The 67,077-nt window shown below is 38.9% G+C and overlaps 1 protein-coding gene across 1 annotated transcript; it reads left to right on the top strand.

Annotated features, from left to right (window-relative positions):
- Window positions 1-9,061: 9,061 nt before the first annotated feature.
- On the top strand, window positions 9,062-16,475 carry LOC148018497 (very-long-chain aldehyde decarbonylase GL1-4-like). Its single transcript, XM_087661635.1, has 11 exons — window positions 9,062-9,400; window positions 9,551-9,780; window positions 11,031-11,275; window positions 11,892-12,111; window positions 12,829-12,950; window positions 13,658-13,935; window positions 14,263-14,370; window positions 14,475-14,681; window positions 15,366-15,476; window positions 15,750-15,926; window positions 16,151-16,475. The coding sequence occupies exons 1-11, from the start codon at window positions 9,284-9,286 to the stop codon at window positions 16,313-16,315; spliced, it is 1,980 nt and encodes a 659-aa protein (XP_087517761.1). The 5' UTR covers window positions 9,062-9,283; the 3' UTR covers window positions 16,316-16,475.
- The last annotated feature ends 50,602 nt before the right edge of the window (window positions 16,476-67,077 follow it).

The following is a 67,077-nucleotide window of genomic DNA, read 5'->3' as shown; positions in this document are numbered from 1 at the left end:
CTTTTTGTCATATGGCACCTAGGGATTGATATACTCCTCCTTGATTGACTCCTCCACATAGTGGACTAGCAGATCACTCAAAGGGCGAGTGACAGTAGGGGTTGGGAGTCGAGACCTAGCATCATAATTGGAATAGAAAGATGATTCATGAGTATTGCATCACCCTTTTTGTCTTATGGCACGTAGGGATTGATATACTCCTCCTTGATTGGCTCCTCCACATCGTGGACTAGTAGATTGCTCAAAGGCTGAGTGACAAGAGGGGTTGGGAGTTGAGGTATGCTTGAAGTATTGATTTCTTCTCTCATGTAGTTGGTTCTTGTTCAACATGAGTTGGTAGGGCTAACTACTATTGTGGAGACCTATGATAGTATGTCATTATGTTCTATTTTGTACGTATGAATTGTTGCTAAACACATTCATAGAGGGAAAGTGTCTAGGAGCTTGGTAGTGGGGTGCTTTATTTACAATATATCCACAATTTATGCAAAGTTGAGGAAGTCTTGAACATTTATATGGGAGATGGTCATCCCATGGTTCACATATTGAACATTTTGTGGATGTTTTCATGTTTGTTTCAAAGCATTACTGGTTTTGGCTAATATTTGGTTTTATTTGAATGCAATGAGGAGGTCTTATGCTACAATGAGCTCTAAGATTCTTCTTTTAGATGCAGTATCATTTCATGACCTATCCTTCTTGTCTAAGTTTCTCTCTCCATACAAGTCATGAATAAACATGGCATTGTCTAAGTTTGCATTCAGGTTAGATAACATTGAGTTATTGTAGCCATGGCTTCATAGATGTGCTCATCTCAAATTCCATTCAACAATGCTTTTGTGATAGCCTCAACATTAGGTTTCTTTGAAAGAGGGATTTGTTTATACAAGGTGCAAACCTTGGAGATATGATCACAAGGTGGTCCCCATATTTGATTGTTGCAAAATGCATGATACGATCATGATACACAATTTCTTGAGGTAAAGAAGTTAGTTTTCTCATTAGTGTCTAGCCCTATGAACCACATTTTGATTGTATGCCCCTCACACACCTACTCAAATTCCCCTATGAAGATATAGGGGTTTTCCTATGCTTTTCCATTTTCTTGGCAACCAAGGGAATCTTTCCTTGGTCCTTGGAACCACAACTGCAACACCTAGCTATATCAATAGTGAATTGTCTATGTGTGTTCCATTGAGGAGGCCATAAGAACTTTCTAATAGTCTTAGTTGTACTAAGTTGGTGATTGAATCACTTGAGGATCCTACAATATCTACATTGGGTAGTAGCCTCCTTATATCATCAGCCTCTCTTTGTATGTCCTCTCACATTGAGTAGCTATGGTCAAGTCCATCACTTTATCTAATATGTCTTAACTTTTTTTGACCAAGGTTCAATAGTGACACTCTATTCCCATTAATGATAGTTTGCTAGAGACTTTTCTAGTAATGGCTTAGAAGCTATCTAATAGTGTCTTGTTAATGTCTTTTCTGGTCGTGGCTCAAAAGCTATGTAGTGTGACGCTTAGGTCCTTTGGAAGATCCCTCAATAGTAATGCTTTCTCCATTATTGTATACTCTAACATAATGGTACAATGATGAAGCCTATGTAAGTATGGTTCTCAACTTGAGTGGAAGTTGATATATCCGCTAGTCAATTCTTGTTTCTTGTAAGCTCTCAAGGTTGGTCCTTCATGGTTTTGGTTTTCGGTCTTTGCATACTAGGTTTCTTTTATTGACAAGGTTCTTCTTAGCTTTGTCTACCTTGGTTACACAATGGGTTTCTCGATTTTAGTTAGTATTTGTAAGCTATAGACCTCAATAATGCCTCATGCTTAAGCATGCTTTCTCTCTTTCAAAAGAATGTGTGTTTAGATAGCATTTTTTCTTTTCAAACAATTTGTGATTATTTAGCAAAATTAGGCAAGCAACTTCAATTATTTAGTGTGCCTCTCAAGACAATGATCATGCAATAACCAAACTATTGTCACATGATTCCTAATGTGTATGGAGTGATAGTAATAGAGTGCAACTCTTAAACTACTATGTGTGTAATGCAACTACAAGTTGATGACCCTTTAATGTTACTGGAAATATCCTAAAGGATGGTGTCTACTAGGGCATATGGAAAATGGAGTGTGATATAGAAAATGGTGCATGTATGCTTTGAGAGTCGATGTACTTTCCATGTACTTGCACAATTGTCTAATTACAAGTGGGTAATAATTTGTCTTGCTATTGTTGCAACTTCAAGTAATCACTTTCAATGCCTTAAGTTTGTGGCCTTCTGCTTGTGGATTTTAGATAGATGAATTATTGGCCAGGACCTTGAGAACTAATAGGTACTTAAAGAAAAATGTGCTTATCCAATCAACTTTGTCAGGATTATGTATGCTTGCCAAATATTTCAATCTTTTAGAGTGCTCAAGTTATACTCAATTGGATAAGGTAATCAAACAAAACCAAATATCTATCACTCTTACAAAACTTTTAAGCACAAGCTTGGTGGATGTTAAAGTATCCATCGAAGGGGTCACTTGACGAATATGCTTAAAGATATTTCCTTGATCTTGCTATGGCTTGGAGGGTTCAAAAGTAATGTATGTTGAGAGCAAAAAGAATGGGAGATGGAGTATGGAAGCTCCTACGATGGTGGTAAAGAATGAAACAAATTGTTTGGGGAGAGCAAGGTGAGGGAGATGGAGAAAAGAGGGTCTTTAGGCCTACAATGTCAATGATGAAGGATGTAGAAAGAAGGTAAGGAGAGGAGAAAAATAAGGAGGATGGACAAAAGTGGGTAAGGAGACTTGCAATGGTGGTGGATCAAGGTTACCAAAGAGATAGAGTTTGAATGGATGGGAAGGAAGTAGTAGCAATGGTGGAGAAGAAGCAATAGCAAATTGGAAGCTATTGGTGGAGAGGGATCAATAAACATAGTAGAGGGAGAGATTGAAATATGATAGAGAAGAAAGAGTAGCTACAATGATGGAGAAGAAGAAGCACCATGATTGAAGATATGACAAAGAGGAAGTAACTAAAACAAGGGGAAAACTATGGTGGAGAAGAAAAAGAAAAAGTGATAGACTTAAACCTATAATAGGTCCAAGAGAGCAAAAAATTGAGGGAAAACTAGAAGTGGAACTTAGAATGGGTTGGCAAAGTGTTTGGGATACAAAAAGGTGCCTTTTGACTAGAAAACCTAAAAGCTCAAACACGGGACCCACAAAAAACAAGCCTATCATGAGAGAGAAAGTTAGGCTGGAAAAACTTTTATAAACTAGATTAAAAATCCAAGATTCAGATATTAAGAGAATAGTTTGAATCACATGGATCCCCTTAAAGAGTGCACTAGATTAGCATCCTAATCTTGTGAAGGTAAAAAATTAGCGAGACTAATTATCCAATTTATTTTGAGTTTGCTTCTTCCATAATGGAGGATTTTTTAATTTTTTATATTGAAACATATTGACATTAACAAACACAAACACATAGGATGCAAGTGCTAGCAAATATGATGAATAAATGGAAAGTATTGCGAATAGGGCAATGATATAATAGAAATAGTGATACCATCTTTATTTATTTATTAATATAATGAGAACAATTTAGCACAACTCTTAATGTTGACACTTAACCCATGTCAAGGATATATCATCAATATGAAATTGCATTTTCATTGCATTCGCATACATAGGCCAAAAACAACGAAGAGGAAGAGGAACCTTAGAAGTTAGAAAGTGGTAAAGCAATGTAAGGTGGAAATGTTGCTAAGGCTTGCCTTCACTTCAATAATACTAAATTATCACCATAGAATTTCCATTCCAAGAGATATTTTTCTTGTGAAACTCTTTGAGATTAACAAAGATGCACACATAGGAAGTAAGTGTATTTTTAGTAAGATGATGAAAATAGTGAGCCATTTTGTTGTATAAAATCATGAGTGCAATATAGCACAAAACCTCATGAGCATAATCAAACATGGCATTCTCATACTCAAGGTACAAAGCGTGAAGAAGAGGACAAACTTCCTTAGAGAGAGAGAGAGAGAGAGAGAGAGAGAGAGAGAGAGAGAGAGAGAGAGAGAGAGAGAGAGAGAGAGAGAGAGAGAGAGAGAGAGAGAGAGAGAGAGAGAGAGAGAGAGAGAGAGAGAGAGAGAGAGAGAGAGAGGAATATTCTTATACTCCTTTCAAAAAGCAATCCAATGGCCTATATATGTTAAGAGCTTAAAAAGAGAATCTTTTGGTAGGAGACAAGCCAAAAGACATAATTAATAGTATTTGAAGTAAAATTGGTACAATGATAAGGGGCAAGCTAGAAAGGATAGTTGATAAGATTCCAAGCTTATGCTTTGCTAGTGGATTAATGGGGGTATGTATGTGAGGTGTCATGTCAAGTTTAATGTGACCCTAATGCCTAATAATGTAGGCATATGGTAACCTTGAAAGGGAGTGCAAGTCCACTTTTCTATTTGAGGACCATCAAAAGTATCATGTTGCTGTAGATATCCTTATCTCTAGCTCTTGGAGGACATTCGAAAAGTTTTGAAAGTAAGAAATTTATTCTCATTTTGGGTGCTTGAAATCTTTCCAACTACCAATGGTTTAGAGTACTCTTATATTTATTGCATCTAAGAACCATGAAGGAGCATTTATGTTTATGTAAATTTATTAAGCTTTAGCTCTTATGGGACATTCGAAAGGTTTCGAAAGTAAGAACTTTATTCCTTTATTGGGTGTTGCTAAATCTTCCTACTCTTGATTGTCTAGAGAGGACAAGAGATTTTATTACATCGAACTACCATGACGAAGCACCATCCTTGCATGGGTCATGCCATTGAATAATGAATCCCATGACAAGTCACCTAGGCCAATTTTGAACATATTCTTCCATTTGTATATTACATAACTTACAAGCCTTGCACATTGGCATCCTTTGACAACATCAATGTATTATACCAACTCACACTGCTAGAGTCATAGCTCTTGATCCATTGCTCAATTTGATCGGGCATTTGTGTCCTTCCATGACATAAACATCTTACATGAACTCACATCCCTATGATTGTAGGATTTTATCAAAATTTTAGTCATATTGCATGGTAACTTCTTTGCCATTTTGTAGGCAGATTGGAAGGGACAAAGTTTTATATTTGTGTGTTGAGAAAGAATACTATGTTGACAAGATTCTTCATATTTTGATGAGACTTATGAGATGGTATCAAATGAGGGAGTATCAAATTCATCTTTTGTTTGGTTATTGATTTGGAATGGGGCATTGTCATGACCATATTTCCTTAACTTGTTGACCTATACTCACAACTTGATTGCCATGACGGAGAAGAAAACACTTCAAAGTGAACTTATGCCATGTGAAAGTTGCATTCATTAGGAAAAAAATGAACTCACAAATGAACCCTTAAAAATAATATAGTTTAAGATGTGGGCCTTTTAGATTGTGCAATAGGAAGGCTAGATGTTGTGCAATAGGAAGGCTAGATGTTGACATTCTATAGAAAATGAAAATGGAGATGCTTGCATTTTGAATGTACAAAAAAGAATATATGTTCGTAGCTACGTGTCTTCATGGAAGTTATTATATCCTTGGTTTTACTCCATCTTAGATGAATCATGCAAGGAAAGAGTTAAATGCTCCATTTGTACTGCATTGAGCATGCCCAATCCTTTAGGAGGAAAAGGGAGTACAACTATTCAAAAACGGGCTTTGGCTATACATAATGCATGAGAGTCACATAAACTAGCGGTTCAGCGTAAGAAATTCATGGTTGGTGAACAAGTGAAGCATATGGAAAAACATATGGAGCTTATGGTTGATAATGAGAAATGCATAATTATTAGTGTTATTCATATCATGTATAGGATTTCTTTAAAAGACGTGTCTCTAGAAGCATTTGAAGATGAATGCAAGTTTCACATGTATATGAAAACTCCGAGTATGCCTCTCACTTGTGGATGAAAATATTTTCTCTCAACTATGTATATGGTTTATTGGGAAAAACCAAAGGAGGAGATCATAGGATGTAGTCCATTCTTTTCTATCCTTGTGGATGAAAGTACTGATAGTAGGTTTGAAAAGCACCTCATTCTCTACATTACATACTTAAAAAATGGTGGTGCAGGCTCTTGTGCAACCTTCTTTGTAAAGTTGATTGGTGTTGATGATGGCAAGGCTTAAATCATGTATGAAGGCATCTTAAAAGTGTTGCAACATCTAGATTTTCCACTTTGTAAAATGATTGCTATGGGTTCTGATGGTGCTGCAACTATGATTAGAAAAAGATCTGGATTACTTGCAAAGCTTTGTAAGGATGTGCCACATTTGTTGGGGATACATTGTATTGCCCATAGAGAGGCTCTCGTGATAAAAGATACTTGTGATTGATTTGGTGAATTTAGTCATGTCGATAGCTTTGCAAACAAGGTTCGGGAATGGATTGGAAACTCATGCCTTAGAAGAGCTGAAGTGAATAAACTCATGCTTGCCTTCTTATCTAGAAATTATGAGATAATGAGAATTCATGGAGTAAGATGGTTGTCTCGTGGAAATTTCATGTAAATGTAGATTTTTATTTTGTGTTTTTAAATAAAATAATATTGCTTTTATTATCAAATCCTTACTTGACTTTGCTATTTTATTGTATTAGGTTGGTAAAAGTGTTACCTACATTGTTGGAATATTGGAAATGCAAGTATCCAACAATGTATAAAAAAGCAACAAATTTTCAGTTGCTATTTATTATACATTTCATGGCTGATCTACTCAAGGAGACTAACATATTAAGTTAGAAGTTTCAAGAAAATGATTGTGACATAACAGTGATGATTGGACGAGAAATAGATGTGCTTATTAATCTCTTGAAGGATTGGTACATAACTGGTATATTTGGAAATGGTTCTAAGCACTTAAGTAGCTTCATGAAGGCCATAAACAATGGAGTTTATTCATGCAAGGATAAAGAGGGTGTTGTACATCAACATATCTTGCAGTTTACTTCTTTAGTGGGTCAAGAAGAAGTGATTACTATCGAGGAATGCAACTGGTTAGCAAAGGCATTCGTTCATAGATTGATCTCTAACTTTGGTGAGAGGTTTCAAGATCATCACTTGTTTACTGCAGCAAAGTTATTTCCCCCTAAAAACTATTCTAGGGATCCACAAGTTCGAGGTCAAGTAGTTCGACAATATCTCTCTCAGCTTTGTGAAAAATTTGGCAAAGGGGAGAGAGACCTTTGATTCACTCTAAACAATGTGAAGGTGAGTTGCAAAGTTTTTTAAATATTTCTTTGAGTCTTATCCTTCAACAAGACTTGAAGCTTGGGGTCAATGTGGTGCTAAAGTAGAATGGATGCAGATGTTTCCACCTTTATATAAGTTGTGGCAGTTTGTGGTGGTACTCCCTGCAAGTTCAGTGGCTTGTGAAAGAGGTTTTTCAAAACAAAATCGGGTTAAAAGTGATGAGAGATCATGTTTCTCTCTTTGTACTTTAGATATGCTCACGTTCATGTCTCTTTCTACTCCAAAGAATATGGAAGAAGTAGATTGGGATTTAATTTTTGAGGTTTGGAAAAATATGAAGATAAGATGCACCCAAGCTTTGGAGCATTCATAAGAAGCATACCAACATCACTAACTTTTTGTAATTAGACTTTAGCAATTTGGTGGTAGCTGCCTTACTATATCAAATCAAATGTATCTATCCTCTCTTTTTGGTCCTACTTGTGACAAACTTCAAGAAGATTTTGGTCTCAATACTTACTCTCTTTTTGTAAGCTGATGTGGCATTCTCATTTGTGCCATAATGCTAAGGATAATACTTTCTCTCTTTTTTACATGCTTCAACTTTTGATTGCAATATAGTGTGTGATGTTTCTATTGGCATTTAGTTTTCATTGTATAAGACATTAAAAATTGTTTTTGCTTCAAGGTAATCTTTGATAGTTAATTCACTTTTTACGATGTTTAACTGTATATATAATCCAATTGTAAACCTAGTTTACTCCATCCTTATTATGTTAGATTGGTTGTTTTTTTCCATACTCAAATATATGGATGTTTGCTCTAACTTTTCTTAAAACATGTTACAAAAATTTTCAATTAAAATATGTAATTTACTTTTGCATGCTAGCTTCATATGGCTTATATACTTTGTACTTTCAAACTACTTTTTAAAAAAGATGTTTGTTTTCAATATTATGGTTGTCTACATGTTTTTATATTTTGTGAAATTCTTTTAGTTGGCATGAATTCATAATTATGTAAATAGTAGAAAGAATTCTAAGTGAAGTAATATGCGTTAAAAAACAATCCTTCATTTAAGAAATGTGCCTTACAAATATACCTATATTACGAAGGTTAATCTTCATTTTTATATTCCATCTTTTAAGAAGGACAAGCTTGTTTTAACCCTTCAAAAGGAAAAGATGTAGTGCCCTTCAAATTTAAGGGCTGAGCATGAGGACCCTCTCACGGAGTTGTCATGAAATAATGAATCCCGTGAAGAGATATTTGGGGGACTTGGCCCCTGAGGTACTAATAAAACAAGCTAGTCATTCTCTCCCTTTTATTAACGTGTGGCTTGGGAAGATATTTACTCCTTTGTACCAGCTACAGTTGAAGATTTGCTGTGGAAAGGCAATGCGCGGCGGTATGAGCACTGCCTCAACGTAAGAAGAACAAGAGCTGCAAAATCGTTACAAACAGGTGTCATTCAAGAATATCAAGGCCTGATACCAACTCACAACCTTGGAAGGAAGTTAGGGTGGTAGCTTGGGTGTCCAAAGGGAATCCCAAGGATCAAGGGCACAACGTCGCGCGAACAGGGACTTACGTACCAATTGTTGGTGCAGTAGTGTCCTTACAACGATATAAATGCGAGCTTGCAGCACAGAAATGAGAGCAGGGAATGATCAATGATGGGTGGACAGGTGAGACCGTGAGAGCCTGCCTGAGGGGACATCGTCATGTGACTGCGCGGAGGGTACTTGGGGGGACTCGGGAGGGGTTAATGGCGGCAACAAGAGATGGCAGGCGAGAGCGCCGTAGGTACTAGGCAACTGGTTACTGGGGGTTTAAAGACGAGGCATGTGCAAGGCACTGCCTTGGGCAAAGCCGATTATAAAGGCGCTATCACCTACGTACTATAGGCTCCAGGCTGAATCTCTCTCTCTCTCTCTCTCTCTCTCTCTCTCTCTAATATATATATATACAGCACACATGCTGCCACACATGACCGGAGGGAGAAAGACGGACAGTTGAGCTTCTGCAGCAATGGAGGTGATGACGGACCATGACGACGTCCACCCAGCTGCGCACCGCAAGAAGAAGACGTCTCCTACACCAGGAGTGCTTTACAAGTTCCCATGGGAGGGCTTAGGCAACTGGAAGGTATAATGATTAAGGTTAAGTTCCATCATTCGTTCTTGATCCACCTCTAATTAGCCTGCTTAATCGGAATATTAAGGTCGATACTAAGGTCTCAATGGAAGTAATTATCTGAGTGTGTGCTGAGGTCCAGATTATGATTTTATGGTGCAGTATGCAGTGATGTTCCTTCCTCTGGCAGTCAAGGCTCTGCATGTGTACTGGTACACGACGGGGCAGCCATGGTACATGAACATGTTCCTGCACGTCCTGGTCCTGGCGGGCGTGCGGTACCTGGGCTTCCAGATCTGGTCCACCATCAACTTGCTGCCCTCCATCTCTCGCAAGCACCGGATCGTCGACAGGAGCCTAACCTTCGAGCAAATCGACCACGAAGCGTCATGGTCTCTCTCTCTCTCTCTCTCTCTCTCTCTCTCTCATTCGTAAAACACACACACACACACACAGAGTCCGGAAAGACGTATTACAAAACAGGAAACCATTCAAAGCTCACAAGCTGATCCGTGATTGGTAAGTGGGTTAGCTGATTAGCTACGTGAGCCAATGGCGGAAGTTCCTACTCTCGTAGGAGCAGGAATAGTGAGCCTTTTGTTTATGGGCGCAGGGATCATGCAGGCGGATCAAAAATCCTTCACCCAGACATCATTTCCTGCCATGTGATAGCATGCGACACATCGCCAACACTAGCACCAAACTGTCCGCACGGATGTGAATCCAGCCTTATTAGCTGGTCTTGCTCATTTGTGGTAAACTAACCCAACAAGGCAATGTCACTGCACGAGCTTGCTTTCTGTAATTGTGTACACGAAGAAGAGCAATAATCAATTGCGTGTCAACAGTCATTCGAATTTCGCATCATTAAATTAGCCTCTCTTACCGCTGGTTAAAGTTCCGAAGTGGAAAATGAAAATGAGAAGAAGAATATTTCCCCCAAAATGTGACAAAAACCTTTCATTGAAAGAATTTAAAAGGTATACATACATACATACATACATACATACATACATACATACATATATATATATATATATATATATATTTGAAGGTCTTTATACCAAACTCCTTCCAAATCTTGAAGGTTGCCTTGCTTCTTAATTTTAATTTTAGAGGTAAATCTCAGAATTTAAAGGTGGGATTGCACCAAACATAGGTTTTGTTTCAAGCATTGATGTCAATGAGGGAGAGACAAGGAGAAAGAGGGAAGAAAAAAAAAAGCAATGAGATTTTTCTTTTCATTTTTCCATTAGAAAATGAACTAATAGAGAATTAGAAAAATAACATTTGTGCCATGGCAAAAGGCTTGAATCATGTGAAGAATGATTTTAGGCTTCATTCTAAAGTGATATCTATGTTGATTAGCAAGACCAGCTAAGTTACACACTATGACATCCATTTCTAACATCATAAGTTAGGCATAATATGCTTTATAAAGGTGTTGCAAATGGTTGTAAGACAAAAGCTATGTGCCACAAAGGGTCTAAATGCTAGATGCCACAAGTTGAATGGAAAAATGAGAACTTCATTATGAATACTGTGATGATTGATGTGCTAATGCTAATGCTGTAAAGGTTTTGTATGAATGGCAGTGTACAAAGCTTGAACTCAACTCTTTTCCCTTTGTATGTGGCAACAGGGAGAATATGATACTCGTGAACACATGGTCACTATGGCTTCTTTGTGAGATTCATGAGCATAGTGTCTTTGGAGTGAAGAAGCTTTACCTATGGAACACCAAAGGCATTTTACTTGCATTGTTATTTCATATTGGACCAGTGGAGTGGGTTTACTATTGGGCTCATAGAGCTCTCCATCACCACTACCTGTTTACGAGATATCACTCTCACCATCACTCTTCTTTTGTTACACAACCTGTTACATGTAAGTCCTCTTTTTTTCCACATATGCTTGATATTTGGTGACTCTAATTAGTTGGCCAATGTCAATACGCTAATATTTCTAGCTTTTGAAAACATGTCTAATAATATCATATATCCACCATGTTTTAGATGCCACAAGAGTTGAACATTTTGGGGATTTTAGAAAAGAAACATTCAACGCACAAGGGCCGCTTACATCTTAAAAAGATATACATGTGAGGTCTATCTGAGCTTCAAAAGGGGTTTTCTAAATACTCCACTCGTAGGTACTACATAGGGTTCATATGTCTTGGCCTCCTTCCCCCAAGGTGTCATTGCATTCTTACCTAATACAATGTGTAAAGGATTGCATGCAGTGCACTAAACTTACCATTCTTCAATTTAAAAGAGGTTGGGATGGATTAATTCTAGCTATAGACAAGCCTCTTTTAGAGGAATTTGTAAAGGCCTTGTATTCTTTAAATACTCTGATTTGTAGGCAATTGGTTAAATATTTGTAAGATAGATTCTAGTTTTGTGTCCATATAAATTTCCTTTATTGGATTTGTGTATATGTTCTAAATTATCAACAAGTTGTGGTGTTCCTAATCATTAACACCTTGTGTGCTTATTGACAGCTAGTAACCATCCTTTTCTAGAGCACTTCTTTTATGCCTACCTTTTTGGGTTGATCACAGTCCCTGCCTACTTTATGAATCTTGGCTCAATTGGATCGTTTTACTTCAATGCTATCTTCGTAGACTTCATGAATGCATGGGGACATTGCAACTTTGAGTTCATTCCAGAGCGTGCTTACGCAATGTTTCCTCCACTCAAGTACATGGTGTATAGCCCAACGTAAGTAGTAAATGTAGCAAAAGGTATTACAAGCATTTTATTTTGTTTTCAATCCATGCTTCTTGTGAAGTAAACCTTTGTTGATTTCTATCTTGGTCGTCAATGTCAAATAGTAAACGTTTGAGCTTTATGAGAGATGCAATTATATTATACATGTTTGCAAGGAATTCAAGTGCTTTCTTTTGCACAATAATTAGTAACCTTGTAGACCATCACAACATCTTGAAGCATGTGTACCCTCATTCCATATTCTAAGGATGAAAAATGAACATGAGCATGAGCATGAGAGAGAGAGAGAGAGAGAGAGAGAGAGAGAGAGAGAGAGAGAGAGAGAGAGAGAGAGAGAGAGAGAGAGAGAGAGAGAGAGAGAGAGAGAGAGAGAGAGAGAGAGAGAGAGAGAGAGAGAGAGAGAGAGAGAGAGAGAGAGAGAGAGAGAGAGAGCATCAATAAACATAAATATGCCACAAGGGATCTATGCTTCAAAAATGTTTATCTCATGATAGAATTATTTTACTTTTAATGAACCAACTAATGCCAATCTAGTTTCCATTTCATGATAATATTCTTTGAGTTTAAAGATAATTCAATGCTAGTCTTTAGACTTCTATACTACTTAATCTAGATTATGTTGATTCATTTAGACAACAACAAAATGGTATGTTGCATTTTCAATACCTTTTGCATCAAAAGTTTGACCATTGAACTTGATGGTTGCAGGTTTCATTCTCTCCATCACACAAAAGTGCACACCAATTTCTCTCTTTTCGTCCCATTTTATGACTATCTTTATGGGACCGTAGATAAAACATTGCAATCTCTCCATCAAACAGCTCGTAGAGGTAAGGCAATATCTCTTGAGTTCGATTGTAGGTGTTTCATGTGCATGGGCATGCATGTATGCATAGGTCTATGCATGTGCACAATACTCTTATATTTTGTGCAAGTGTGTTAAAAGAAAATTAAGGGAGAATTGTTAGTAGGCAAAGAGCTATGATGACTATAGTGAAGTGTAAAAAGAGCACATTTTGGAAAATTTGAGGAATATAAAGTGCATGCTTCAAAATTTTAGTACCTTAATGAGTTGCCCAAGTTACACTTGAGTATTGAAGGAGTGAGAAAATCTATTATCTTTTAGGTATGTGATAATTTTTGTAAACAAATCTTTCCTAGATTAAGCATGATAACTATCAAGCAACATTTTGGGGAACAATAAGAAACCTATGCATTATCTCATTTGTTATTTCTTTAGTCACAAGTTAATAGAAACCAAAAGGAAAAGTTTTCGTTTTCCTTTCATTGATCAATATTGATATTAAGTTTCTTTATTATCCTTAGTCTATATGGTTTATTTAGTCCCATACATTTGTTGGTCTAAGCTTATAGATAACTCCAAATTCTAACTACCACTACCAAGCTAGATTAGTTGAAGTCATAGAAATATTAATACCTTAAGGCCATGTCTAAATAATAGCCTCTTATTTTAAATGAATTTTCATATGACCTTATGTCATTTTATTTGGTGTAATCTATTACTTTGTGATTTTAGGACGGGAAGAGAAAGTGGATTGCGTGTATCTTACACATGCAACAGAGATTTTGTCGATCTTCCATTTTCCCTTTGGCTTTCAAACTTTTGCTTCCCATCCTTACAATACCAACAAATGGTATTTATGGCTCTTATGGCCTTTCACTTTGCCACTTGTACTACTTCTGTGGCTCTTTGCCACGCCGTTTGTTGGTTTGGTTCACCATGTTCTCCCTTCTACAACTTACAACAAGGCTTTGGAGCTCCAAACTTGGATCATTCCTCGCTTCAGTTTCCAAGTAAGCCTCTTGACCTATTTGTTAGATTCTTATGTTGAAAGCTCTCATGAGTGATATACATAAAACTTGAAGTACAAGTTGTGAAATCAACCAAATTGAGGCTACTTAGCATCTAACTACCAATAAGAGTGAAAACTCCTTGTACTCAATAGGTATCTTGACATCCAAGAGTGAATGGCATGAAAAAGTGGATTTTGCATGTCTATAGTTTGTTGTGAATCCCCAGGGGCATTAGAAATCTAAGAGAGAATGGCATGAAAAATTAGCATTTATGTCTATATTATTCCCTATAATCTAACATGATGTCTTTCTTGTTTACTTTTGTAGTATCACATGGAGACACAAAAAAGAAGGATTAATGGTTGGATTGAAGATTGCATCATTCAAGCTCACAAAGCAGGTGCAAAGGTTATAGGCCTAGGATTATTAAATAAGGTAAGGACAAATATTTGTTGATTTGGCCAATAAATATACAGAAATACATGAGAGAGAGAGAGAGAGAGGTGAGTGATGGTTTTAATTTAGCTAACGTTTTGTAGGAGGCAAATTTTGATGTGATCAAGTTGGAAAAAAAGGGTTTTTGTACTCCAATAGTGACTGGGGAAACCCTAGCTACAGCCATTGTGGTCAAGAGAGTAGCCATTGCAAAAGATGACAAAGATCATGTATTCTTAACTCATGCTAATTCTAGAATGGGTCGTGCCATTGCAACATACCTTGTTGAACGAGTTGGAAGAAAAGTTTTGGTAATACACTCTCTTCAACATAGACATGTGTATGCACACAAAGAGTGCATGTATATGCACACGTGTATATTTATATGTAAATCTTACATAGGTATATGTGTGTGTGTGTGTGTGTGTGTGTGTGTGTGTGTGTGTGTGTGTGTGTGTGTGTGTGTGTGTGTGTGTGTGTGTGTGTGTGTGTGTGTGTGTGTGTGTGTGTGTGTGTGTGTGTGTGTGTGTGTGTGTGTGTGTGTGTGTGTGTGTGTGTGTGTGTGTGTGTGTGTGTGTGTGTGTGTGTGTGTGTGTGTGTGTGTGTGTGTGTGTGTGTGTGTGTGTGTGTGTGTGTGTGTGTGTGTGTGTGTGTGTGTGTGTGTGTGTGTGTGTGTGTGTGTGTGTGTGTGTGTGTGTGTGTGTGTGTGTGTGTGTGTGTGTGTGTGTGTGTGTGTGTGTGTGTGTGTGTGTGTGTGTGTGTGTGTGTGTGTGTGTGTGTGTGTGTGTGTGTGTGTGTGTGTGTGTGTGTGTGTGTGTGTGTGTGTGTGTGTGTGTATTTATTTATTTATTTATACCCTTACTTGTCTACTTGCATGCAATATCTTGAGTTTATATAAATGTAAAAGGTTACATGGACATCTTTACGTTGGATAGAATACTATTTATGTTATCATTCTTATATTGGTGAGTGTTCTTTTGTGATGTCCATGGTAGGCCTTGTTTCCATCGCAGAAGGAATACGAGTCCTTGAGGGCAAGGATTGATGTGGAGTTCCAACAAAATCTCATTTATGTCAAGGGTTTTGAGGCTGGCAAAGAGTGCAAGGTGATTCTCATCTAGACACCTAGCGAATCAACTCTTGACAAGAACATTAGGGAAGCACGGAGTGCCTCATTAGACATGGAGTTTGTCAAAGTCTCATCAAAAGTGTTGATAGTGCATTACAATAAACTCTTGACATGAATGTGTGGTGTGACAACCAAATATAGACAAATTTTATTGTTCAACAATGCTCACACACTTAATCATGTGAATGGAAATATTTAAAAAGATAAAAACCATGGCTCACATACAAGTTTCTTGTTCAATGATGCTCAGGTTTGGATAGTGGGTGACCAATTAGGCTATAAAGAGCAAAGGTGGGCGCCCATGGGTACCCATTTTCATTTATACACCACGTTCCCCATTCAAAAGCATCGGGCGCGGGACTGCACTTACGGGATGGTGCCGGGGCTGAGGCTTCCTGCGAACGCTCAGAATCTGCACGCTTGCCAGGTGCGTCGGTGCGAGGGTTCTTGACTGTGGTTGCTGATGCCGTCTTCCATGATATGCGTGTGTTAGGGTTTGTGACTGTGTCTGCTGATTCCGTCTCCTCTCCCATGCCAGTTGCCGGGCGCGTGTTAGGGTTTGTAACTGTGGTTTCTTTTGTTGATTCTCCATCTTCTGCGATGGCGGACTTGAAAGCCAGTGTCCATCTCTTTGTTTTTCTTTTGTTTCAGGACGTGATGCCTCGGAATGTGGCGAGGGCGTGCTACGCTGCAGGGATGCTGCACGCCCTTGAGGCCTGGCAGCATCACGACTTCCGGGGCGACATCCTCGTCTCGCAGGTTGAAAGCTCTTGGGACGCAGCCCTCAAGCACGGCTTCTCTCTCTGCACTCCATAGCTTTGCAATGTGCATCCATATGTCTGATCGGTTCTGGATAATGTATGAAAAAATACATCACCTTATTCTTTATTTTATTTACATCTCGAGGGTTCCGCGCATCCTCGCATATAACACAATGTAAAGAGTACCTTTATGCTGTGCACTACCCACGATTCTACATGTGAGCCTCCCGGAGTTTTTCTTCATCCATATCCATATATGTCTTATTTTTCAATACGTGCCTAAGCTTCTATCCTATCTATGGGCGATGTAAGTCTTTACTTGTTACTATATCTATCGCCCATTTCGAAAAAAATTAATGCCCAAATATATTAAGGATAATGTAATTTATGTCATCACATAAGGTATCTAGATAGAATAATTATATTCTCATAAAAGGTATAATACGATAAGTATCTCTAATGTCGAGGCATGCTTCCAACTACCTAGCACCGTTTAACTTGCATAAAACACAAACGTGGTACTCCTAATACTTTAAAAGATGAAAATTTCTTTGAATGTCTACCAAATCACCATTCTCCTAATGATATTCCAAACTTTGATAGATTGTGCATCAAGATTGATCACCTTACCAAAAAGGATTAACCTTAAAGCTAATCTTATAGTTGAAGTTTGCATTCTTGACCTATCACTTTCTTTCCCATTGCCTTTACTTTTGAGTGGTTGCAAAATACTTGGTCAATGGTCTTCACCTCTTGCTCAAAATACATGAGAGCAACATTCCAATCTTAGCTATTTATCCCTTGTCATGAAACTAGGGAGCCCAAAAAAAATACATGCTTTCTAGTAAAGGGGGATCTTCATGTTGTTCCAATGGTCATACCCATCTAGCTCCCATCCACCATAAAGTGTGCTACCTCTAAGTGCTCGATTTTAATCTTTCATATTGATTAGTAAGATGTCCTCCCAACCAAGGCCACTCTAATATCTAGTTGAGCCCTAGGTTGATCACTACCCAATCTCTTCACTAATGAGAATATAAGCCTATTCACTTTATCTTTAACTTCCACTGGTACCAAATCAACAAGTGCCTCTCTTACCAAACCCACCAAGTGATTGTTTGCAATGAAAATACTTCCCATGTGATGAAACATAATAATTGCTTGGTACTAGACCAAAGAAAGCTTGGAAAGGGCTTCTCAATTGGTCCCAAAAGGATTGATTGAACATTGAAGTAGTTGCAATCTTCCTCATCCAATCATTGAAACTTCCAAGGGACAACCCAAGTAATGAAAGATGGCCCCATGCTCAATGAGGCTAAAACCAAGTTGAAGTGGCTAGTAAGGAGGTATATCCCACACAAGAAAAACAATCCTAGTTTTCTTTTGTGACATATTACTATGTAAGAGAGGAAGGAGAATTGGTTAAAAGTCTTAGATAGAGCATCCATTAAGGACTTATCCACTTCCACTAGATTAAAGTTGTCATCAACAAAAGATTGTGAGTAGAAATTTTACCATTTGAGAGAAGAAGATCCTTAATTGTACGTTGTTGAACCTTCAAGTCAAGCTTCCTTAGGAGGGGCTTTATAACCATTCCAAACAATAAGTGTGCAAGGGAGTACCCTTGCTTGATGGATCTCTTAAAAGGAAAGGTTGAGCTAAACCCATCCACAAAGATCTTGGTTGACACAAGTGAAAATAAAGCACATACCATTTGAATGGAATTGGAGATAAACATAAATTACAAAGTAGTCAACATAAAATTCCATCTTATTCCATCATAAGGTTTGTTAAAGTCCACATTTAGTAGAACAAAATCATTGTCCTAAGCTCAAGGAAAACTCCTTAAGTAGATCTAAATTCAAAACAATATCATGTCTATTCTTGCCAAACGCAAAACCATATTGCATGCAAGATAATATTTGAGGCAAGATGAATTTGACCCAAATGGCTAAAGCCTTGAAAATTCCACGATAAGAATTATTGAGCATTGTGAGGGATCTTCGATGAGGCAAATTAGTCATCTTTTGAGCTTTTAGAATAAGCCCTAATATCTTGAAATAACTAAAATGGAATATCATCATTGTTGAGGAATCTTCCTTTCTTCACCTTAAGCAAGGAAAATTCAAGTTCTTCTTTGGAGAACAATTGATTATGGTGTAATGCAACGTCCTCTAAGTTGGCTCAAGGATAACCTTCCATGAATTCATCTTTTCCTTCTTAAATAATCAATTGAAACTTCTACTCTACCTACTATGGCCATTAGGTGCATCTTGAAAGCAAGAATTGGTTATCAGAAAGTCATCAATCAAGACAATTCCACTATTATCCTCAACTTTCATCAGAGTTTCCTTTTACTTCTTGCACTTGAGGATTCTTAAAATAAGAGTGGGGAGAATCACCAAAAATCTCCCAAATTTGCTTCAGTTCCACCTTAGCACGTTGAACTCTACTTCTTTCCATACTATCAATTAAGTCTTTATGAGGATTAAGATCAATAGCATAAACAAGAGAGCTTGTAAAACTTGCCCACAACTTGTAGCTTTATCATTATTTTATTTCATATGATAAGGTTTAAGCTTGCCATGATACTTTAAGACAATGATGATATTTTCTCAACGTATTCAACCAATCGATCAACAAGGTTTAGAGAAGGATGCCCCATTCCCATTCCACTTTTTTCATGAGACCAATATCACATAAAATGGAGGTGTTAAAAGGGCCATAGTTTATGTGAAGGAGTCTTTACCAATACAATAGGAAATGATCCTCGAAGAGGACAATGATCCAAAGTGACAAGCTAAGAGAGTAGCCCAAACCTTTTGACATTAGTGCTTCATGTTTTGGCTTCCTCAAATGTCAATGGAGTTCTCATGGGGGCTCTATTCAAGGAGCATGGTCGCTATGCTCAAGACTATCTAAACTTCCAAGAAGTAGGTACAAGAAGGGAATAAAGGGGGTGATGAGAAGTGAGAGATTGAAGACCCCAAAGTTCACTTGGGAATGAAACAGATATGAGTTCCAAATCTTTTATTGTGCTAATACTCCAGTGTAGAATAGTAAGGAGATCAAATCTAGAGAGGTGCAATAAAAAAGATCCTTCACATCTAGAGAGGCCGATTTCAAGGTTGGAGTGTAACAAAAAAAGAAAATGATAGCCTTCATTTGAATCCCATCAATCAAAGTAAAGGTAATAAGAAAATTTCTACTGAGAACCTTGCAAAAGCTCCATTTTTGGACAACAACTTCTACATATCCATTGAGGAGAAAGAGGAATTTTCGAACCTTAACATTTTCATGCATAAATAAGCTTTTTCACAAAGTAATTATGATATCTTCAAATGTTCATGGTCTTTGTTCTATCAAAATGAGGAAGATGTGCTAGGTTGGTGAAGAGATGAAAACCTAAGGTTATTTCGTTGCGTGGAGTTTATGTTGAATGTAGAGAAAACTTGCAAACTTCTCATTAAATCTTATGCTTCTTTTGTTGAAGGCCCAAAGCCTCAATGAGGGTGCAAACCTTGCTATCCATACAATTAGGTAAACTTGGAACTAATAGCCCACAGGGTACTCATGCATGAGAACACCAAATGTTGAGAAGCTTGAGCTCTAAGGTACAATGTATCCAAGATCCCCTCTAAGACCAACAAAGAAACTTAGAATCCAATCCCTCACTAGTTAATATTTTGGGTAAAGAAATCCTTGAAATTTTTTTTCTTGACTTGTAGAAGGAAGATAGGATCTTCAGGAGCTTTGCTTATCATAGTGCAAAGTTGGAATTATCTTGGTTTTAAGAGAACATAATCTTGTTGGTCATGAACTACATCTCCTTTTTAGGTGCAATATAGGAAGGAGCGTTGATGGAGTGCTTGAGAGAACACCAAGAACACAGGGAGTGAATTGCAAGAAAATCTAACTTGCCTCTCCAACAAGCATTTTTAAATCTTTTATGAAACCACACAAATAAAACAAACACCAAGGAAAAATATCTTCATAGAACATCATAGATTGTATTTGCCATGGTAGTAAACTTAATTAAACACATAATCAATGGACCATAAAGAAGAAGAACCCATATAAACCACTTTATGAATGGAATCAATCACATAGTATTTATATTAAAGCTTCTACAGGGAATTCATATCCTTTCTTTGTCATAATCTCATAATTAATTGCTCATATACAATGTTTTGTGCCAAACTTTGACTATCTCTCAGTCGATATCTCTCTCTCAGATACTCTCATTCAATGATACAATGGAATTCAATAGAATAACACTCCATAATCCTCATTTGGTTCTGCAGGCACCCTCCAAGACATGTGGTTGATCGGAAGAGGCAGTAGAGCCATTACAGTGACTCTTTGTAGCACACTAGTGACACTCGCTCCTCATCTTCATCTTTACTATTCAAATACCACTTCTTCATTCAAACTAGCTAACTTGAGCTTATACTTTCCTTCTAAGGTAGGAAAACATTCTAAAGCTAAGGACCCATCAAATAAAACACATACAAAAGTTTTCAAAGGCTTAAACAAGACATATAGAAAGCAACAAAAGCTATTAGAATCCAGACAGAAAGCAACAAACCTCATAGGTCAAACCAAACCCATTCCAACCAATTTTTAAAAATCCTCCCTAAACACAACCATGACCCCAACATATCTTCATAAAGAATCTAGGTATAAAAAGAAAAATAGGAAAGAAAATAGGAAACTCTATAAACCATTCCATTATTAATTAAAGAAATAAGCTCAAACTAGTAAAGCATATAAGAGGTTCTCTTGAGCACACCTATCTTCAATAAGACAACATAGAGATCTTCAACTTAAAACTCCAACAACATCTTCAATGATAGATTCTTTAGTGCATCCACTTTGATGACGAGAACATATACACCACACAAGATTTTCACATACATACACATGACTTTCACATATCTTAAACATGTATACACTAAAACACACACAATAGTTTGAATGGCACAAATCCCCAAAAATGGAGAGTGAAAGATATTATCATTGAAAATCAAGATGCATATGAGGATCTTGCTGTGGACTTGCTACGATGCAAATACTTCTTTTTGAATTGTATGCTCAACTTAAGTCTCTCCCTCCTGCTCTATTCTCATCCACAAAAAGTAAATAGGGGAAATTTGAAGAAATTATAAGCAACACATGTGCTCTATCAAAATGAAAAATCTGGTAGAAAATGCTTGTGCAAAATAATAGAGTACATCCGTTTGGGTAGCAGACACATCCTCATTAGGATTCATGGCTAAAGATGGGATAGATTTTCAAGTATTCATGTGCTAGTGCATAAATATGAAATACCAACAAGAACATGTAGCCACACAGGTATCTCATGTTTGAGTCTACACTCAAGCAAATTGAAGGTATGAATTGGAACGATATAATGAATTCTCCCAAGATCTACGAATGACATGCCAATTAAAAACTAGCCATGTTAATGAACCATGTAAAGTCTACCACCCCGCCGACCGAGGATATCACTGTCAAATCCATTCATATCAAAATGACAAATTGAGGAGGTAGATTAATGTATTCAATGGGTTGGGAAAGTGGAATAAGAGATGAGTAATGAATGGGTGGGTAGGACAAATCATAAATGGTAGAAAGTTGAAGACAAAGGAATGCTAGAAAGAAGGCAAAGATAATAAAAATATTTGAAGCGATTCCTCGGAAAATGTGGAAGGAATAGGTGGAGCAACTGGAGAAGGATTTGTGGGGGTAGGAGAAAATGTAGGGTTAGCAATATAAGAACAAGTGGTAAAAATGGGAATTTCAAGGGCAAATGTAGGAGTAAAGGATAAAACCAAAAAAAAAAAAAAAAGAATATGAAGGTGAGGTACTAGAGAAGGATTTGTGGGGGTAGGAGAAAATGTAGGGTTAGCAATATAAGAACAAGTGGTAAAAATGGGAATTTCAAGAGCAAATGTAGGAGTAAATGATAAAACATAAATAGAATATGAAGGTGAGGTTATCATAGTGATATACAAACAAAGGTGATGAGCCATCTACTAGTAAGTAATAGAAATAGAAGGGCTGATTGAATAGATAGAACAACAATGATGAAAAGCTGTAAGAAAACATAAGTGAAAAGAGGATTCGCAATAATATGGTTAAGCACGTAAGTGTACAAGGGCTGAATATTAGATTTGTAAAAAGTACTCCATTGATGGCATTAGACCATAACATGTTCATCCAAAGCCAAAAATATCCTCTACACCAGGAAGTCCTATGAATGCATGTGTGATGTCCTACTAATAAGGACAATTCCACAAACTACACATATAAAACTGCTTGCAAAATAACATCCCCCCACATAAAGGTTCATGTCTTCCTCATTTGGTACTTGCAAATCACCCTTGAGATACATAAAAAAGTGCAAATGCACCTCATGGTTGATAAGATTATGCACAACTTGATCAAAAACACACTTCAATAAATCAGCAAACCAAGAACTATGCCACCCATCAATAGGGGGTTTCCTATCAACGATGCTAAGGGACATGTAAAGAGTGTAGTGCTATTGGTGATAGTGAATCCAAAAGGATGGTGGAGGTAATACAAGGTCAATATAACGACAAAAATCCTCATGTAGACAATCCATGTGATATTGTAAATGGTCCACCTTAGTAGAAAAAGCATCGCGCATTTTAGCTTGTTATTATAGGTGAGCAAGATCAGCCTAGGAAGATATGCCAAAAGGAACCATAGGAGCATATGGAGGAATGGAAAGCTCAACCACACGGATATGTAATTCCACAATAGTCTTGTGACTCAACAGTGTTTGGACTTTGTTGTAGCTCATTCTCAAAATTAGCAAGTTTATTGGCTAAACCAACCCTCTTGAAGAGCATGATCTTGTTCCTTGGTGATGAGAACATTAGTATCTTGTGAGACTACTAACCTGGCTTCCAAATCCTTAAGGCTAGCTTTCTGTGAATCCATGATAGTTGTAGCTTTTGGCATGTGTTTATGGATATCATGAAGAGTAACTTTTTTTAAGGCTAGATCCTCAATGACTTTACTCAATTGTTTGGACAAAGAATCCACTATTTTTGTAATGACATGTAAACTCCTATGTACATGGACTAAAGATAGGGTGTAACTGTTTGTTGTTTCTAATGTTGAGTAGACATGGTAACCTATCTACAATAACATAGTCCAATTGACATTGTTTGTAGAGATGATGGAGTTGCAGATCAAGCCGACTTTTCCTTTGTGTTGCAAATAGATTGGTGTAGGAAAGGAATGACGAAAGGGAGTTAATAGAAACAACATGATTAGGAGCCTATACAAGAGAAGGAATAAGAACACATATATGACAGGAGGGACCTTGCATATAAGAATGCTTCTTATGGAGGATCCATGGAGGTTCATCATTATTAGATTCAACTTGTGGTAGGGGAGAGGAAGGACTTGGAGGTGGAAGTTGTGCAGGAAGGGGAGCACTCAACTAGGAGGAGGTGCAAAGATAATTACCTTCTGAAGAAACACAACATAAGAGACATTACTTAGTTGATCCTTATGGAACTTTTGAAAATGTTGATCAATCTTTGTGAATAGAAACAAGGCCCCGTTAAATTTAGTGCCATTAATAATTTTAATAGAGATAGTAAGGAGCTCTTTTTGACAAACAATTTGGTGAGGGTTTACCAGACACGAACTGATCCTGAGGGTTTACCAAACATGAACCGATCTTGAAGGAAATGGCAGATGTGCTTCCATAAGGGATTAGAAACAATGGCCACAGGGACATCCAAACTGCTAATGACATTGGATAACGTTAAAAGTGCAAAAGTTTCCTTCTATAGCACATCCACAATTTGCTCAATGAACAATAGATGGGAACCACTAGGAATTAAAGGAGTAGAGAGCGGTAAAGATAAGGCCTCTTTGAGATTGGCCGAGGAGAGGATAAAAGCATAGACCAAATTAGTATGGTGTTTATAGGCGAAAAAAAATGAATAACAGAGCTTAACATCCACCGGAGGAAACTGAAGAGCCACAAAGTCGTGTAGACCTACACGACAGATATATTCAACTTTCAAGAGTAGGGAATCATCACAAACCAGTAATAGGACGTGTTGCATCACCCAGGGAGGGCATTCTTACTACATAGGACGAACCTGCATTTACACAAAAAAACGAGACAGAATAGGGGGATTCTTGCAAAAACCACAGACCACAACTGAGATGGAATTAGAGAATAGAGCTAGACAAAAAACCAAAAAGAATAGAACACCATATTGGGGAATATGGCAATTTCCCATAAGTTTGGGACACATGGTCAAATCTTTGGATTTTTCATAACTTGAACACTATAACTCCAAATCGAGCGCTCTACAGCTCAATAGATTCCATTTTTCAAGCGCTTTCCAATTATAGGTCACATTATATGGTTTTGAGAAACTTATGGGCATGTTTTCTAGGTGCCACCTTTTTAGTATTAAAAAAATGGGAATTGGGAGATCCCCAAACTCACTAATATTGTGTTATATGGGGATTCTTGCAAAAACCACAGACCACAACTGAGAAGGAATCAGAGAATAGAGCTAGAGTGGACTAGACTGGACCACACATCCGAAAGCAATCCAGAAACCTAGGTAAAAAATTGGACATGACACAGATCAAACCTAACAGAACATGCTTGACTTGTACAAGACCAACTCACTAAAAGACAGGGTACGTAATAAGATGGGGGCTAATAGAGAGAGAAAGAGAAAGAAGAAGAAAAAGAGAAAGGAGGAGGAAAACTAGTAGTTGGGGGGAAATGTAGTTTTTTTGCTTTCCTTAAAATTGTTTTATAAAATTTTAATTAATTATTTTTTTGTGGTGAAAAAAAAGGAAATGACAAGTCCTCCCTCCTCATTTTGATAATGGTCGGGGTAAAATTAAAAAATGTATCGTGGCCAAAACAAAATCACGCACTATGGTGCAAGGAGATGTAGGTTCAGACAATGGTTGAGGTAAGGGGAAAATACAATGCAATAAAACTTGTAATAGCAAGCGTGCACATAGGAAAATATGATTATAGAAACTCTAACGACACAAAAATACAATAAAAATTTAATTTAAAATTTTTAAAGCTCTAATTGCAATGCAAAAAAAGAGGAAAAACATGGAATTCGAAGGGAAGAACAAGGCTGGCACATAGGATTTGATATCAAATAGATGCATTCACATGGAAAACTAACCAAAAACATGACAAAAACACACAAAAATATTCAAAAATTAATAACAAAAAATCCATATGTCAAAATGATAGGAAATAAATAAAAAATATGTCTAATGCAAAAGAAAGATCAAGGCCATAATATCAAAACCAACCTTCAAGTTAAGAGAGACACGTTCCCATCAAAATCTATTAAAATCATATGAAAAATCTACAAAATCTTTTGGGAAGGAAGAAAGAACGACATGTATTATGGAATGAGGGATAGAAAAAAGAAAAAGTGTCCAATCTAAAGGGATGCACATGATTGTAAGATCAAAACTTGATTCTGGCACTAAAAGGACGTGTTCACATAGAAAAATATCCAATCATGTAAATTTTGTCAAAATTTAATATCAATAGATTCATGACTCAAATAAGGGTGTAATAAAAAGAAAAAATATCCAATTTGAAAATGAACAAGATTATAAGGTGAAAACCTAGTTTTGGTGAGAAAAGAGTATGTTCACATGGGATGGAACAAAAATGAAAAAAATAAAATACCCCAAAAAGGCTCAATTGGAAATTTTAATGTGATCGGTAGGCAAGAAATGAACCCAAGAAAATAGAATGAAGAAAGATACACCATTTGGAAAGTCAATGAGGGCGTTCACATGATAGAATGCAAAAACAATGTGTAGGGACATGTCCCCATACTTAGAGCCTAAGTTGGGCTAGTTGATGAAATGGATAGGAGCCAATAAACCCATAGATAGTCCTATCCACAATGCCCACACTTAAAACTTCAAACATTTACATACAAATGTAGAGCGTAGGACTAGAAACACTTTACCCATTTTGGAAATTTGTTGTTGAGTATTGTTGGATAAAAGAAGACTTTGAGATACACTATGGCTCATTATAGCACATGTCCATCCTAGAAGGGATCATGAGGCAACACCCAGTGGTGCACAGATCAGATGCTGTATGCATACGTAGCGAGCGTCGGAGGGTCCCCAAGAATAAAAGAACTCTACTTTTGCACAAAAAACAAGAGAGAAGACTTGCACGACATGAAGCAAAAGACTAATTGGGTACAATCTTCCCTCCATGCCTTGTGTGAGTGCTCCACAAAGCATGTATTTGATATATTATTCATGTCCAAGCTCAAAAAAATAGCCCAATTTACAATTAGCACACTTTAGCTTTTGTGTTTGCTTTTGTCCCACTAAAGAATTAAAGCGATTGGGCATCCAAAGAGTCAGGATGTGCCCAAATACAATGTCCAATAACAAATATTTAAATGTGCACCCATGCGCATACAAAATAATAAATAAATATTAGGCGATTTAATAAATAAGTGTGTCAAAATAAATATTGGTGCAACGCCTAAGATGCGCGCCCATCAAAATGATAATTTCTTCTAAATAACTTGAATACACGCTATCGCCCAGTGCTTCCCAATGCCACCGTTGCCTGCTCTACACATCAATTGAAGCATTCACAATTGTTAGAAAATAATAAAATTAAACCGACAAAAGTGAATACCTAGTAGTCTTCAGCTACAAAATAAATAAATTGGTTAGAACTCAATTCTAACCTTAATTTATTACAAGTACGCACTCTAAACTCATAAACGTCCATTAATTTAAATATGTATTTTGTGGAATCACCCGCTATATGGAATCACCCACTTGCACATTAAATTAACAAGATGCTTGAAAAGGATATGCGTCCCCATCAACTTTTCGCACAAGGAATCCATCTTATGTATGAGCCCCAACAACAAATATAATTTTACAGAATCCACCGCAAAACCTCACGGAATCCACCGTGGAATATGCCTCCTGGCATCATACCCTCCAATGGTGCTTTCGGTGTAGTTGTATGTGGTGTATTATTGTATGCAAACTGAAGTAAATGTAAATGTGTATCCCATGTTTGTGGTTTTGAAATTGTGTATACATGCAAAAGATCTAAAATGTTACTGTTCGTAGCTTCTGTTTGCTCATTTGTCTCAGGATGAAATACATATGAAAAATCAATCTTTGTTCCTAAATTAACAAACAAAGTAATCCAAAAATTATTACAGAATCTAGAATCATGGTCAGAAATAATAATTTTTAGCAAGCCATGATTAGTGAAAACAGTTTTCAAGAACAATTGAGTAGCTTGAGATGCAGTTAACGTTTTCTTGCATGGAATGAAATATGCTTGTTTGCTAAACCTATCAACAATAGTCCAAATCATATCATGATAAGCTTTAGTGTTAGGCAAACCAGTGATAAAATCCATTGAAATCTATTCCCATGGTTGTTCTGGAATTGGTAAAGGCACTAATAAACCATATTGTTTACCATAGTGTCGTTTAACTCTTTGGCAAATTAAACATTCAGACACAAAGTTAGATACATTAGATTCCATGTGTGGCCAATAAAAATCTTCAATTAGTGTACACAAAGTAGAAATAATTCCTCTATGGCCTTGGTATGGGGGACAATGAATTTCATGCAAAACAAATGATCAAAATGGAACAGTTACACATAATCTTTTTTCATAGAACATAAATCCATCAGCGTAAGGCAATGAATCTATTGGAATCCAATTATTTGCAACTAATTTATTCCAATCAACTTGAAAACTAGAGTCTTGGTCATAAGTATCTTTCATAGGGATAAGAGAGTCAAAAGATATCATAGAGATAGTATGAATAGTCGGTCTTCTACTTAAAGCATTAGCAACAACATTTTCTTTTCCAAGTTGATATTGTATGAGTGGATGAAAACTTTGAATAAAAGCAGCCCATTTAATGTGTCGGTCAGATATTTGTGGTTGACTAAGGAGATGTTTAATGCTTTGTTGGTCAGTTTTGATCATGAATTCAGATCCCATTAAATAGTGTTTCCATTGACGTAAAGCTTGTACTATAGCTAGCAATTTCTTATTATAGGTAGAATACTTAAGTTCAGAGGGTTTAAGTTTGCAGCTAGAGTAGACTATGGGATGTGAATCTTGCATAAGGACTACTCCTATTCTATATCCACTAGCATTAGTGGCTACTAGGAAAAATGGTCTATTGAAGTCAGGTAATTGCAATATATGAGCATGAGTTAAAGCATGTTTCAGTAAATCAAAGAAATTTTGTTGATTGTCGGACCAATGATACACAATGCCTTTTTTTAAATAATTTTGTCAAAGGTAATGCAAGCAATAAAATATTTCATACAAATTTTTTGTAAAAGCTAGCAAGACCTAAGAAAGAACGTAATTGGTGCATATTTTTAGGTATCGGGCAATTCAAATTTGCTTCTATATTTTTAGGGTCACCTTTAATATCTTCAGATGAAACAATATGTCCTAGGTATTCAATTTGTGTTTGGAAAAATTCACTCTTTTCAGGATTAGCATATAATTGATTCTCTTTCAATAATTTGAAAACCAAGGATAGATGTTCATAATGCTCGTTCTCATTCTTACTGAAAACCAATATGGCATCAAAGAAAACAATGACACAATGCTGATGCTTCAAAAATATGTGATTCATCATACGACTGAATGTGGCTAGTGCATTGGTTAAACCAAAAGGCATAACAAGGAATTCATACCGTCCAAATTGTGTTCTAAATGCAGTTTTGAAAATATTAGATGTGTCCAATCGTACTTGATGGTATCCAGATTTAAGATCTATCTTGCTAAATATTACAGATCCTTGTAGGTTGTCCATAAGATCGTCTACTCTAGGAATCGGATATCTATTCTTAACAGTGATCTTATTTAGGGCACGATAATCAATGCACATCTTATAGGTATTGTTTTTCTTCTTCACTAATAAGACATATGCACCAAATGGAGAACTATTGGATCTAATGAGTCCTCGGGTTAACAATTCTTCAACTTGGGCTTGAATTTCTTTCTGTTCAATTTGATTTTGTCTATATGGTGCTTTACATGGTGGTTGTAATCCACGAATTAAGTCTATTTTGTGATCTTTGGGACATATAGGTGGTAAGCTAGGTGGTAAGTCAGCAGCAAAACAATCTTGAAATTGTGAAAGAAATTGTGCGTGCCTAGGATACATCTGATTTTCTTTAGCTTCAATTTCATTCACCCATATTAAGTAGGATTTTCTACCTTTTCATAATGCACGTTTAGCCTGTGTATGACTAAGCAATGGAAAATTATCGAAAGTGTGCATACAATGCAATGTGATTTGTTTCCCATTAGAATGAATCTTCATTGAATGTGTGGAATAATCTATATCGGGATTATACTGATGACGCCAAGGCATTCCTAAGATAATATCACTAGATTGTAAATGCACAACTAAGAAATTTCTACATTCAACATAGTCACCGATTTTAATTTATAAGTCATGCACTTCTTGTGTTCCATTATATCTAGTGCCTAGAATGCAGCCTTGATGCAATAATGAGTAGAAACAGTATGTAAATTCAATTATTTGACCAATTTTGCATAGATAAAATCGTGTGTGCTCCCGTCATCATGTAAAACAGTCTTTTCTTTACCATGCACAAGACATTTCATCGTTAATAAAGAATGGGAGTTTGGTATACATGGTAAAGTATCTGAAGTAGTACCAATATCATTATCGTCTTCCATGAAGTCTGGCATTTCTTCATGTTCTTCATCTTCTGTCGCTCCCAAATAGTTGATGTGAACAGTTGGCTTTTTGGATTGACAATTCGCCGCTAGATGTCCAGGTTGATGACATTTGTAACATACTATAGGTTTGGCTTTAGACGCATTATTGGTAATAGCGGGAAGTTTAGGAATGTTGGGATTTGGCTGTAAAGATAGCTTAGGGTTTGGATTTGTGTTTGATGGTAAAGCAGGGGGTCGTGTCCAAGATTTACAGAATGAAGATGGAAGGAAACAGTTTTGATTGAATCTTCGAAAATTTGAATTGTTTTGAACCAAAGTTACCATTAGTTTGAAATTGTTGTGGTCACTTCTCTTGTCCTCGAATTTTGTCTTCAGTGTCATGGGCCAAGGAAATTGCATCTTTGAGAGTTGTTGTCTTGAACATGTTCACCTCCGCATAACATAAACTTGTGTTTATGGGTTGCCTCAGGTACATCTTCGAGCATTCGAAGTTACAATAAAGCATTCCAAAAACGCTCAATATATTGTGAAATAGGCTCACGATCCCTCTGTTGTAGAAGATCCCATTGTTTGATTGCTTTTTCATGGAATTGGGGTGGAAGGAAATTTTGCAAACATTTCTTTTGGAAAGTCTCCCAAGTAGTAGGACAATCAATACTTTTGCGGACAACAGTCCACCATAGGGATGCTCTGTCCACTAGATGATTAGTGACACACTTAATTTTGTCTTTCTCAGCATACTGTTCTTCATGGAAATAATCATCAAATTGATTAATAAAAGCAAGTACAGTCTTTCCATCACGTGACCCATTGAAAGTACAAAATTTGAAATTTCTTTTACTTATCTTTGTTTCTTTCCGAATAGATTGCGCTTCAAGTGTCGCATTGATCGTACGTCATATAAGATCTTCAAATTGCGGTCCATCTTGGTTGATGGTAGATCATTGCAGATTGGCCAATTGAGCTTGCAAAGTTTGACGTGCTCTTTGTTCCTCTTGAAGCTGCATCATAATTAGATCCAGCTTTTGCTCCATTGTTGGTTCCGATAAATCACCTTCAGCCATATAATCTTCCATGGTTTGATTGGACATCTTGCAAAATTCCAAAAGACCTCACACACTTGAAATCTTGTTAGCGGGATGAGCGTAGCTCAAAGTCGGGTTTACAAGGCTTATTTCTTTTTTTTAAATGGCTTTTTGCACTATTTCTTCTTTGCGGATGCTGAAATTGATGTCACAGTCTTCTTCCAAGAGGATACTTCGTGCGTGCAGTTTGCATGTAGCAATCTTGTTTGCTGGAATTGAACTCTGTCAGTCCACAGTTGTGAACAGGGGCTTGCCGGGAAGTTGAAAATCCGTTTGAGACTAGCTGTGTATGAACAGCCACTATGGGAGAGGTTTGAAATTTTGTGGTTGAACCTTTGTAAAATTTGAAAGCTTTAAGCTTTAACTAAATAAAGCTTAACTAATCGTTGATTTTTTTTGGAGGACGGTAGCATGTCCTGGTCACGATCGATGCTGTTGACTACATCTTGCCGCCGCTGCCGTTAAATTTTGTGGGATTAAGCTTTATAAAAATCTTATTAAGCTTGTTAACCACACTAATTGAAATTTTCTTATCTCTTTCTTTTGAGAATAGAAGACTTGATGAAGAAGCTTCACACATGGTCCTTCGCCTGTAGAGGCTGGTCCTTCGTGATCCAACAATGTAGCAGGGGGACACTGCCAGGAACACGCTGGTATTGACGGATTACCGCGAGATTGATTGTAGAGCTTGATCGTTCTAGGAGCTCCGCCTTCGCGCGAGATGGTAAGCGATTGGAAGCCCTCGATCTCAGCTTCGCTCTGATACCACTGGTGCATAGATCGGATGCTATATGCATACATAGTGAGCACCAGAAGGTCCCCAAGAACAAAAGAACTCTACTTTTGCACAAAAAACAAGAGAGAAGACTTGCACGACATGAATCAAAAGACTAATTGGGTTTAATCTTCCCCCCATGCCTTATGTGAGCGCTTCACAAAGTACGTATTTGATATATTATTAATCTCCAAGCTCAAAAAAATAGCCCAATTTACAATTAGCACGCTTTAGCTTTTGTGTTTACTTTTGTTCCACTAAAGAATTAAAGCGATTGAGTGCCCAAAGAGTCAAGTTGTGCCCAAATACAATGTCCAATAACAAATATTTAAATCGTGCGCCCATGCACATATAAAATAATAAATAAATGGCAGGTGATTCAATAAATAAGCACATCAAAATAAATATTGGCGCCATGCCTAAGATGTATGCCCATCAAAATGATAATTTCTTCTAAATAACTTGAATACACGCTATCGCCCAGTGCTTCCCAATGCCACCGCTGCCTGCTCTACACATCAACTGAAGCATTCACAATTGTTAGAAAATAATAAAATTAAACTGACAAAAGTGAATACCTAGCAATCTTCAGCTACAAAATAAATAAATTGGTTAGAACTCAATCCTAACCTTAATTTATTACGAGTCTGCACTCTAAACTCATAAACATCCATTAATTTAAATATGTATTTTGTGGAATCACTTGCTATGGAATCACCCACTTGCACATTAAATTAACAAGACCCCCGAAAAGGACATGCGTCTCCATGGACTTTTCGCACAAGGAATCCACCTTGTATATGAGCCCCGGCAACAAATATAATTTTACGGAATCCATCGCAAAACCTCACGGAATCCACCATGGAATATGGCTCCTGGCATCACCCAGGGAGGTAGATTCATTGTTGGAGACTGCCACATTATCGTGGGTGAAGCATGCGTCACTCAGCTTTGCCCTCCTCCCCACCTGCCAAAAAAGATCTCATGCTCTATAGAGAATAAAGAAAGGCAATCCAATTCCTCACATCCATTAACTTAATCCTCATATTCTCTTGTGAAAATTTTGTATGACTTTTCCATAATTGAGAGTGCAACAGTGCATCCCACTCGATGCTGGCATACGATGCGAGAATAGAAGGCCATGGAGCCCTACAGTATTGTACGTAGAACAAATTGTGCTTTGTGCATTGAGAGGCCCAACCCATGCATGCAACTCTCACATTCACACATCTCACCTCTCTTTTAATTTGAAGGGAAAAGATTGGGCACTTTTACCACCCTTTGTCTCACACTCTATTGGTAGATAGAGAGGGCAACATATACTCACAACCCCATTTGTTAGGATAAAAGCGCATGTCACTCAATTATCGATAAAGATCCTCTTATTGATGATGTTAGAAATTGGTTACTAATGAAGAGATTTACCAAGGGACATAACTAATGATAGATCAAAAACTAGTTGTTATTGCCAGAAAGCATGCATGTTATAGGGTTCAAGATGTGCAATAACTTTTTGATGATCAAGGTGCCACATGAGGCATAACATAGATTGATATACAATAGAGACACATGATACAATGCACCAAGGGAGGCATCTTCGAAATTGGATCATGTATTGCTATTGGATATTATCACACCTAGAGAGGTGGACAATCAATTGGTGAGATAAAAAGTATGGACTATGGGATATCGCCACCTTTTCCTCAGCCATATTTCCATCCCAATGGTATTGCTTGGAACGGGACTTATTATGATAGGAATTTTCTTTATTTTCTCCTATAACAGTTTTTGTTTTATTCATGTATGATTATTATTTTCTCTTTATTATTTTCTTTTTCTACTCTCGAGAGAGTTTCCACATTTTCTCAAAGAGCATGTCAGCAAGGTAGGGACTGGTTCTTTTCTTACATAGACAAAAAAGTTTCAAAGTTTTTCTTTTATTTTTGAAAATGGAAATATTGGCATCATTTTAGAGCCAATTGTGCCAAAACTGCAAGATTGAAGGGGAATGTAGCAAAACACTAGTGGATGCAAGGGACAAAGGGACAAAAAAACTGTACCGTCTTATCACAATGAAAGTAATAACTATCATTAGCAGCATTGAAAACATCAAGATGCGGTGCCCAAAAGGAAAAAGGGACTAGTCTCTTTAATTGTTACGATTTCCAAGGAGGGAAATATTTCTTCAAGCAATAGCCATTAATTAGGAAGGGATTGTTCTAGAGATATCGATAGCTTGGACTTGAATAGATCTGTTAGGGTTTATTGCGAGTACCTTACAGAGACCCATCAGAGAGAGAGAGAGAGAGAGAGAGGCGGGGGTTGGAGAGTACCAAGAGGGAGCACGGAAGAGAGACCGGGGATGATGGATAGAGTGAGGGGAAGGAGGAGGAGGAGAGAGAGAGAGAGAGAGAGAGAGAGAGAGAGAGAGAGAGAGAGAGAGAGAGAGAGAGAGAGAGAGAGGGAGGGAGGGAGGGAGGGAGGGAGGGAAAGGTGTACGTACCTATGAGATTAATAAAATAATCCACAACTTGAGGGAGGGAAAGGCGTTGTGTCATAGGGGGTGTGTGACCTTATATAACCACTTTGACATAGTGGGGCATTAAATGCATATCATAGAGAGAGAGAGAGAGAGAGAGAGAGAGAAAGAGGGGGGGATGGAGAGAGGGAGATTGGGAGACATGTGCCATATGAAGAGAGAGATGTGAGAAAGGGGGGCAGGGAGGGCGCTAGTCAGATTTTTCTACACTAAATATTGGGCTGTCGGTGACCCCTTCTTTGGCGACAAAATGATCCCAATCCACATGCACTCTCTCTCATCAGCCATCCTAGCCCACACACACTCTCTTTCTCTCATACCGTGGACCCTAAACCTAAATAACTAAGATAGATGATGTAGGTGTGCTAACGACCCCTTTCTCAATGGGCAGAACGATACTAATCCACATGCACTTGCACTCTCTTTTCATTCCCTCAAAAAAAAATCCCATACAACTAACATATTAATGTACAATCATACTAACTAATTAATTAGTATTACTATTACAATACATTGATTTATATGAAATCATTAATAGTAATATGTAAATTAATAAATGTTGGGGGTAAAGGTGCCTTTGCCTAGCTGCCCATGTATTACTACAGTGACAGTACCCGCCCTGCACACTGCAGGTGGCGGGCGCCCTTCACCGTCACTTTATTCTTTATTCTTTTAGCGATAATTTGAATAAAGGAAGGCCCGGTCACACATTGTGACTGTTGGAGTTCCCACTTGTATCTCTCTCTCTTCTTGCTTTTGCTCTCCGCCATAGCTCACTTCCAAGCAAGCTTCAATCCTTCTCACCTTTCAACTGGTATCACAGCTTTCGATTAGAGCTTGATCATGGAGCTTGGCTTCAGCCCGGATTGAGAGCTTCAATGCCAGCCATGGCTTCTTCCCCCCGAGGTAATATTTCATCTCCTGCCTCTCTTCGGCCTTCATAGGCTCTTTGCAGGTGTTCCTTGGCTTCATTGGGCACCTTGTATGCCTCCATTTGCCCCCTTATCCTCAACATAACTAGCAAGCCCCACAGTCAACTCACGTCTTTTTTGCGTCTGTTTCAAAATCTGACTTAAAAATCCCATTTTTTCTCATATCTCGAGCATTCGGAACCTGATTTAGGCAATGTAAGAGTCTAACTTGGGGTTTTTGCACGCTCCAGACGCAATGACGATATCAAATCTGCCAAATTTTGATCATAACATTTTCTGCAACAGATCTGAGTTGATTTACAGTAAGAAAATGTTATGCTCTTAGCTTATGTAATGCTCTCGAGGCTTGATATTTGATGCCCAGATACTTTGAGGATGTTTGCCCAATGTTTTGAGATGCTTTGGGACTTGGTTTGAGCTTCCATAGCTTGATTTATACAGGGATTTACTGCTGTACATTGTTTGGGCAACAAGGTTTTATCAGGGACGGCTTATGCATAATGCTCTTTGTTGACATTCGGGTGTCCTATTGGATGTATTGATGCTTGATCATCATGGTTTATGCTCGAATATGCTATTTGAGAGCTATTGAGCCTTGATTTGGATGTGGACACTTTGTTGTTGGTTGGGATTTATGCTACCTTGCTTGACAGGTTATTTTACCTCCAGTTTGGTTATGCCTATTGGTTTCAGGCTATGTCTTTGGGATATGCAATGAAGTATTGGCCTTCGGGGTACGACTTCGAGCTTGTCTTTGGTTCCAGATCTTCATTTGAGCTTGATCCTGGCTTTGGAATGCATTTGATACTTCGTCTTGGATGCACATATGGCATGTATGTTACCTATGTCTGACCATCTTGACATGCTTGGCCTATGCTACTACTACATGGTACTTACATTGTTTAGAGCCGATTGCTACAAGTGCCTTGTCTTGGCTTGCATCTGGCTCCTGGAAACTTACTTGGGATATTTCTTGGCTTGCCAGAGTTGTATTTGGGATACAATTGATGTCTATGGATGCTCTAATTGGAGGCTACAGAGCATATATGCTCATGATGTCTGGTCTTGGATCTTTCTTCACTGGTGCTCTCATATGCCCTTCTTGAGCTTCTTGGCTTGATCATACGACTTTTGTGCTAGTGGAAGCATCATTGGATGTTTGACAGACATTGAGTAGGTGGTTTATGCTATTGAGTTTTGAGTCTTTTGAAACTGGGATCTTCTTCACTTGGATGTTGCATGGTTGATATGCCGTGGTCCGCATACATGTACTTGGGCTGATTTGGGCTTTGCACCCCCTGAGCATACACTCTTTTGTCAGGTCTTGCCAGTGTTGTGTACACTTTGCCCCTATTACACAGGGGTTGTGCCGGCTTACTAGCGAATTTGTTTGATATACTTGGGTGTTTGCTCGATGTTTGTATGACTGTCATATGCTGATTTATGCTCGCTTAATGCTAGTTATGCTTTGACAGTCGGTGGTTGACTTGGTGCATTGATTTTTCCTACAGTTTGCTCTCATTGTACCTGGCTGTAATTTATTACTACAAGTAGTTATATATGGACTGATGTGGAATTTTCATGCTGACTCATCCTGATTTTATGTACTTTTGATGGTACTTGGTGGGCAACATCATTAACTATCAGTTCGTGGTCATTTTTCCTTGGATTTGGTGGTATTTTTGGCTGTTTACAACAGAAAACAACAAGCAGTTTTGGACTGCATTGTGGGTTCTTCTTCCACTGAAAGTGCTATCTTCAACATCACTAAGCTCGATGGTACGAATTATGCCTATTGGAAGAGCCAAGTTTGGCAGGTATTGGTGTAGAAACCATAGATAAAGCCACTAAGAATGCATGGCGAGCAGCCTGAAACTATGACTGATGACAAATGGGATGAGCTTGATGAGTTATGCAAGTCCACCCTCATCTTGTCTCTTACTGAACATGTGCATTACAATGTGGTTGAGGAAGCACAGAGTGCTTGGTAGCTTTGGGATAAAATTAAGAACCTCTATAACAAGAAAAGTCTAGCAAGTCAGATGTATTGGCTGAAGCAGCTTATGGACCTTCACATGAAGGAGAATATGACAATGTCTGCTCATTTGAGCCAATTCCATGCTATTCTCAAGAACTTGACTTCGCAAGGTATTACCTTTAATGATGAGGTTACTCCATTGTTTTTGCTTGGGACTCTAAGTGAGTCATGGGATTATTTCGCATTGCCTTATGTGCTCTTGCTACTATTTTGAACTTGCCTGATGTAGAGAGTGCTCTTCTACAGGAAGAGATCAACCGTAAAAACTTGGATGCCTCTCGTGTCTCGCATGTTTTGACTGTTAGAGGCAGAGATGGTAATGGCAAGAATAACCGTGGGAATGGGCATGGCAGAGACTCGTAGAAGTCTAGGTCTAAGTCGCATGGTAAGTCGCATAGCAAGTCTTGTGGGAGAAATGCTAATGTCACATGTCATCATTGTGGCAAAAAGGGTCATATATGCCGACAGTGTCATGAGTTGCGCAATGAGAAGTGCAAAGAGAAGGGGAAAGACAAAGTAAAGGAAAGGTCCTTTGATCGCAGCATTATGCCTATGAAATCTAGTATGAAAATCGAGGAGATAAATGTCATGCAGACTGATGACTCCGATGAGGAGTACATACTTGCAGCTAGTTCTTGTGATGCTACGTTGTTGACCAATATTCACTCTATGTATGCGCAGTGCTGGATTTTGGATTTTGGTGCTTCATTTCATGTTACACCATGCTGTAAATAGTTCCACTCCTACCGCACTGTCTCTGGTTCAGTTCGCTTGGGTGATGGCAGGTCACTTGCTATTGTTGGCATTGGGGATGTACAACTGCAGTTCTCTACTGGCAGTATTTTTCTATTACAGGATGTACGTTATGTACCTGTGCTTACACACAGTCTTATGTCTGCAGGGCAGCTTGATGATGCTGGGTTTCCTATTTCATTTGGGAATTCTGCTTGGAAGATCACCTGTGGTAGACTTGTGCTTGCTAGAGGTGCCAAAGCTAGCAGCCTCTATCCTCTTGTAGTTGATGGGTCCTTTGTTGACCATGTTTTGTCAGCGAGTTCCATCCCACATGTATCTCTTTGGCATGCCCGTTTGGGCCATATGTCCTTGAAGTGAATGAAAATGCTTTTTGGTTTGCAGTACTTACCGCCCCTTGATCACACATGTTTTGATTCATGTGAGCAATGTCTTTATGGCAAACATACTAGGAATACACATAAGAAGTCTAGTAGGATACGCATGAGTAAGCCCCTGGCATTGGTACATTCAGATGTTTCTGGGTCCATGCCCTGTTAGTATATGGGTGGTGCAAAGCATTTTATGATGTTCATTGACGATTTTTCGTGTAAAGTCTGGGCTTACCCCATTAAGCTTAAGTCCGATGTCTTGGCTATATTTCAGAGATTGCTTGCATTTGTTGAAAACCAGATTAGGCATAGGCTAAAATGCCTTAGGACTGACAATGGGGGAGAATATATATCACACGCTTTTGAGCAACTATGTGATGAGAGGGGTATTAAGTGTCAATTGACCGCCCCCTATAACCCACCCGAAATGGTTTGGCTAAGCGGATGAGTAGAACCATCCAGGAGCATGTATGCAGTATGCTTAGCCATGCAAGCTTACCACAGAGCTTTTGGGGTGAGGTAGTCAGTATAGCTATGCATGTCATAAATAGATCACCTTCTAATGGTTTGGATTTCTAGGTTGCAAAGGAGGTATGAACTAGGAAACCTCCATCTTATGCGCATCTACGTGTCTTTGGATGTCAGGCATTCTGCCATGTATCCAAAGACAAGCGTACTAAGTTGGATGCTAAGAGTATCAAACGCATTTTCCTTGCTATGGGGATGCAGGCAAGATGGGTTACCACCTTTGGGATCCATAAGAGTGGAAAGTCATCTACAGCCATGATGTAGTCTTCCATGAAGACAAGATGCATAGGCAGCCTGAGAAGGTGGTAGAGATACGTAGGGCTATATTCCAGGAGGAACCACGTGCTCCTGTACAGCCAGTTGGATAGCCTGCAACAACAGCAGTTGGCACACATGGCCAGGGTGTTGGACTGGCCGTAGAGCCTGCCATGAGATGGTCGGTCTACTAGAGATAGATGTCCACCTGATAGATTTGAGCCCTTGATACATTATGTCTTGGTTACAGATGCAGGAGAGCCTCTCACCTATGATGAGGTTATGCGCAGGGATGGCAGTCACTCCTGGGAGAGGGCTATGCAGTCTGAGATAGACTTGGGATTTGGTTGCACTGCCTCAGGGCAAGAAGGCTTTGTTATGCAAATCGGTGTACAAGCTGAAAAGTACCCCTAGAAACCCCAAGCCGGCTTATTATGCAAGACTTGTTGCTAAGGGTTTTAAATAGGAGCATGGAGTTGACTTTGATAAAGTCTTTTCTCTTGTGGTCAAGATGACTACCCTATGCTTGGTTTTGGCCTTAGTCGTGCAGCTTGACTTGGACTTGTACCATATGGATATCAAGACTACATTCTTGCATGGGCATTTGCATGATGAGATATACATGGAGCATCCTAAGGGCTTTGCAGAACCTGGCAGGGAGCACCTAGTGTGCAAGTTGAAGAATAGTCGTTATGGCTTGAAGTAGGCACCTAGGGAGTGGTATCATAAGTTTAATGCCTTTATACAGTCACAGGGCTACAATAGAAGTGCTATGGATCCGTGTCTTTACACAAAGAAAGCCCATGATGGCTCATTGCTTATTTTGGTAATTTATGTGGATGATATGGTGATAGCAAGGAAAGCTCATGATGAGCTCGATGCTCTTAAATCTCAGCTGAAGAAGGGCTCTGAGATGAAGGATTTGGGACATGTCTCTCACATTCTTGGTATGCACATTAAGTGCAACAGACATCAGGGACTACTCTTCCTCTCACAAAGGGAGTACATTCATAAAGTCCTTGAGCGTTTTCGCATGTAGGACGTAAAGCCTATTGGATGTCCATTACCTTCTTATGTGAAGGTTTCACAGGCCGATTGTCCGCAAACGGATGAGCAGAGGACCGAGATGGTCAAGATCCCTTATGCATCAACCGTGGGCAGTTTGATGTATGCCATGATAGCCACTCATCTAGATATTGCCTTTGCAGTTGGTGTTGTGGCACGCTATATGGCTACACCTGGCAAAAAGCATTGTGATGCCGTAAAGGGTATCATGAGATACCTGAAGGGCACAACAGATATGTGTATTTGCTATGGCAGCTAGGATACAAGAGTTGTAGGCTACACAGACTCCGATTATGCACTTTGATTATGCAGGACATGCAGATAGTAGAAAGTTCACTTCCGATTATGTCTTTACCTATGCTGGAGGTGTTGTTTCTTGGATGTCCAGAAGTGTACAACTCTCTCTACCACACTGAGGCCGAGTATGTTGCGGCCACTGAGGCTTGCAAGGAGGCCATATGGTTGGGCCATTTGGTTCATGACCTTGGGATTGATATTATACCTACACTGCATTCGGATTCTATGAGTGCTATTCAACTAGCCAAGAATCTCGTCTTCCATGTGAAGATGAAACACATTGAGGTGAGGTATCACTTCATACGTGGGGTTGTGGAGGACAAGTTTGTTGACCTTGTCAAGATCTCCACTGACAAAAATCCTACAGATCTGCTCACAAAAAGTCTCATTACTGAGCGCTTTGCCTTCCTCAGGAGATTGATGGGCGTTGGATGAGATGATGTTTTTCCTCATCCTGTTGTACGTGTACATTGTACTGTCTTTTCTTTTTCTTTTCACTCCTCACCGGGGCAGATTCTACTTTAAGTGGGAGGTTGTTGGGGGTAAAGGCGCCTCTACCTAGCCGCCTGTGTATTACTACACTGACAGTACCCGCCACTGCACATTGCAGGTGGCGGGCGCCCGTCCCTATCACTTTATTCTTTATTCTTTTAGTGGCAGTTTGAATAAAGCAAGGCCCGGTCACACATTGTGATTGTTGGAGTTCCCATTTGTGTCTCTCTCTTTTCTTACTCTTACTCTTCGCCATAGCTCACTTCCAAGCAAGCTTCGATCCTTCTCACCTTTCTATAAACAAGTTAAGTAATATTAATGTATCAATGGTTCACTTTATACTAATTGATTACTATAATAACTAATTAGTTAATAAGCTAGTTGATATACATGAATTATAAAACAATCTGATTATTATGAATTAAGAAATTAATTAATAATTTAATTGATATAATTTGATTAATACACTAAATATCTAATCAATGAACTAATAGATACAATCTTGTTAAATATTATTTGATTTATATTAAATCAATTAAAATTTTATTAATAGATTAATATTCATTAATTGAGTAATAAATATTTTTATTACTAAATAATTATGTGATAAAATTATTTAATATTTTCAAATAAAATAAATATATCATATTATCATTAGCAATTACTACTTGAAAAAAAGATATTTATTGATTGTTAAAAACTAATTAATAAATAATCAATTATTAATTATTAATTATTAATATTAATAAATTAATTATTTAACTATAATATTAATATAAAATATAATATTATTTGTTAATTAATAAGTAATTTCTTAATTGGTTAAATGGTTCTTAAATTACATAATTAATTATGAACCAGTTATTAATTTATTGGCTAATTAATTGTCTCATTAGTTTCTTACTTATTAAATAATTAAATTAAAAAATTATTACTTAATTAATTGTTTTAAAAACCTATTACTTAATTTCTATTGGTTACTTAATTAATCAATAGATTGATTACTAAGTGAATTTGGTTAAAAAATAATTAAATGCTTAATAGTTAATTTGTTGATTTAGTTAATATTTAATTTTATTGACTTATTTTTCAACTCAATAATTGTTTATCTAATTAGTTATTTAGTATAATTAATTAATTAATTAATTAGCAAGTTAATTTACTAATTAAGTTAATTAGTAATTAGTTAATTAACTAATTAGTTATCTAATTACTATCAAATAGTGATTAACTCGTTAATTAGTTAATTTGCTAAAATAAGAAATTACTAATTTGTTAATAGTTAATTAATTAGTTAATAATTATTTATTTATTTATTTATTTATTTACTTACTTATTAATCAATATTGATTAGTTAGTTAATTAATTTCTCAATTTAGGAGAAATTAAGTAATACTTTTTACTTTTTTAGTTAACTTGCTAAAATAAGAAATTAACTAACTTAATAATTAATTAATTAGTCCATAGTTAATTAATTATGTACTTTATTATTAATCAATATTGATTAGTTAGTTAATTTATTTCTCAATTAGGAGAAATTAAATAACACTTTTTACTTTTTTAGTTAACTTGCTAAAATAAAAAATTAACTAATTTGTTAATAGTTAATCAATTAGTTATAAAATTACTAAGCACTATTGATTAGTTAGTTAATTAATTTCTCAATTTAGGAGAACTTAAATAATATTTTTGCATTTTTTATTAACTTACTAAAATAAGAAATTAACTAATTTATTAATAGTTAATTTTTTCGGGAAGTCACCCATCCTGTTAGTGTCGTCACCCAAGTGCACTTAATTGCCAAACTAATAGGGTACGAGCTTTCCCCCTTTTTGGCTAGAACAAACCACAGATTCAAGAATATATAGCATGGGGAGAATAGGGACCAATAGGATATGGTTTTTTTTTTCTATTCTCCCCATGGTGTATATTCTCGGATTTATGGTTTGTTTTTTTGCCAAAAAGGGGTCGCCGACAACCCTTAATGGGTGGAAAAAAACCACAAATCTAGTTGGGCGAGGGAAGAGAGAGTAACAAAGTGATGGGAGAGGGATGAGAGAGAGAGAGAGAGACAACATGAATAAAGCAATATTTAGAACGAATGTGTTTTTTAAGCAATAAAGCAATGTTTGAATAAGTGTGTATAAGCTTCTACTTTGTATGACTATCTCACATGGTGCTTCTAAGAGTGTAAAGATCTACTATTTAGAAAATTATATCTCTCTTTTGCTCATAAATTTAATTAGTTAAATATTTGTTAATTAGTTGAGATAATGGGAGGAGAGAGAGAAATGGTGATGAGAGAGAGAGCATGTGATGTGTGTAATTTTTTCTTGCCAAAAAGAGGTCGCTAGCAACCGACGAAAAATTTTCTAGTGACCCATTCCTTGCAAGAGTAACTTTTCGCCCAACTAGATTTGTGGGTTCTCTTTGCCTAATAAGAGACTGCCGGGGCGACCCCTTTTTGGCGAAAAAACAAACCATACCCTATGGGTCCCTATTCTCCTCATGCAGTATATTCTCGGATCTATGGTTTGTATTTTTGCCAAAAAGGGGTCACCAACAGTCCCCTAATGGGCGAAAAAAAAATCACAAATCTTGTTGGGCCAAAATTTACTATCCAAGAATGGGTCATCGAAAAAATAAATCGTCTGACAAGGGGTTGCCGGTGACCCCTTTCTGGTGAGAAAAATTTACACATCACATGCTCTCCCTCTTTCCCCCTCTTTTTCATCACTCTTTCTCTCTCCCCCTATTTTCTCTCTCCTTCACCTATAAAAGGACCCATCCCCCCTTTTCACATTGCAAATCATTCCACTCTCAGTATGTGACTCTCTCTCTCTCTCTCTATCCCTCCCTCACTCTCTCTCCTTTGTCTTTAAAAGGACCCCCCTCCCCTTGCAATTCAACTTCTTGTTTTATGTCCCTTACCCTCAGTATGGTTCTATCTCTCTCTCCCCCTCTCTCTCTCTCTCCACACCTCTCTCTCTAACACAGTCACACATACTCTATCTCACCATTCTATCCTAGGTTTTTTCCCTCTCTCTCTCCCCCTCCCACTCTCACTCACACACACACACACACACACACACACACACTCTCTCTCTCTCTCTCTCTCTCTCTCTCTCTCTCTCTCTCTCTCTCTCTCTCTCTCTCTCTCTCTCTCTCTCTCTCTCTCAATTGGTATTTCATTGGCAGGAAATTGAGGAAGCAATATATCTATAAGAAGTAACCCTAAACCCCTCTATCATGGCCAAATTTGATTTCAAAAGACAAGATCATGTCACCCTTTACGAGGGCGATGAAAGGATTGCAGAAGGTTTAGTCCGACAAACGTTCCCCTCACCAACCTTGCTCCCTGGATGAGTGGGAGTTCTTATCACCATTGTGAATCAGAGGGGTGTGAAGACCCGTGGCAAAGGCAATACTGAGATTGACATTGAGGAAAATGCAATTGTACAATGGCCAGTTGAACAAACGGTAAGCAGATCCTCTCTTGATTTTTGTTACGATTGCTCTATCTTCCCCTCTTATCCTATTTCGGATCATTGTTTGCAGGAAAGAGAGTGACGACTGGACGAGTCTCCCAAGGACTCTGACTTGCCTCCATGATCTACACTAGGACGACATGCTATTGTCACCAACAACATGCAATCACAAGGGGAGAGTCACCCTCCAAGAGCAAGAGGAAGAGTAACACAAACGCGATCATTGACTTCCGCCGAGCTATAAGCAACCATTGCAATTGCATGTGGGAAAGGAGTGACATCAGGAGAAGGTGGGCACACTTCTATGACGCAGGCAAGGAAGGGCAAGAGAAAGCTCGTACTATCAGAGAGTGATAGTGATGAGGAAAGCAATGACCATCAAAGCATCAAATCCTTTAGTGCACAACAAGGGCATGACAGTACGAAACCAAAGAAGAATCAAACACAAAGAACCAAAAAGAAGCGTGTGACAGATGCCATGAAATGACTAGCGAGACCGCTCTTACAGCCACTTGCGATAAACCTATTGTGCAAGCATGCATAGAAGACCAAGTGGAAACGTTGACAGTGAGTGCTTGTAAGAGATGGCAGTATGATTTAGATTATGGTTTTTATTTGCTTACGTTGATTGAACATTAATTACTTCATCATCTCAGATGTGGACATCCACTCCTTTGCCACCCATCCCATTATGGCGTTTGGTTTCCATGCCTACAATTAGACAAGTCACATCGAGGTACAAGCAACTCTTGGAAACCTTTTTTAGCAATGAGTATGTTAGAGGGATGGTTATATTCATAGTGTCATTAGACACTCCAAGACACCAGTGCAAGGAGGTTGATGATATGATTAGAATTGAGTGGGATCCCCACTGGCTAAAGAAGCATGGGAACTTCAAGGCAGAAATCAGTGGCATTGATTGGGCCTTTTTGTCAAATTGCATGTTTTATGTCTAGGATGGTAACCATCGGCTCGCAGCATGGATGAATGAGATACGCACATGTGAGTGGCCCTAAACCGTAGGACCTTAACATTCTACAATGTGTTTGTTTCTTACATCATCCTTAACATAATTGACTATTTACAATAGCCTTTCCAGATAATGTGAGGCAACATGTGCGCGTTGACTGTCGCCTTGTGAAAGTGACAAGTGTAGCAGAGGAGGAGATTTTGTCAGCTATTTCTCATACAAATAGGTATGCAATGGATCATATTCATGAGATCCTAATATAGAATGTACACAGGTTGGCACAAAAGGGGGTTGTCCATACCTCGTATCCAGACCTTGTTTGTGAAGCAAGGATGCTAGGGCAGGCTGACCACGTAACTATTTTTGACAAGCTAGATGAGGCAAAGGCATGGGTGCAAGCGCACAGAAATCCGACGCCCATTCTCGCATGGTACAAGAAGGCACCATTGATTGCACATGCTCACGTTATGTGGAAGGTAGGTAGTTCTTCAAGCTATCTTAAAAATGTTTTTCCTGATGCATTTTTTTCTAATGCAATGATGTTGTCCCTAATTACCAAGTGCAGGACGAGTATGATATGGCAGTGCAACCGATCGAACAAAAACAGACACAACTCTCCGACTCTAAGTTTAGAACCAAGTGGGGTGAGGCATACTATAGTATCAATGAAAAGCTCATCAAGAAAACTCAACGTTTGCTAAGAGTTGCTAAGGTATCAGTAAGTTGCTACCTCTTTGCATATGCCATCTATATGTACATATACTACATTTGTCCAAAGTAACAATGTTTTTGTCAATGCAGAACTATCTCATGCTTGGAGTGGGGCTCCGAGACAGGGGGTATATTGAACGAGGAGAAAGTATACACATTGGCATCCTCAAAGTTAATGAGGTAGATTGCATAAGGATATTGAAGGCCATGCAAAGATCTGATAGGAAAATTCGAACGTTGATGGGTATGCCTCAATGTAGATTATTCTTGTTCATCTAAATTATGTGCACCATAAATTTGAGGAATCGGTATTAAACAACATATCTTTGATTCGAGCAAATGGAAATGCACCATTTTGAAGTTGGGTAAGACAAGAGACCTTTTGGGCCATGTTGCAAGATGGCAGAAAGAGATTGCTTTTGAGTTGGGAGGGCTAATATAACATTCGAGTGGAACACGATTTGTTCTTCCAATACACCTAGGAGATAAAGAGAAAGCATAGAGAGCAAATGTTTTGTACTATATTTCATGATTTCAAGCCAGATGAAGATATAGAGTCACAGAAGTCAACGAAGTTGGCACAGCATGGAGGATTTTGTACAGGTAGTTCACAATATTCTTCTTTAGTAGCATCTCTTCGGTACTATCTTGCCAATCCATTCAAGATTTGTAATGGTGACTTTGCAAGTCAAGTTCATGTATGGGCAAATCAATGGATGTATGAGGATTACCAGATAGAGCAACAGTGGGACGAGGAGGTATATCGAAGATGCCCTATTTTCCTTGACTATCCAGAAGGTGAATACCCCTCCAATGAGAAAAGTTTGTACAAAAAATACTCAAGGAAAAAACAAACACAAGAGACACAAGGATCCAAAGGCATGGTAAGTGAAATGAGTTGCATTCTTAAGAGTATATTGCACTTTGTTGTCTCCTAATGAAGAGACTATGATGGGTTCACAAGAAACTGATGCTAGTAGTGTGCTTACTATAAAAAGAAAACACAAAAGTAAGCACACATCCAATATCATTGAAGAGAGGCCAAGCAAAGATCGGCCCTCATCACCAATTAATTTGGTTTCTCCACACCTAAAAGGTTTGATGTTTTGAAGTACTATAGCCAAGACATCTCTTGTGTCCCTCTAGTAAAAATATCTTCTTGAATATGAATTGTAACCACCAAACCATGTAGGCCCCTTTGTTGATACCACTAAAGCACACATCCAATATCATTGAAGAGAGGCCATGCAAAGATCGGCCCTCATCACCAATTAATTTGCTTTCTCTACACCTAAAAGGTTTGATGCTTTGAAGTACTATAGCCAAGACATCTCTTGTGTCCCTCTAGTGAAAATATCTTCTTGAATATGAATCGTAACCACCAAACCATGTAGGCCCCTTCGTTGATACCACTAAAGAGTAGATCGCAATGGAAGGCATCATCGAGGAGGTTTGTGACATTGGCATGGATAGAATGATACAACAAGTTCTTCTAGATCTTGCGATGGATAGTGTTACCTTACACACCACTATAGAGAGATGCACGACAATGACGAGAAGCAGTGAGGCATCACATGGAATTGGGACACATATTATAGAGCACCAAGATGGTAAGCTTACTTTGGTACAAAACTCATGATGTGAAGGCACGTAATTCTTGTTCATCACCAAAGTAATATCAACAATATTTTTTAACATGTAGAGGGTAGAAGAATTGAGTGTCTTGGATTTGAAGTCACATCGGATGTGGTGCATGCACAGAGAGGTAAAGAAACGATGCTCGTGAATTCCACACATGTCATGATTGGATGATGTTAGAGCTTTAAAATATTCTATCATTATATGATGTTAATAGTGATGTGTGTCCTTGTGTAGGGAAGGAAAGAATGCAAAAACACGGACTAGCCGTGATAGGGGATGTGGCAGTATCGATAAACAAGCGTGACTCATGGTTTTTTTTTTCCCATAATACAATGCCAATAAGAATGGTCTGTATACAATTTTTTATTTTCAACCTATAATGCTGGAGGATGTGCCAGCCACAAACATTGGTGAACTAATATGTCTCAGGAATACTATCTACAATAACATTTTGAATGAAAAATATGTTTCTTATTATGAATTTATCATACAAAGGGCCATACTGAAAGTCACGTGAAATTCCACACTTGCATGACATCATCTCCCACAAAGCTACAATGGTGCAAGATGTTCCAACCACACATGCAAGTAAACAAACATGTGAGAAGAATATTATCTATTGTTAACATTTAGTAAGAAGAATATGTTACTAATCGAGGAGTCAATGTGCAGAGGTCCATAACATTGAAAGCCCTATGGAAGACCCCTTGCAAGTTACTATCTCCCATGCCACTATGATGGTGAAGGTGAAGTGGCATACTGCTCTTTGCAACCCATTCGAGATTGGACATGCATTGCGAAATGATCAGCCAAGTGAGGCATTCTCTCGATTGGTAGAGGCATTGGAGGATGTCAACCAAAACAAGATGGTTGAGCTTGACAAAGAAACCACAAACACAGCATGCGATATCATGGTGGTTCATCTCCTTGAAGATAGTGCCATGCATGGATGGATGGAATTCCATCATGGAACTCCCATACTAAGGCAGAGTCAGTGGATGCCATGTATCTGGCTGATCGTATTCTCAAGGACACAGGGATGTTATTATTCCTTGCCACAATCCACTCCATGGTAGAGCTTGTTGAGCAGGTTGTGGAGGATGGACACCGACGGATGGAGTCAGGGCAGAAGTGTTGGGCCTTACGTATGGCACATGTTATTCATTGAGACACATGTATGTGTCATTAGAGGTAGAGAGGTGAGAGTTTTAAAGTCTTTATATGCTCATGCTAGATACTATTTATGTATCACACTTGTTGGCTCCATTTAGTGAGTATAATTACTAAAATTAGTATTTCAATATTTAAATGTAGGTACATGTGCTATATATTCTAGCGTACATGCATTCAGATATGGCTTACAATGGAATCATCCCTCTAGAGTTCACAAAAGATGACATTATTGCGAATGAGTGGGTGCAAGATACATCAGGATCTCCAATGAGAGGTCAATATGAGATCCAATGTTGTTAAACTATTGTTGATATGTTTTGTAAACATTTAGTAGATTCCTAATACGTTATATGACTACCAAATAATGTAGATGGCATGCAACGTGGTAGGTCTATTTTGGAGCTCATTCTTGCAAATGTACACAAAAGAAGGGGACACCATTTTAGATTGCAATGCAAGATGTGGTGACTTTGCATCGGTAGCGCTAAATTTCAATAGACTGATTGCATGTATGTATGGCTTCGCTGAAGATGGAAGATATCTAAGAGCAAAGGTGACATTTTTACGTAAACTTGTACAATATCTTATTGTAATGTAGTGTTCTTTTTCGTCATACTAATACATGGGTGCTTACCATTCCATGTGTACATGTACAACTACCTCCCACAACCCAAAAATTAATCATGTTCAATATGAATGGGGTGCTTCTACATAGGTAGCCAAAACAAAAGGGATTGTTACCAGTGAAGCCCCTAGAAGTGGGTAAGTATTGGGTGATTTTGGGGTCAAGGCTCGCCAGGTTTTTGAAGGAAATATCTACATTATTTAACATTTCCATCTAGAGCTCCATGAAGGATGATAACTTAAGTGAGCTGCTCCAATTGGTCAGAAGTGAATGTGTGAAGTCGTCAAAGCAAGCACCAACCTTTGTATTCCAATATGGACAAGGAAAAAGCAGAGCAACTCCCACAACAACTTCTACCAGAAGGAGTTACACAAAGCCCCTTTTCATGAAATGTTTTGATGATATTGATTGGCCACACTTCAACCTAACAACAACACTATTTATGGATGATAGCATGGAGAAGATGTAGATTGAACCCACCCAACACCTTTATATGCCCATCCCCATTTGAGGGAAACCCCATGGACACAATCCTTCTGGAGCACATGCTTCCCTACTTGACCGAGCTAGGGTGCTTCCGTGGTTTAGTCCTAAACTTTGTTAGGGATCACCAATTCCACCCCTCAACAATGAAACTTGATTGATATTTGATGTGCATGATAAATATGTACTTTCAAAATTATTAGATTCTTTTTATTTACAAGCACAATAAAATGAGAATGAGAGGGACGATGAGAAAGAGAGAGGAATGTGCAAGTGAAGGAGATTCTGTATAGACATTTGCTCAATTGCAATACTACAAGATGTGTAAACAGAGCATGTGCAAAATATCTAGGGAAGGGTGGAGTGTAGAAACATGCATGCATATGAATGTATGTGTGCACATTGGATTGAGTAACAATGAGGTAATATTGTTGTCTCGATATTAACTATTCGAACAAAGTGAAAAACAATAGATATCTCACATTACTGCAGTGAGTGTAACAAACTATTTGATACCCTATCATCTTGTAGTAAGTCTACATAATAATGCTCGATTGAATGTAGCGAAAACATGTGCAATGTAGTTTTCCTAGTGTGTACAATGGAAGTGATATATTAGGATATAATATCAAATCATGCACATAAAAGTGAGAGGTACATAAATGTATATGTGCATGTGGGATAATAATTTGATATTCTTTTCGTCCTGACCCTTGTAAAATTAAGACGGGGAGATAGAGAGAAGTTGCCATTTAGAGTGTGTATGAGAGAGAGAGAGGGGGGAGAGAGAGAGAGGTTGATATTTGAGAGAGAGAGAGAGAGAGAGAGAGAGAGAGAGAGAGAGAGTGTGTGTGTGTGTGTGTGTGTGTGTGTGTGTGTGCAGGAGAGGGAGAAAGTGAAAAGTTGCTAATTGAGAGAGAGAGAGAGAGAGAGAGAGAGAGGTGTGTGTGTGTGTGTGTGTGTGTGTGTGTGTGTGTGTGTGTGTGTGTGTGTGTGTGTGTGTGTGTGTGTGTGTGTGTGTGTGTGTGTGTGTGTGTGTGTGTGTGTGTGTGTGAGAGAGAGAGAGAGAGAGTGTGTGTGTGTGTGTGTGTGTGTAAGAGGGGGAGAAAGAGAGGAGTTGCTTATTTGGTCTAGTGCTCTCTGATCTAATATTCATTAGTTGCTTTATTTAGTTGCAATATTTGAGAGAGAGAGAGAGGGGGGAAGGAGACATAGAGAGAGAGAGAGGGAAAGAAAAGAGGGATAGAGAGAGTGTGGGTGTATATGTATTTGTGAGCGATACAAGGAGAGAGAAAGAAAGCGAGAGAGAAGGTGAGTGTAAGAGAGGGAGAAGGGAGAAGTTGCCAATAGAGAGAGAGAGAGAGAGAGAGAGTATGTGTATATGTGTGTGCGTGTGACGAGTGAGTGAGTGAGTGAGTGAGTGAGTGAGTGAGTGAGTGAGTGAGTGAGTGAGTGAGTGAGTGAGTGGGAGAGAGGGAGATGGGGAGGAGAGAAAATAGAGAGAGAATAATTGGTGGAAGATGGGGGAGATAGAGAGAGAGAGAGAGAGAGAGAGAGAGAGAGACCTTAATTAACATGGGGGGAGAAACATGGGAGGGGACGGTAGTGGTCAAAGCAGTGGAGGTGGTAATGACAACGGCAATGGAGGTGGTGGAGATGGTGGTGGTAGCAGGGGTGGTAGTGGTGCTTGATATGTACACAAGAGAATAGGAGTAAGTGGAATATGTGGAACTAGAAATGGAGGTTGCCCAGAAAAGCTCACTTAAATGCTCGCTTGAAAATCTCGCTTCTTGCCCTTCCCCTCCCATTTGCTAATAGGCATCATAGTGCTTACAATGGTTGTAGGTATCTTTATGCAAGGTCGGCTACCAATATCTTGGAAGTAGAGCTTTCCTAGTCATTGCTTTTCCCACAAAATGTCTTCCATATAGATCATCATGGCATGCTTTTAGAATGGTGCCAATCTCATATCTTGCAACACATCTATGTAATACTTTATTCTTGCATTTCTTATACAACAATGCACCACCTAATAGGATATAGGGATGACTCCAATTGGAGTTTCTTCTTTTCTCGGCTCAAGAGTTTAGGAGGGCATTGTTGTGTAGCCAAGGGGTTGTCAATATCGGTTTACCATGGGGTAATTGTTTCAACTAGAAATAAGGAATCATTAGGAAGGTTTGAATCATCTTGCTTCTCTTATTTACTCTAAGGGATCTACGATATATGATCAACCAATACATGTGAGCAACCGGGCTTTGTTACCCTTCAAAATAATATTTTTGAAAGAGGAGTAGCCACCTCATTATGTGGCCTTTCCTATCAGCTTTATTCATTAGAAAGGATAAAGCTTCTCACGATCCACATAGAACTTGAAATGGTTTGATAGAAGGTGATACTAGAACTTCTCCAAGGAAAACACTATTGCCAAGTATTCTGCTTACGTCACTATATAGTTCATATCCATGACCTTATGACTAGAATAGTAAATAGGTTTATCTATATTTGAGGAACGTTGCTGGCATAGGACTGTGCCTAATCTTTTGATAGGTGTAGCAATATGCACATGGAACTCCTTTATCCAATTAGGGGGTGTGGGAGCTCTCGTTCAACCACCAAGACCCATGGACCGCTTATTGCTTCAAGTGTTCCAAGCTGAGCACTAATGGCTACCTCTCACATAGCCGACGTGCCATCCATATCTACGGGTGTAGTGAGCTTACCTCCATGCCAATTGAGTTACCTCCTCTCCTGCACGCTCTCGTAGCTCCACGATCCAAGTGCAAGCTTCAAGCAAGCTCCATGCTCCAAGCTCCATTGCCGTGAACAAGAGAAGAGAAGAGAAGAAGAGAGAGAAGATGGAGAGCTTCTCCTCCCCGGTCCCTCACCCTCACACTCTCACACTTCCTCTCTCAAGCACAAGCTCAATCAAGCAAGAAGAAGAAGAAGAAGAAGAAGAGAGCCACTTTTGGCCACACACAAGAGTGAGCTTCTCATTCACTTTTCAACTTTATATACAAAACCCTAAATCCCTTTTGGGCAGTCATCCCCTTATCCCCTTTTTTACAAGGCCGGCTATTTTTCCCATTGTCCTCCTATCTTCCTAGCTTCCTTTCTACCGCCCATCTACCTTTACAAATTGCACAGGTGAGAGCCCGGCACTCTTAAAATAAATCATGGTGCGCCTTGCACTTTTTTACAAAAGTATAGACTTGTACTTTTTCTCGTGCACCTTTTTCATTGAATTAGGACTCTTTTGCACTTCTTGTGTTTCCAAATTCTTCTTGGCGTGCCTTCGTCTTCTGTTTCACTTTTGCCTTTGCCTTGTCTTCTGCTTTAGATTTTCGGGCTTTTCCACCTTATTCGTTTGAGGGTTGACATTACCCCCCTCCTAGGCGAGTGCCAATCCCATGGCACTCACCATCGTAGGTAGCAGGCTTTGGCATGCACCGAAGACGTAGGTGGAAGGGACATCTGTGGTTGCCATGGAGGAGTGTTGGTGGTGGTGCGGAGAAAGGTCATTGGGGGCACATTGTTGGCCTAGGTGGCTGGTGGTAGGGTTGTTGGAGTTGGTGGTAGGGTTGTTCTTTGTTGGGGATTGCACTGATGGCTGGCACAGGAGTTGGTTTTTTGGGGGTTCTGCGCATGATGATTCATTGGTGGGCTTGCAAGATGATAAAGGGTAATAATTCAAAGTTAAGTGTTGATGAAGAGCGAACGGTACTTTCATTGGAGTCTTCAATACCTGCACTTGAAAACCTCTCATATGTGGTCTCTCCCTAGGGGTAGTGCTAGTCTTCTTATCATGCACAAGACGTAGTTTGATTAGTTTGGGAGACAGGTCAAACTCTAAGCAAGCTGAGAGTATTGTCCGGAACTTGAGGACCCAAACTGTGTATATATTTTGGTGCAGATATTATGTGAGTACTCATGCATACTTAGATATTACGTAGTTAGAAGACCGCGGGTCTGATTCCTTGTAACAATGTGTGGATGAAGCAAAGCTGTCCATGTTGAGGAGAAGTACACATGAAGGTGTATGAGACATCCTCTACGTTGTGAAAGCACAATGTAGCATAATTGAACACATTGACACTGAACTTTCGGTAGCTTGTAGCTTATGGGCTTGCTCGATGAGTATGGTGTACTTTTCATGGCCATTCATGCAGTGCTTACCACGATCAATTGCAATGGTATTAAGGCGAAGTGCAAAAAGGAATCGTGCAAATAGGTCAGGGTGACAGGTCTAACCATAGGCGAGACAAGCTCCCTAGGTATGTCCTGCCCTTGATGTGCCCTGAACAATTGTGGGGGATGTGTAGAGGGCTAGGGAACTAGGGAGGGAGCCAACCGACCAAGGTCACTGGGCGTACCTAATTTGAGAACCCCTAGGTGTCGCTGTGATTGTGAGTGTTTTTTTCTTTTCTTTTCTTTTCTTCTTTTTTTTTGCTTTTTCTTTTTCTTTTTCTTCTTTCCTTTTCTTTCCCACACTTCGCTTTTTTTTTAAAGAATAACAAGAGTACAATCATTGTAATACATTGAAGCCACAGCCTTTCAATTGGATCGAGAGATGTCGAGATTCAAAGGCTGCGAAACTGGATATTATAGCGATGATTGTGTCCCAGCCTCATTGCTAGAGGAATAGTTGTTGAGATGGGGAGATACCCTGGAGATTTGTAAAACCTCTTTGTAGCATGTGATGTTGGTACAGTTGAGGTAACAACTACCGTGAGTGCCAGGTGTAGAGTCTGACCCAGAAAGAGAGAGTGGCCCCACTGATCCTGCTTTGGGCCATGCGATGTGGGCGATCCGCAAGGGTGATTTTCACTTTTGGCAGTGTGACTTCGTCATGGCTCTTTGTGAGGCTGGTGGTCTTACGATGACTTGGGCATTGAACACTTTTGTACAAAGACATGCGTCGTCCAACATCCACTTGACACTTCATGAGAGTATATGCAAGTCACATGCATCAATTATAACGAACAGATGCAACACAAAAAGATATTACTTTATCAAAATCCTATGGTGCTGACTATGATGCATATCCTCGGCGCTTGTTAAAGACGTGACATACATTACTACTAGGTAAGGGAGGTTTATACAGTTGGGGAGCCTGCCCCTTTAACCACTTAAGGACAAAAGGTCATGACAAAATGGCATTTTGTAAGCAGCTTATACACATATGGCCTATTCTATTTGTATGAGACATGGTGAATTTGGGTGATCAGATGACTGGGGCTGTGCCGGTGGTGGGCTGCTATTTGGCTGGGCAGAGAAGATATCGACCGGGACCCGAAGGGTGTAGTCCCTGGTCGCAGTTGTTTCAAGAATGCTTTTACACAATTCATCAAATTTCCACTTGTCTCTAGCCTTCTTCTCCTCTTTCGAGCACCTGGTGCCCGAGCGTCTGGTGGGGGCCTGCACGGTCAGTGTTGCCACACCCAAGGTGCTCCCTTGAGCCTTCAACCTCTTGGCTTGGGGGGTTTTCAGCCTGTGTCCTGGGCAGTGTCTCTTGGGACCTCTTTTCGGTGCGTACCTCTTTAGAGTAGGCACATAGCGTTCTGGTAGGGGTGCTAGTGCCTTATGCTCCCTTCTCTGGAGGAGAGCTTCCTTACATGCCAGCTGCATTGTGTGCTCCATGACGGCTACTGTGGGAAAATCTGCAAAATGTGAACCAAGGTTAGGCTTTGAGACATGATAGAATTATTTGCATGAAAGGGATTAAACAATGGATTATCAAGCGCATATGAGGAGGAGGGGTGAGGTGAGGCATGCAGTGTTTGTTATAGAGGGATGTCCCCCGTGATGATATTCATCCTGCTTTGACTGCGGGGCGTATTCCAGCTATTAGCAGATCTTAGCTTATGCTAAGTTGCATGGACCAGTTGTCATGGAGTGGAGCAGGGCTCGTCCTCATCGGAAGGATAGACCAAAAAGGGAAAAGGCATATAGAAGGGGATGGTGCCCCGTCTACGCCCTCAGAGGTGTTGCTCAGGGCTTCCTATGGCAGTAATGAGGGTTGCATGCCCTCCACCTAGAGGCAGGAATGGTCACACAACTTCTGGACATGTGATGAGGGGAGGACCTGAGGAGCTCAGCCTATCAAACCCAACTCTTTTCCCTATACTGCTTGATTATCATTGCTTGTATGTGTTAATATTATCTATACTGGGTCACAAAACTCATTGTTTATTTATGTACATATTTACGAATCCATATCACTTCGTGAGGATAAAAACCAATTGTAGAACTCAAGATTGTATTGGAGTGTGGCACACACATCCAGTACTCGTGGCATCTTACTCAATAACAATAGATATTTTGCAACATCGAGTAGCACGGTACCTTGTCCGAGTCTACTGGCAACATGTAACTCCTTCTCAGTGATAACCTTATCAGCTAGAGAGTTCTCTTGGCTAGTTCCAGCTAAGTCCGTACCCTGAATGGCAGTTAGCACTCAAAAGGAAGTTGGTGCCACATAGGTTGGGTCTCTTTGAGACCGCCATTTGGCCAATCGCTTCTCTGAGGCTGTCATAATCTGGGCTCCCAGTTCGGCCATTGTAATACGGTTTTCAAACCAATGTTTTTCAAATCGATTTTGACCCTCTGATTGTCACTTTAGTTGCTCTATCTCTAAGAGATTTGGTTGGTAGAGCACATCATTGAATGTCATAGTCAAGTGTAGTTTGTCAGCTTCCTTGTGAGAGGTGAGTCGCATACATTCATGCAAGAGCCTGTCATAGTGCTCGTCAAGATGTTCTTGCTCTTCCTAGGATAGGGAAAATGGCAAGTATTCTTTCAACTGCCCCCTAGAGAATGCACCCATGTCTGCAAGGACATAGACATGTGCGAATACTTTGAGTTTAGCATCCAACTCAGTTAAGCATTCTACGACACTTCTATGTTCCATGAAGGCTTGCTTGGTTGCTATCTCATGCAAGGTTCTAGGAGTTTCCCTAGGCTTTAGCATAGCTGGGGTCTCAGGCCTAGATGAGCAAGATTGGTCAACTCTAGGATTGCTTATGTCCTCAGGGTTTCGATGTGTCTCCTGAAACTTTGTTGTTGTTGCGTCATGGTTCTCCTTGGATGCGACTGGTATAGATTTGTCACTCTGTTGTAACAGTGTTGTATCCACTCTTGATTGGTCAATGTAAGTTCTGTTGTCAGTGGATTGAGTGTTGCAAGCAACCCCGCTGATGGTGATGGTTGCTTTGACTTTTCAGAGCACATGGATGCATTTGAGGTTTCACCGCTACTAAGAGAGATGGCAATGGGTTCATTCATGGGTGGACTCGATACTTTATTCCTCAGCTCTTCAGCACTCTTGGTGTCAATCTTCTTGGGGTCCACAACCACTTGCAACTATCGTTGTTGTTTTTGTTTTTTTCTCTTGTTTTTCTTAGGCAATCAAGGTGTATCCCTTGAAAACTCATGACCTTGAACTAGGTCAGTCATTGATGTGCTTGGATGGGCCTCAGCATTCTCTTTCTCTATTGTGTCCTCATGGGACATAGCTACGGCCTACTAAATAGCCTCACTAGGTTGTGAGGGTACAACTGCCTCTCTTTTAGAAGAGCCTAGCTCTTCAACTAATTCCCCTATATTTAGCTCCTCAAGCCTAGGATTCAGGTGCTTTGGAAGTGCTGGAGTTGTCAAGGATGTTGGTTGCGACACCTCCTCCATAGGTGAATGGCTAAGGACACATTCCGCAAGGGGCATTGTCACGGCCAAGGGCTGTGACTACTGCGGTTCCTAATTGGAAGTAGTAACGGCTAGTTCAGCAGACTTGCCATTATTGGTAGGCTGCAGTGTCAGGTCCTTAAGCTGATTAGAAGTGGCCATGTCTTTTGTTGACCTTTGTGCATTCACTTGTTCAGATCGAGTCTCAGTTGATCTAGTCACATTAGGTTGCATAGGCATATCCTTGGGCCGAGAGCTACAGGTGGTGTCATGTCCCACCTCTCGGACATTTGGAAGCTTAGATGCAGATAGATTGGGATTGAGCAGCTACACTTGACGACTACTATTGTGCTTTTTGTGTCCGTTTAGGGAAAGATGTGTGTAGGAGACCTGGGACTCCAAAGTGGCTTTGACACTGGTGGCTGGAAGATTTGCTCGTGACTGTTAGATGATTCTGCCATTTGCTTTGTTGAGCATTTAACCTTGCCATGAGCAATGTTATGCCTATGATGCCTGTTATCCTCTTGGGAAATCAAAGGCTCCTTAGGCGTTAGTGGCTTTTGCTTACCCTCAACGATTACATCTAATATCTGCTCATCAAGTATGCTAGGATGAGGATCTACCCTTCGAATAGTCCCATTTGGTTTCTTGATTTCGATTGTGAGGGGCTCAGTCACTCCAATGTTTTTGACTTGAGACTTGGTTTTTCGTTTAGATTTCCTCCTGCGCTTCTTTGCTCTTGATACGATCTGGCCTTCAGCTGCTCTGCTGATAGAGGAGGTTTAGCAGGGGGTTTTGGTATCCAAATCCATTGGTTACCTATGTAATACCCTTGAGCACGTAGCAATGCTTTGGATATCCATCTTGATGTTGTGTTGGCTCTCCATCGATACCTTCGTCTATAAGGCTTGGGCTTCTTTTGGGGTCTTCTATGATATTTGTAAGTCCAAAGCCTGTTCTTGGTATTGTCTCCTGACCTTCTTATTTCAAGCATGGCCTCACTCACTGGTTCTCATTGTTCAACCTGTGCTTGTATCAACTCTTTCAACAAGTCCTTGCTCTCATTATTAGGCTTGATTGTTATGTCGGTGCCTTCCTTGCCTTTCCCTCGAGGTTCGATGAGGTCGCCCTTACTAAAGGTTGCGATTATCCTCACACGTGGTAGTGTCAAGTGTATCCTTTGTGCTACATAAATGGCCTCACACTTGGTTTCCCTTTTGAAAGGTCATCCGAGGAGTGTTTCCTTTCCATAATTAGCACTATTTGGAGGGACAAGGAATAGGATAGGCAAGCTTTCCGTTTCAATGGTTACAAGGATTTTGCACTTTCCCATAAGTGCTTATGGATGTCCCCCATAAGGATCAAGAGTTGCATTAGTTGGTGTGATCTCTGGTTGGTCTAGTAGGGTCCATGCTTCATAGGTCAAGATATTAAAATCAGCTCCTTCGTCGATGAGAGCGTCGACACAATGCTCTCTTTTTGCGGTGAGTTTGACCCTAAGATAAGCAGGCGGTACTGTCTTTATCTTTCGGGTCTTGATTTATAATTTTAAGCCTTCTGACAAATGCCCTTGAGTCCCTAACTGCACAACCAGATGTGGATTATCCATTGATGTCTTGGGTTGTCTATGCAGTGCTGTTCAAGGAGCATCTATCGTCGGGACTGTCATATGTAGTCATCCTTGTAGTTGTAGCTTGATGTTGTTGCCTTCGGCTTTGACTAGATGCAATCTAAATGCATCCGATACATGTTTTTGTGGTGTGGACTTTTTGCCCTTGTTGGCTAGATTGGCCCATTGAGGTTCTAGGGTCTTTGTTTGTCTTTGTTCAAGTATGGGCTTTTGGTCACTCCTTTGAAAGGGAGAATCCATGCTTGTATAAAGCCATTACTACACTAGGATCTAATTTGGAGGACCTGTCAAGGCGCGTGTTTCCAACCTACTTGGGGGAGGTGCGGAGGGGGCAGAGCCCCCTTTGCGGGGGTCCAGGAGGGTAGTCCCCCCGACCCATAGGGCCGTTACAATAAATGCCATGCACAATTTGAAGGACCATTTATAGCCAAGTTTTGAACTACTTGCTTTAGATTTCAGCCCAATGATAGACCTATGATGTGGTTTTGGCTCTATATGGTCTCTCGGTCAGTTTCAGGATCTACAAGTTAAAATTTGAAAAAATCCAAATTCGGCCCAAGAGGTCCAAATTGCAAGGGCCGAATTCGTGATTCGGCCCATCCGATGGCCAAGGGCCGAATGTAACTGGTCTGAATGTCAAATTTGGCCAATTAGAGTGTCGTTGTTTGAGGGCCGAGGGCTGAATGGTTAGGAGGGCCGAGTATCAAGTGGTCTAAAGGCTTCACTCAAATGGACCGAGTGAAAGGCGTCCGAGTGTAGTGACCGAGGGCCAAATATCAAGTTGGTCTGAATGGTCGATTCGGATGGGCCGAGTGGTGGGTGTCCGAGTCAAGTGGGCCAAGGGCCAAATTTTGACTCGTCCGAGTCGAGTGGTCTGAGTCAGGTAGTCCAAGTGGTAGTGAGCCGAGGGCCTCGTCATCACTTGGACTGGCCGAACGCGGCACGACTTTGGCCAGTGCAATGATAAATCGCTCGAATCACACGATTCAGGTCACGGCCTATCACACACACCTCCAGATCAAAGCTATGAATGGAGGGGAAGAGTTGTATATACCTGGAATACCCAATAAACTCCAAAATGCAAGTCGGCAACCGAATCAAACCCTCATGTTCTGTTATGACAACAGAAACTCTGATGCTTGTTTTTCTTCTTTTTCTTTGTTTTTTTCTACCCTAATGCATCCAAATCACAAAGCAAATACCTACAATACTCCAACATGCTTTTCCAAAACCAAAAAACCAAAAACCTACTTGCTAAGGAGATCGAATACCTCTTCAAACTTCCTCGCTTCCTACCTATCTATCTCAAACACGGGTTTGGTGAAAACCTTACTTCCATGCTCAATTTGAAGCACGCAAGTGCTCAAGGCTTGAATCCATTGGTCCCGGCAATGGAACCAAAATGTGGGAGGTGTCGCTCAACCGCCAACACCCACGGACTGCTTATTGCTTCAAGCGTTCCAAGCCGAGCACTAATGGCTACCTCTCACATAGCCGACGCGCCAACCATATCTATGGGTTTAGTGAGCTTACCTCCATGCTGATTGAGTTACCTCCTCTCCCGCGCACTCCGGTAGCTCCACAATCCAAGTGCAAGCTTCAAGCAAGCTCCATCCTCAAGCTCCAAGCTCCATTGCCACGAGCAAGACAAGAGAAGATAAGAGAAGAGAAGAAGAGAGGAGAAGATGGAAAGCTTCTCCTCCCCAGTCCCTCACCCTCACACACTCACTCCCTCACACTCTCACACTCCCTCTCTCAAGCACAAGCTCAAGCAAGCAAGAAGAAGAAGAAGAAGAAGAAAAAGAGGAGGAGAGCCACTTTTGGCCACACACAAGAATGAGCTTCTCATTCACTTTTCAACTTTATATACAAAACCCTAAATCCCTTTTGGGCGGTCATCCCCTTATCCCCCTTTTTACATGGCCGGCTGTGGCCTAGGCCCTTTTCCCCATTGTCCTCCTATCTTCCTAGCTTCCTTCCTATTGGCCATCTACCTTTACAAATTGCATGGGTGAGAGCCCAACACTCTTAAAATAAATCATGGTGTGCCTTGCGCTTTTTTACAAAAGTATAGACTTGCGCTTTTTTCCGTGCGCCATTTTCCTTGATTAAGGACTTTTTTGCACTTATTGTGTTTCCAAATTCTTCTTGGCATACCTTCGTCTTCTATTTCACTTTTGCCTTTGCCTTGTCTTCTGCTTTAGATTTTTTGGCTTTTTCATCTTATTCATTTGAGGGTGAACAGGGGGCTATACGATGTGCACTTTGATCAGGCATTATTTCAAAGTCTTGAAGCCTTCTTCACAATCTAGTATCCAAACAAACTCTACATCCTTCCTAAGAGGCTTGTGCAAGGGGGTTTCCTTTGTGGGAAATATATGCAATGAACCTTTTGTAATAGCCAACATGGCTTAGAAATACCCTAAAGTATTTAAGATTAGTTGGTGTGGTTAGGGTTGCAATCTTTTCAATCTTTGCTGGGCCGATTACTATCCCCTATATATGGAGATGATATGGCCCAACATAACTCTTGAATAGACTCCAAAGATGCATTTTGTAAAGGTTAAGGGAGATCCTATAATCTTGATATCAATCAAAGAACTACTCTACAAGTGTCCCCAATGCTTACAAAACAAACTAAAAACACAAAAATCATCTAGATATACTCAATGATATCATGCAGGTGGTTTTGGGAACTAGTCATCATCACTCAATGGAAGGTGGTTGGGACATTGCAAAGACCAAAGGGCATCACTCTATAGGCATAGGTTTCCCATTCTATTGTAAAGGTTGTCTTGGACTGATCTTCTTATGTAATATATATCTAATTATATCCACTGAATCCATCCAATAGGAAGCGTAGATCATGTCTTGCCAGTATATGCAACAGTTTGTTTTTGAAAGGAATAGGGAAAGTATATTTCTTTGTCTTGGAATTTAACTTTCAAAATTCCATACATATATGCAACTTTCCATTCTTCTTGGGTAAGTACAACCATGATAGGTGAGACCCATTCACTACTGTCCATAGGGTAAATGAAGCCAACTTCTAAAAGCTTCAACAACTCTGTTTTTACCAAGGTATGATAGTTAGGATTCATTCTATGCTAGTGTTGCCTTACTGGCTTAACATCAAGCTCCATGTCAATGTGGTGTTGCACAATGGGGTCAATCCCCTTCAAATCTTTACAAGACTAAGCAAACACATTCAACTTTTCTTTAAGTAGGTCATAGAGAACCGATAACTCCTTGTTAGAAAGACTACTATCCACTTTGAGATGAGGTTCCATTCTACTTGCATCAACAAATGTTAATTGCTTTTCACCTTCCACCTCTCTTATGAATGTGTCTCGCACAACTTCTACATACAAGTCCTAAGTTTCTTATCTTGTGCAGAATTGATGCTTGTTGGCACATTGCATCATCGTCATCTTTTTTAAGGAAGGGTAGATCAGGGTAACAAGAGGCATTGATTAATGAAATCTTTAATTTCTTGATCCATTTTTTATACATATTTTGCATATGATGAGATTCATCACTTAGCCCAAAGGGTACCAATGTCATTCCATCCAACAGCATGGAATCTTCATCTTTTGCATATGATGAGATTCATCACTTAGCCCAAAGGGTACCAGTGTCATTCCATCCAATAGCTGAGGCGTCTATGGCTCCATCATCATTTGTATTCTCTTTTGATTGGATAGATTCTTCTACTTCACTGTCAATCTTGCTCTTTACTTTCATCATCTTCCTCTTTGAACTCTATCTTTGCTTTTGGAGAGGCTTTTCCTTTTATTGACTCATTCATCAAAGAATTGGTTACACTCAACTTTTTAGTCCTCCAATAGAAGTTAGAGGGTTTTCCTACTTACTTTAATATCTAGAAGTCTCTTTTGCTGGCATTTATTTTACTTCATCTTTCTTACAATCTCTGAATTCAGCCTTCAAGCCACTGCAAAGAGGGAGCAACTTGATTCTAGAGTTATCAAAACTCATATGCCTTAGACTATCAATTATATCATTGTTTTAATAATACTAGCTTTTGAGCGCTTCAATAGTATATGTTGGGATGAAAACATGATCCATCAACTTCCAATAGGTTTTCCAATTGAATATACATGAGATTATTAGTACACCAAGCATCCCACATATTTTGTTGTTGTGTGTTTATGAACAGATTCCAACTCCTTTTCTCCTTATTCTTATGAACTTCCATTGACCAAAACTCCTAAAGCTTCTACACAATCTCCCACTTGATCTTTTTTGGAAAGTATTCAATGAAGGCCAAGTCCCCCATTGCTAACCATTCTCATTTGGTTTTGGAGGTACTCTGTAATCCTCATTTGGTTTGGAGGTACCCTCCAAGAGGTATGGCTAATCTGAAGAGGCACCAGAGCCACTACAATGACTCTTCATAACACACCAATGACTTTGTCACTCCTAGTCTTCGTCTTTAGTCTTCAAGTACTACTTCTTCATTTGGAATAGCTAACTTGACCTTATATTATCCCCCTTCCAAGGTGGGAAAACTTTCCCAACTAAAAACCCATTAAATAGAACACATACAAAAGCATACATAGGCTTACAAAAGACATATAGAAGCTCAATAAAAGCTATCAAAACCCAAAAACAGAAAGCAACAAAACCTCATAGGTCAAACCAAACCCATTTTAACCTATTTAAAAAAATCCTTCACATATTAAAAAATATCTCAAACCACTTATTCACAACCAAACCTTTCAATAGATCCAAAACAGAACTCTACAAACACTAACAAAGCACATCATAACCAAGCAGTCACTTGATAGAACCTATCAAAATTCTTCAAACCAAACCAATAATTCAATGAGCTTTCAAAACATCTCAACCTATCATAACACCCCTCAAAACCAATCAAACCTATCTCATCATGCATCAAACCATCCATGCATATTTAAAAAAGAAACAAAATAACAATCAAGTCTTTTTAGCATACAACAATCGAGACAATGCGTACGGTTTCCTTTGTTGGTTGCCAGGTCAATATGTTATGACCAAATCAAATCCAAAGAGTAAAGTACTCCATCTTTCTTACCTTTGATTCAAGACTCAAGAACTCATGAAGTACTCTAGATTTTTATGGTATAAAGACTGTGATTTTGTGGAGTTCCCCATCTAGAAGATACTTCCATGTTTCAAAAGAGTCAATAAAAGTCAAAATATTCTTATCATGAATTTTATAAGGCTTTATTTTAGGTATTGTTGAAAATTTTCTAGAATGAAAAGCCACTAGATGTGCTTTGTCTTCATCACCAGCTTGGGAAAGGATAGCACCAAGAGAAAAATCTAATGCATCAGTCTCTAAGTAGAATGACTTGGATGGATCTACATATATCAATATGGAGGCTATAGTGAAGGCTCGCTTAAGTGTTTGAAAATTCGATGCATAGTTTCGTATATATTTATCATTTTCTATTAATTGCATGAGTGGCATGGTGATCTTGGAAATCCTTAATGAATATTCGATAAACCTTTACAAATTGGCAAGAAACATTGTATATCTCAAATTGATCTTGGTATATTAAAAAAAGTTGCAAGACTCCTGTGAGGTAAGTCCTCTCTTATTCCAATTCAAGCCATGTATCTATGGATCTTGTCTTTGATCTAGTATTGTCTTGTATCAATCTTGTATATATCAAGAAATATATTATTGTATTACTTCCTTTTGTAATAAAGAAATATGTCATTTCTCTTCTTCAAGTTATTCTCTTATAAGTTGTGAGGTGACAAACCTTGTCCTTGCCAAGTTCTTGTCACCCTCATAATAGTTTGGCAAGATTGAAGTGCTTGTAGTCCAAGACCCCCTATTGGTGCTTTCCTTATCCACATGCTCTTCGAGTTCCCCTCCTTAACCCTTCACCTCGTACCATGGCACCACACCAACCGTTTCATTCTTCAATCTCTCAACTTTGTCAAAGCTTGGGCTATTGTCAAGGACAAAGATATGCAGTAGGCTTATATGTGATCCATGATTGAAGATCTCATGCAAGCATTGGATGTATGGGGAGGTGCAAGGCCAAAAGAGCCAAAGGGGAGTGATCTTCACCGACAACTTGCCCATGGATCAAGGGTTATGCCAGTGCTTTCCATCAACAAGTTTTGAGTGGTAGCTTGTGGAGAGCTTGAACATTGCTTTCCATGCCATTCACAAAGAATTTGAAAATATTATTAATGTTGATTAGAATGTGGGTTTTTTTAGTAGGGGTAAGATCTTTATATATTATGCACAACTATATTCTTCATCAAGGCCATGTATGTATGGATGTATTGAAGATTTGCTAGTGCCAAGCCTTTCATCTCTAAATAGGGAGATTCCAAATGAAGCAAATGACATATACATTTAAACTAAAAATCTCCTAGGATATTCAAAAGACCATGACATTTGTAAGCATATACAGAATAATATGTTTATCATGGTTTGTGCCCTTACATATCTTTGTGGGTTTCTTCAAAATGAGAAATTTACAAGGAGAAATATATCATCCCTATGTAGAATTTTTCTGAAGAGAAATCATCTTAGTTAAATATTTTGGAAATCCAGGGAGTGTGACCATAAAAGGGTGACTTAATAAGATGCAATGCATGCCTTTAATCCTTGGCTTTGACTTACAATATCTCTCAATAGTCTCCTACAATGGGCTTTAATTATACAATATATAAACTTAGATTGGGTACTTGGGATCCTTTTTATTCTAATATAGATTGCATGAAATCTAAACTGAAGGACATGTTATTCCACACAAAGAAGTGAAGGAGGTCAACATTACTTCTCATTGGACATTAAATGGTGTAAGAGATACCTTGGAGTTTCTTAGCAACAAAGCTCCTAGGTACACTACAATTGAAAAGAAAAACTAAATGCTCTTTATCTTATATGAGGTGTTTACCTTTCATTAGTGTAAGTTTTGATAATGAATAAATAGTTGATAGTTTGTTTTTGCTCCCTAGCATAATTGTGAAAACAAACATTTAACAAAAGCACTTTTCAATCTACACTCATAAACAAAGTATTTCATTAGATAGTGTGAGATTTTGATGTAGATTTGACACTTTCTAATCTTAAGTTATAGGTTACCACATGAAGAAAAAATGTTGGTTCCTTGTGAATATGAAAAGATGCTAGAGAAACCCTAGAGTTTCTAGTTAAGACAATACCACCATTGGACGTATGTTCAAGGTAAATGGTATAGAACACTGGAAAGAGAGTTGAATGCTTTCTATCCTGTATAAGTCATATACTTCTCACTATTATTATTTACCAACTTGGAATGTATAAATAGTTGACAGCTTAGTCTTGCTCATTGGCATTGTTGTGAAGAAACATTTGACAAATGCTTTGTATACTTCAATATGATTTCATAATCAACACTTTTATTTTGGATAGCTGGACCTCATCACTTGTATCACAGTTTGTCTCATAGGCCAGTTTTGGTCTTTAGAAGACAT

Source organism: Lygodium microphyllum, chromosome 21, assembly GCF_053477565.2.
Source record: "Lygodium microphyllum isolate KBCC chromosome 21, Lygodium_microphyllum_v1.1.10, whole genome shotgun sequence".
Lineage (NCBI taxonomy): Eukaryota > Viridiplantae > Streptophyta > Polypodiopsida > Schizaeales > Lygodiaceae > Lygodium > Lygodium microphyllum.
This window is presented reverse-complemented; position numbering and strand designations above follow the sequence as displayed.

Excerpts from the sequence above, each read along its gene's own strand:
- LOC148018497 (XM_087661635.1), top strand. The coding sequence starts at position 9,284 with ATGGAGGTGATGACGGACCATGACGACGTCCACCCAGCTGCGCACCGC. Across the intron at positions 9,781-11,030 it reads ATCGACCACGAAGCGTCATG|GGAGAATATGATACTCGTGA; the intron begins GTCTCTCTCTCT and ends ATGTGGCAACAG. Across the intron at positions 15,477-15,749 it reads AGGCTGGCAAAGAGTGCAAG|GTTTGGATAGTGGGTGACCA; the intron begins GTGATTCTCATC and ends AATGATGCTCAG.